The 72,089-nt window shown below is 39.0% G+C and overlaps 1 protein-coding gene across 4 annotated transcripts; it reads left to right on the forward strand.

The window, feature by feature from the left end:
- The first annotated feature begins 31,139 nt into the window (after nucleotides 1–31,139).
- Nucleotides 31,140–48,885, forward strand: LOC132636098 (poly(ADP-ribose) glycohydrolase 1-like). 4 transcript variants are annotated; one of them, XM_060352796.1, is made up of 11 exons: nucleotides 31,140–31,537; nucleotides 32,636–32,824; nucleotides 33,686–33,789; nucleotides 35,327–35,531; nucleotides 35,613–35,717; nucleotides 43,993–44,111; nucleotides 44,296–44,439; nucleotides 47,008–47,152; nucleotides 47,331–47,622; nucleotides 47,742–47,804; nucleotides 48,406–48,885. In XM_060352796.1, exons 1-11 carry the CDS (start codon nucleotides 31,286–31,288, stop codon nucleotides 48,543–48,545), a joined length of 1,758 nt encoding a protein of 585 aa, XP_060208779.1. In that variant the 5' UTR covers nucleotides 31,140–31,285; the 3' UTR covers nucleotides 48,546–48,885. The 4 variants fall into 4 exon arrangements, with proteins under 4 accessions (XP_060208779.1, XP_060208778.1, XP_060208781.1 ...); XM_060352798.1 differs by having other exon boundaries at nucleotides 31,141–31,537; nucleotides 47,331–47,531; XM_060352795.1 differs by having other exon boundaries at nucleotides 47,331–47,804.
- Nucleotides 48,886–72,089: the final 23,204 nt, after the last annotated feature.

Raw genomic sequence — 72,089 nt, forward strand, 5'->3', positions numbered from 1 at the left:
AAAAAAGTGACGAAATACCATTCAGGTATGACTGTATTAAAACCAAAATTTTCAAAAACTAAGACGCAGGACTCAGCATTTGGAGATGGCTAAAGCTGCCAAGGCATGAAGCAAGAGCCAGACTCATGACATGCGAAGCGAACGTGGAACTCTTCTTGGGCAATTGGTCAAAAATCGTATACGAAAGTCAAGCTTTCTACACTGAGATTGAAACATTACTTCAAGCAATTGCACTCATAAATCTTTTGAAAAATCATTTCCGATCGAGTTTTTCACCGAAATAGTCAAAGGGATTCCCGCATAAAGGGATGTTCCTTTTCAGGATATCGAGTCGAACTACAATTGGCCTGATTCCCTAAGCCAGGGATATGTAGGCTACTCAAAATTCGAGGCTCGGCCATATTCCTATAATTACCTCGAGACACCTCGAGGTAGTTTAAAGAAAATTCCTGTTCTTTTTCGTAGTCCTCATAGAGTCAGAACTACTAACGGCCTGAATTCTCATTTAGCCTGAGATATGTAGGAAGCCCAGAAGCTAGTGTCACGCCCCAATTCTGGAGTGACGTGACCAGAACCCGAAGCCACGCTAACCCCGAGCGAACCACTCTATAACTGAAACTCTGGGGAGTGGCCACCACGGCACCACCACTTCCAGCGTCACCTCGACGACCTTTGGGGAGGAACAACCGCGTCATTAGGCGGTGTGATATGCCATGGGTGGGTTCATTCAAGCGTTTGGATTTGTACAACGTTGGTACAATTTATTTTAGATTTTTGTTCTGGTTTGTACTATTTTGATCCTTGCTGTTGTACAATTCGCAAAGATTTATGGATTCTAGTACGATTAGTATGATGTGTTGTATTGATTTTTGTCATTACTTGTTTGAATTTGATTCTTGTGACGAAGTGGGTAATTTAGGGGGATGTTCTATTAGGGAAACGGGGGAATCTTCCATGTCTATCCCTAAATTGATTTTTTGCATGGTATAAATAGAAAGAGGTTGTGACATTTTTAGGGGGAGTCCTTCATTACAATCTACCTACAACTCTACTTATATACCTACATTACCAAATTTATATTGTAGCATATATATATATATATATATATATATATATATATGCTACAATATACTATTATGATATTGAAGATATTGCTCGAAAATACTATATGATATTTCGAAAATCAAGAAGAAAAGGCTTTACAAAAGGTTTTGAGTGTTGTTTGTTGAAGAACATTGATTTAGTCTCCTCATTTGATCTTTTGGTTGCCCCATAGAAAGGTATTATCCCATTCTAGTGTATTTATTTCTGTTTTGATTTATTTGATATATTATATTGCCTATGTCTGATTTTAAAGCCATTTTAAGTTTTCTATTTAAAGAGCCTAGTCTTTAGATATGTTTTAAGTCTACTATATTGATATAAACATTGTTTGGCCACTATTTCATTAAGCATTAAGGTTGTCCTTATATAATGTTGATGTAATGAAGTTCAAAAGATTTTTAAATGTTGATTATTAGGTAGTAAGGTTAAAACAAGGATTAAATGAAGAAGGTTGCTAGTTTTGGGCCTTGGTCACTGTTACATTGTTTAGTTTAAGGTTCTGAGGTTTTATTCTTCCATTTTTTCATTGGTTTGATTATTATTTTGTGGGTTCTGAGGACCTTTAGCCTTATTATGTTTGTTTTAATTCATTTTGAGTTTGTTAACTTTGGCTACAATGACCTTTAAATGGGGCATAGATTATTTGTTTTTTCTTGAAGATGGTTCCCAATGATCTTGTTTTAAAACTGTTTTAAGAACTTGAAAGTGGGACTATGTTTCCTATGTGTGTTGTTAGTATTTAAGACCTAGTCTAAATGTCATCTTGAATGATGTGAACATTTTTTAAAAGAAAAAAAACTAAATGATTCTCAAACAAGAAAAAATGACATTTAAGTCTATGTTTTCACTTGAATAAACTAGTTTTGTGCACATCAATGAGATTCTGGGGGTTGTGTTATGTTATGACCTTATGTGGCTATCTTAGACTAAGTTTGAACTAAAAATGGCTTCTTAAACCAGAAATGTGTATGTTTCCTTCTCTACAGTCTACCTATATTAAGCTTAAAAGCATTTGAATCTCTGTTTGCTTTGTTTTACTATGTTAGATTTGCTTCTCCTATCCATTAAAGACTAAATCTTTTCAAAACTTGCAAAGAACATCTTTCAAAAGATCAGCTAGCTATAAATTGTGTAAATCCTTGGAGCCTGAACCTCTGATTTCCTCTTTTAGACTAAATAACTGTTAAAGCTAATAGAGCAGGGTTGAGTTGCTTTTTGTGACTGTTTTGGCTTCACTTATATACATTTTGTCATCTTTAAATCTTGATAAGCCTTAGAAGAGGAGAAAATGACTTTCTTAACTTGCTCTGTGGATTTTGAAATTGCTAAGAATGGCTGGATGTCTGTAAAAAACCAAGGATTCTGGATTTTGATTTACTATTTCATTAATCATATTGAAGATTTTGGTGGCATTATCTCTCATTCCTGTGTGCTTGGCTATTGTCTTGAAGATTTTGTGCTTCCTTTTGATCTTATCTGATTTGTTTAAAGTTTAGTTTGGGTTATTAGTTTTGGGTAAAATGATTTTGAATAAAGTATAGTTACTAAGTTTGATTTCTAGCTAGTTGCCAATGTTCTCTGTTATATATGGAAACTTAAGAGATAAGTTGGTATTCATGTGTCTATTGTTAATAGCTAAGATCTAGTCTAAAGTGTCCTGAAATGATATAAACACCCTTGGGGATGATTAAGCGATTTTCAAAATAAGAACCGGTCCTAAAAATAAACTTAAGTCTTTTGTTTTCTTTTAAAATGACATGTCTTGTGTGATTTGTGTTTCCTTTACATTAGTGTTGCTTACAGTTTGTTTGGTTCCTCTTGTTTAACAGGATCACCTAAGGACTAAAATCATACTGAAGGCTGCTTTAAGAAGATTAGGTTGGTCCTTGTTTTGTAATATCCATTCCTTTGCTGTCCACTTGTAAAATCTGAGACTGCCTCATGTGTTTCCCTTGTCTCTATTTGCTTTATTTGAAACTTAAACCATGACTAAAATGCTATGGAAGGATTTAGGGTAGTGCCATGCCCTCTTTAATATCTTTGGAACCCCTGAAATACTAAGTGCTTCTGCTTGAATTTTCCCTTTGATCATGTTTGACTACAACCACTGTCCATACCTATTTGACCTCTACTTGTGATCTTGGCTCATTGTTTGGACCATGTAATACTTTGAACTCCATCAATGACCTAAGATAGCCCTATCTACCTCTATTTTTTTATTCTATTTTAGACTCATTGAATCTGTCATTGCTCTTATTTGAAACTTCCTAGTTACTGAAGTCAATGTGACTTTAAGTTGACCTGTAGCTTGCACATGGGGAAATACCTCTTATCTCTTTCTTTTGGACTGTTTCACCTTGTCTTGGTTGTCCTTTGCCTAGAATTCCTTGTTGTCTACTTGATGTGATCCTATCGATCTTATAATAGTTCTATCAACTTCTCTATGAATTAGACTAAGTAAAAATTACTTTGAGACTTTGCTAATGATTTTTTAAATTGGCTATGTATTGAGATGGCTTCTATGACCAGCTGAGACTATACTATGACCATTGTCACGACCCAGCTAGGGGCCGCGACGGGTACCCGGGGCTAGCCACCGAGCACCACTCGTTCTACTACTCATTTAATGCTCTTTTATCAATTTATACTCAAGTCATAAGAAAATCATCTTTTCATTTGAGAACATAAAATGCTTTTATATGCATAAGCCTCTCGGCCATCAAAATAAAATAATATATATATACATAGTAACAATCTCGTGAGACCATCTAACCCACACTGCGCATCTACGAGCCTCTACTGGAGTGCTAAACATAAAGACGGGACAAGACACCGTCATGCCCAAAATACATATACATGAATATACACAAAAGAATAATCATAAGCACCTCCGGGACAAAGGAGTGCTTTCGAATCAGCCGACAGCTACTACGAATCTGGATCAAGCTCACCTCCCTATCTACCTGTGGGCATGAACACAGCGTCCAAAGAAACGGACGTCAGTACGAACATTGTACTGAGTATGAGAGGCATAAACAATGAAATAAGACAATGATATAGAAGAAATATCAATATGGAGCATCTGTATCTAATTGTCAAGTACAAAGGAAATAATACATGCTGGCTTACTCATAATCATCATCATGTCATGTATGCATAATTGTATAATCTGCCCGTCCATGTAGGTACGGTGTGATAATGTATAAGCTGCCCATCCATGTCGAATCGGTGTGATAGTCATAACATTAGCCTGCGTCCAGGCCTCCCGCGTCCGGGGTATCATCTCATGTCGCCCACTAGTGGTGCTTCCCGTGCCATATAGACACGGTGTAATCATCTATAAGTCGCCCGCCTTAGCGGTGCTGCCCAGCCTTACAGGCGCGGTGTAATGTCATCAACATGTACTCATCATAATGCATGCACAATAACTCAAAGTTAATTATACTTTATCGAGGTGACATAAGGTCGTGAACCCCCGATTTCATTATGGACATTTATAAGTATTCTGCCTCACCTTGAAGGAAATAGTATATAAGGTGAGCATACACAACGAATAACATCATCAACTTTATAGGAACATCATATCGTGAACGCTAGAATCTTTATACTTAACTCATCATCATCATTATTGAACTAATAATATATCTCTCATCCCATAAGGCTATTCATGAACATGGACTATTAGTTTTCCGGGATATAAAGGATTAATGGAGAAGGAGGAAAAATCATATCATAGGATTCATGCCATAGAAAGAAAGGACTAGCCTCACATACCTTTTTCATTTAACTAATCTATTGCTTGCTTGTTCTCCTTAATGCACACGTTCTACCTTCAAGAGAATTCGTATCGACATTAGCTAACAATTATAAGAACGGCTTACTAACGGTAGAGAAAATTGGATAGCATTTCCTTCGTTTATACTACTTTTCCCATATTCTATATTAACTCTCGAACGTTCATAACAACATTCTCAATATGATAGACAACACTCATCATTCGTTTACAATATCCGTATTTCACACTTTGTCTTCAATTTCTCCACAATCATGGCCATGATTCTTTGTTACATTTTTCTCACATAGGATACTTATTCCATGTTCTAAATTCCATTCATAACATTTTTATACTCACAAATTATCAATGATCACGGCTCAATTCAAACCTTTACTCAACAGTGCTACTATTCATACTTTCATGACCCATTTCTTACATCCTTCTATAATCCACGTGTTTCAACTCTTCCATACCCTAAATAACATGTAAATGCCATAAAACTTACCTTAGATGTTGTAGGAACAAGCCTTGAGTGGTATTACTCTTCTTGCACCAAAACCCTAGTTTGCTTCTCTTGAAATTTCTTAGCTTGGATGAACTTTGATGAGTTTCATACACTTGATTCACTTGGATTGTTGATATTGATCTTTGATTTCCTTTGTTTTCTTGTAGATGAAGAGTGGAGAATATTCTAGAGGTTTCTAGAAGAAGTATCGTGGAAATGAAATGAATTAATGAGCTTGGGTCTCCTTTTTAATGACTTAAAATCTGATCCGAAATGAACAGTAGTTGAAGTGTACAGTGGTCATAAACCCAGTTTACGGTCCGTATTCTTTGGGCGTATTTAAGCATAACAGAACCAGAAAGGTAGGCTGAGGACATGGTGATTTACGAACTCAATTTACGGGCCGTATTTCAGTTTACGGTCCGTATTTCAAGTCGTCTTTAACCATTCAAGCATTTGACAGAAAGTTGAAGTTTTGGAAGTTGAAATACAACATGGCAGTTTACGGCCCGTAAACTACTTTACGGTCCGTATTTCATTTTACGATCAATTGGGCCAAAGTGCAAATCTGCAACTTTCCACATTTTCAGAACCTATAAATAGTCGTTGGCCTCATAACCTACCTCTTATTCCCATTGCCTTTGAAATCTAAATTAGGGTCGTCAAACATCATTCCCTTCTTATTAGAACATCGTATACTCGTATTCTTCGTTAGTCTATTCACTGTACGAGATCGAAAATTTCCGAGGTGTAACAACCATGTAGAGTTTAACTAAGCTTGATGAACCTGCAAACTTGTTTACTTGGTAATTGAACTTGCTTAAGCTAAAACTAAGCCTAGAATGGATCTTGAACCCAGTATTTGCTTCTATGACATCTTCTCTGTTGTAACTGGATTAAAAGAATAGTTTCTAGTACTGGTTTAACTTATTGTGGACTCAAAAATGAACCCCCTGCTAGCTAGTCCTTTACCCCATCCCCTCTGGTCATTGATCTCCTCTTTGTTTTTGTGTTTAAAAAAAAAACTAGAAAATAGGACTTGTTTTTGCTTATTGGTTGTTGCTGGTGCATCTTTCTTATCCTGCACTGTTCTGTGCATTTGCTTCTGCCTTTCTTTGACACTCAAAATACTCTCTCTTACCTGCTTTTGCATCATTGGACATTAGCCATATTTGCTTTACCTATTCTTGCATCACTTGATTTCCTTTGGACCCTGTTAGTTCTCTGGGGTCAATATTGAAGCTCTGGGTTGGGATTTAATGAATTATTGTGGCCCTCTGAGTGTGTAGGATCACTAATCATCCTTGTGGAAATTTTGAAATCCTTGGTGCCTTTAAAACCAATCGGAAACTTGGGATTTTTTTTTTCAAAAAAACAGGGGGGGAGGGGGGGGGAGTGCTCTGGAGACTTGATGCAGTTCTGAGATTGATTTAAACGAAAAGGGGTGTATATCAGATGTATATTGAATATATATAGAAGGGTATGCAAGCATTGTTTTTCTCTCCTAGAAAAGTGTATACCAGTGTATATTCAGTGCATAAAGTGATTTCCACACTTAGGGAAACTTCAAGGTTTTAAAGCCTTGGGCCTCCAGCTTTGGGCCTTTTGATGATTCGGCTCTATTGGGCCGACTGCTTTTTTTTTCAATTCTAGTAACTCTCTAGTCTTTATTGGGCTTCCTTTGGCGGTATTAGTAGCAGTCTCGAGTTTATATTTATACCGGGCTAGGCCCAAATATTATGTGATTAAATTTTTAGCTATGTAATAACCATGCATAGTTTACTTCATCGTACTTAGTATACTTGTGGATATATTCTAATGTCATGTATACCCTTGTTTTCTTGTCCACCCTAAACCCGTTGGTGGGCCCCGTTAACGTATCTAGATCGAGTCAACCATTCTCTAGGAGCGAAAAGGAGCATACGTTGGATTTAAGGCGAACCCAATTGCATAAATACCTTCCTTTTGGGCTTGGTCGGCCCAAACTCTCTATCTCTTTTAATTATGTACTTTAGATTATTATCTGCACAATTATCATGTCAATTGGAGCCCTTATTGGATTATCACGTATTTAAAAGTCGCCAAAAATTGAATTTTCTACAAAATTTAAGATTAATTCTAAGGCATTAATGTAAATTTGGGACTGATTTGCTTAGAAGGACCAAAACTACCGATTTTTGTGAAAGTAAGGACCAAATTGAACATTTATGAAACCTGTGGACTTTAGCATATGGACTGATTTGGACTAAACTTGTGGGACTAATTGTGACTATTTAGACTTAGATTAAAAAATAAAGTTTGGCTAAAACTTGACCAAAACATAAAATAAAAATGGATTATATAGTATACTATTAATATATGAATTATAATAGTATGCGTAAAAATTATTTTGTTAAAAACTATTTTCTGTACTAAAAATATATATACATAGGGTCCTACTTACGCTGAGATCCTCCGGGTATTAGCCTAAGTGTTCTAGTCCGACACCCCAAACGCCCAATTTTGGGTAAAATTTCACCACATTTGATTCTTGAAACTATTTTTGCATAAATGACTAATATTTATTTGCGGAAATATTAAGCAGAAACTATTTTTATCACAAACCAATTTATATCTATATGAACATATTATTAGAACCCGTAGGCAAACCGCAATTGAGGGGATTCTTAATACCAGGGTGCCTTACACCTTCCCCGGGGGATCACCAGAACCCTTACCTAGCTAGACTCTGTGTAGATTAGGTTTTTTTTAAAATAATCATAAAGCAATAGTTTTAAATGAACCCTTTTCGACTCAGTTTTCCTAATTTCCTAAAAATTCGGTGGCAACTCTAAAAATAAGTCCATTTAGAGCACCATCACGTAGAAGTATATTTTTTCCTTTTCCCGGAACGATTGACAACTGTACTTTCCCGGGACACTTTCTTTCTTAAATAAGGCAAGTGCAAATGCGAATCGGAAAAAATACAACACGCCACACTTACAAGAGAGAGATTCATCAAACAACTTTAAATTGCTAAAGAACCTGATTACTTATCCCTACACCTCTTTAGCTATCCCACAACCATCGACAGCTGTCAAACAACTTTAGTAGTTTTGGGGGACAACTTTTGTAATTATTCAACTATTTATTCCAACAACTAATAAGTTGTTCCTTAATTTTACTAGTTTTCCAGACAACACATCATTTGATCAACAACTAAACACAGTTGTCGGACAACTTTAGTAGTTGTTGGGATAACTTCTGTAATTGTCCAAATATTTCTTGCGACAACTACAAAATTTGTTCCACTATTGAATTAGTTAGCCTAGAAACTATTCAGTAGCACAACGACTACACATAGTTGTCGGGCAATTGTAGTAGTTGTTAGGGCAACTTGTGTATTTGTCAGACAGATGTTCAACAATTTCTTCAAACAGCTTTTGAAGTTGTCCGGAGAACTACGAAAGTTCTTTACAGAAATAACCAAATTGGGTTCACTAAACCCAGCCGAAGAATAGACAAAAATTAATCTTTTTCACTTACCAATAATTATGAACGATCCTTTGAAGTAATTCCAAGCTCAAGAACGAAGCAAATGCAGTCCAACAGTCCCAGTAATATTTTGATATTCTTTTTCCACAACTTTTTCTCTACAAATCATCTCAACAAAAACACAAATGCAATCTTGGATCTGCAATTTAAAAACGTTTTGGGGGAGTTAGATTCCTAAAGAAGAAAAAGAAGAAGAAGGAGGAGGAAGACAGAATGAGCATCAATTGCTGGAGACATGGGAAGAAGAAGACATGGCGGGAAGGTTTTTTATACATGTTTGGGTAATTTTAGTTATTTTAGGGTAACAAATGTAGAGGTAAAGTGTAAAAGTAAAAATTTTGGGGGTCGCTGAATGTAACGACCCATTTCATCGTTACTGTGAGTTTCGAAGAAAGGCTGCAACTCTGACTCCTTAATAATGTCTTCATCTAGTTATGTTCTGGAAATAATTAAAAATAATCGAAATCATTGTGCGCATCGCGTGAGGGATGGAAGTGTAGACCACCAGGCCCAGCTAAGCCGCCATAGCGTCAGTATTACCGCTATAGCGGTAAAAGAACCGCCATAGCGGTAAGAGCAAATGGCCAATGAGCCGTCATAGCGGTCACTCAGCTGCCCTAACGGCACCGCTAAAGTGGTGAACTTACCGCTAGGGCGGTCTCATACAGTGAAATCACTATTTCAGACTTCATTTCGGGAATTTGTCCCATTTTTCTCCCAACCCTAAATTCCAGCCGCCCAGGTCTGTGGAGAAGTCTAAAAATCAGAAATTGTTGGTCTTGATAATCCTTCTAACACCTTCAAATTCTTCTTCCACCTAGTAAATTACTCCTAAAAGTCTTCACCTAGAGAATTATCTAATGGGTATTACAAGTATATAGAGTTGGAGAAATGTTAAGTTAGCATTACATTTCACATGATTCCCATTTAGTAATCTTTTATGTTCTTCCCCTAAATGAGTTAATAACCTAGATCCCTACATTCCTTCTTCTTAAAAATGAGTTCTTCTATGGATCTTGGAAATGGGTCTTTCCCAATATAAGCTTGAAAATGGGTAAATCACTTAGTGTTGTTGTAAATGGAATCCAGAAGTGGGTTAAGATCCCCAAACCTTCACTTAATCAAAATCTCTTATGAGGGTTCTAATGGTAATTCTATTCTTGGGTCTCAAGTTGGTCTCCAAGCTATTTCGTGCGGATTACGATGTGGTGATCGAGTTGAAGAATCAATGGATGTCTGTGACACCCGCTCTGCCATGAGGTAGGTTATGGCTTTCCTTTCGGTAGACTCCAGTTAGCTTCATATATTCGTGTATCTAAGAACAGAGAATGCATGTGTAGGAATTGGAGATTTGGGATGGAATCCTAGGATGGTATTGTTGTGCGATTTGTATGTTTAAGCTTGTGGCTTGTAGATTCCTTAGGATGTTTGGTGTGGTTTTCTTGAATATCGGTGGTTTTTATGTGACTTGGGAGTAGTGGATGATACCTAAATTTTCTATGTCCCATAAGGAGAATTTTCGCAATATGTGTTTAATTGTGTTATGCTGTTAATTGGGAATCTAGCTTGATAAAGGGATGGATGAAATGTACCCACGATTGTGATTGAGTTCTAGACTGAGTGTGCCGAATGATTGTGAGTAGAAGGTGAAAGTACTTGTTCTAAGCTAATAGGTCGATTTAAGGAAGTGGTAATAATGCATATCGACTTGATTAACTTGTTGTGTGTTTGGGACTAGCCATTCCATTATGTTGTGATTTGATTGTTCTATTGTGTTGGCTTGATGCCATGAGTTGTTGATAGATGTTGGATTCTGTTATCATCTTGATTACGATATTGTTGGCATACCCACTGTTGGTATTTGTGATTCGGATATATTGTTGGCATACCCACTGTTGGTATTTGTGATTCGGATATATTGTTGGCATAACCACTATTCGTATTTGTGATTCGGATATATTGTTGGCGTACCCATTGTTTGTACTTGTGATATTGAGCATGATTATTGATGTTGATACATACATTGCACGTACTCTCATTTTCATGATACACCGTTGAGATATAGATGATATTCGATGAAACACTTGATGAGCTAGGATCGGTTTTACTTGAGTGACGTGAGATGACCGATGTTAGTTCTGGAATCGTTAATTGAGTCAATGCATGGACTCCGCGGGTCCCCCAGAGTGGTGCCGGTGAGAACTCCTGGTGGGTAAAGATCCGGGATGGGTGGCACTTAGACTTCGCGAGTCACACTGGGTTGTGTTACCGAGATGTCGATATTTCTGCCCGGAGTACATGTGTACACAACATATGCATGGCATTGCACTGCATTTTATTCGTGTCTTATATTTAGATGATTTGGTATTTTACTTGCGATATTGTTTTTGGATTGGACATACGGAGACTTGGTACAATTGGGTTTAGACGCTCTATTTAGGCAATGACGTGTGCTTGGGTCCGGATTGATTGTTTAAACTTGTGGAAGTATCCCATAGACCGTCCATAAGATTAGTTCCATATTTGGTCTCTATGTGATATAGGATAAGGTTGTCTTAATGATGAGTTGACTCATAGATTAAAACGAACGATATAATGATATATGAATTGCGAGATTGTTGGAAATTGACTTGTGGTTATTAGAGGGAAGTTAATGATTAAAGGGTAATGATGTTATATTGCACAGTAGATAGACATATGACTTGGGGCTACTATCATGCTTATCTGTGAATCATTTTACTGATATGTGTTTCTAACCATTGTCGGCTTATGATACTTACTCAGTACGCGTGGATTGTACTGATATTGCACTTGCTACACCTATTTTGAGGTGTAGTTTGTTTCAGGTGATTGGTTGTGATATGAAGCGAAAATGCACGGTGCCTATTTGGAAGGCCTCTTCCCACTTCATTCCGGGACGGAGGTTGAGTCTTAGAATGTTGTGGTAATCTAAAATAGTTAGTCGCTCTTATACTAGTCTAGACCATGTCATGGGAAGTTGGATCGAGTCTGTAATTATTAAATTGTTGTAATCATATTAAATGTTGAGTTTATTGAATATATTATGATGTTCCGCTATTATTTCTAAATATCTATTGGTTTAAATGATTCATCTTTATTTAATTGATGTGTTATTCGATAGAGGGTTCGCCTACCTAGGGGAAAAGGTAGGTGTCGCGCTACCCTAAATTGGGTCGTGACAAGTTGGTATCAGAGCTTAGGTTACCGGTCTCACAAGTACAAGAGCAATGTCTAGTAGAGTCTCGTGGAATGGTATGTAAACGTTCGTACCCATCCATGGGAGGCTATAAGGCATTTAGGAAATCTTCCTTCTTTGTTTCAAATCATGCTACTTCGGTCAAATTGGTATCTCGGTGGATTCAATTGGTACCTGTGCAGTTCTATTGGTATCTACGCAGGAGAAGGTGTTATGTTGTATTCCGATCTGAATTATTTCGTGTGTACAAATTGTCGAAAAATGTTGAACATTACTGTTCAGTGGCACTGTCACAGCGGTCCTTCAGCCGATGTGACGGCACCACTATGGCGGCTTATCCACTGTTGTAGCAGTTACCTGGTGTTCCTCATGACCGTCGTTGCAGTCCCTGCTCAGCCGATGCAGCCTGCCTGAGATCAGAGACCTGATTTCCCTCTGTTTCCATTACTTTCCCTGTTTTGAATTCAGCCAAAAGCAGAAGCACAGTAAAAATGTCTATCAACAGCAGTCACACAAAATAAACCTGACAAGGGCGAGAAGTCATCCAAGGCAGCTACTACAACCCAAATGACTTAAAAACCAAAAGGGTTTTGTCCATAACATAAGACCAAACCACCAAAATCCGAACCAAAAAGAAAACCAACAAAAATTGTCTCAAACATCCAAGCCAACAAGGCAAACCAAATGAAAAGATTGTCTGGAAATAAACGGCCCTACAAGGGCAACCAAGCATAATAAAAAAAGGGGAAGAGCAAATCTCTAGGCCGCCTGCATGATGGTCGCACCATCATCATCCGAGCTACCACTAACGTCATCAAATCCACCCTACCCGCCATCCTCCTAGGGCCCACTCTTGAAGGAGTACTGCTCGGAGTCATCATCATCCTCTACTGGTAATGGAACATTGGGGTACATGTTACCCCACATACCTTTAGTAACCCTCAAAGATCAGGCAGTACCTCAATGGCGGAAAACAGACCGAGATGGAACCTCATTCTGGGACTCACCCTCCTCTATATCTGTCGGCGGTACTCTCTCAGTCCGCCTCCCTACCACTGTCTTGCCCTTTTGGGTTGCTGTAGCTTTTCTCTTTACAAGCATCTCTGAAATACATAACTCACAGTTAAGGAAAAAAAAAATCCTTATATCATGGCTCTATCGCACGATCTATGAAAAAAGAAGGCCGTTCATTCCTAAATACCCGTAGCCTCTTGTTTTTAAGTTTGGTGCGCAACACACCCATAAACAAGACTCTACTGGACACGGCTCATAGACACAACCTAGGACGGAACTGCTCTAATACCACTTTTGTCACGACCCAATCGGAGGGCCATGACGGGCACCCGAAGCTAACCCACCGGGCACCTCTCATCATACTTCCACAATCATATCTAGGTGAGCCACATGGCCTACTCATAATCTCTATGCATCAGTAACACACTTTTCATCGGGCTAGGGCACTTCTATAACAACATCAACAACTATGCCCGTATATATACGCAAGCCGACAAGGCTATCAAAATGATATACAAAATATGAGCCGACAAGGCTAAGAGACATCTAGCTATACACAACTGTTTACGAGCCTCTAGAAAGATTACGTAACGTCATAAAGATGGGACAGGGCCCCGTCATGCCCATATATATACACAAAAGAATAGTACCAACAGCTGCAGCTCCGAGTCAAATGGAGCTCCTCTAAGCAGTCTCTGGATAAGCAGCCTAAGGATCAAGTCTATCTCCCTATCCACCTGCGGGCATGACGTAACGTCCACAAACAAAAGGACGTCAGTACAAACAATATAGTGAGTATGTAAGGTATAAGTAGTAACATACCTCTTGAGACGTTCATCATATTTACTTACCCTTTTCCTAATGGAAACCTTCCATACATACGCATACATATATAGTACTACCATACCCGACCATGTAGCTTCAGGGTCATACATACCCGGCCATAGCAAGGCTCGGTGTTATCCGTACCCACTATAGTGGTGTGCGCGCAGAGAATATCATACCCGGCCATACAAGCTCGGTGTTACACAATGGCCATATATATATATACACACACACGCATAGGAGTACATAAGCATCGTCAACATCATCGTCATCAATATCTCTTTCTTTAGAGGGTCAACTATTGCAAGATGAGGTCAACGATATCATGAGTATCAAGACTTATGAGCTTTATCACTTCTAGAAATGGAGGCATCATGGAAGACATTATGGATTTCACATATGTGCATAAAATAATGGAATTATGCCTTAGGAAAGAAGGGTTAGCCTTACATACCTTTATGTCTTCTTAACTACTTAACGTTCACCTCCGAAACCCGAGAAATCTACATTTAAGAGGGTTCATAGCAAAGCTAGGTCTTAAAGACACTCTCAAGTCCAAGCTAGTATAATTCGTAAGCTAGCGAAAATTGGGCAGCATTTCTCCTATTTCATCTACTTCTACCAAATTCCAAAACAACTCCCAAACAACAACGACAATATTAATAATACCATAATCAAGAGGCTTTATTCAAGTTAAGCATCATCCAATCATCAAAACTCCTTTTCAAGATCATTCATAACAATAGTTATAACCCAACACTATATTTATTAATAGCTACAACTCAACACCATATTTAGTTACATATGACACTTCCTCAACATCATTAGCACCACTCACAACAAGACTATACTCATAGCATGCTAAGAATCATAATTCAAATTAACTTATAGCTCACAATATCCTCAAGTTCTTACTTGAACTCTATTCTCACTTTTCTTCCTTCAACCACATGGTATAACAATCAAACAACCTCAACCATATGTAAAAGATGTAAAATCTTACCTTAATCACTCAAGAACAGGTCTTGTATCAACTTAATCCACTAAAGTGAAGTCTCCAACATTAACTCCATAGGAAATCTTGAGTTCCACAAACCCTAGCAAGATTCTTAGCACTTGAATCTCTTGATATTGGCCTCTTGATCCTTGATTCCACTTTAGATTTGTGTGGATATGCTTGGAGAAAGGTTCTATGGCTTTCTAGAGTTTGGGGAAAGTGGGAAATAAAAAAAAGAACAAGGGTCGGTCATATATAGCTAAAAAGAAAACTGGCCCGACCCGGATCTACGGCCAATTATACGGGTCGTACAAATTATACGGTCTGTATAAATGGACCATATAATCCCACCAGAGGTCCACCCCTTTCTGGAATTATTCTACGGTAGAGGTTAGCCAATTATACAGATCGTAAAAATTATACGGTCTGTATGTTTGACCGTATAACCCACTTTTCCCCGAAACTTATTCTCGTCGGTTCGTTCAACCCCTAATCCTTATGGAACCTTATTAGCAATTGTATAACACTTCATTAACCACCTAAGGGGACCTATAGCTCCCCCCTCAAGACATTACTAAACAAATTATAGCTCACTTGTTGCGGAACCTTCCCAAACATGACTTACATTTCACTTCTTTCGACGAACTTAGTTTCATCGATTCATACGACTTCAAAATCTTATGGTACGTGCTTAAAGTTATCAAATACTCTCCTTAATATCATAAGGACTTCATGTTCACCTTAAGCTCGCGTTGATCTACGCGCAATGCAACAATCTGAAATCTCCGAGATGTAATAATGGTACTATTAAGTCCTGGCTACTAAATGTGTCATTAGTTAGCGCTTGTTCACTCCCTTGCCTTTTGGGGACGAACGGTTGTTCAATTGGTATTTGATGTAATGACCCGTTTCGTTGTTATTGTGAATTTTGAAGAAAGACTATAACTCTAACTCCTCAGTAATGTCTTCGACTAGCTATGTTCTGGAAATAATTGAAATTGTTGTGCGCATCGCGTGAGGGATGGAAATGTGGGCCACCAGGCCCAGCTGAGCCACCATAGCGCCAGTATTGGCGCTACAGCGGTCGAAGAACCGCCATAGCGGTAAGAACAAATGGCCAGTGAATCGCCATAGCAGTCACTCAGCCACCCTAGCGGCACCGCTTGGGTGGTCTCGTACAGTGAAATCACTATTTAAGACTTCATTTTGGGAATTGGTCCAATTTTTCTCCCAACCCTAAATTCCAGCCGCCCAGGTCTGTGGAGAAGTCTAAAAATTAGAAATTGTTGGTCTTGATAATCCTTCTAACACCTTCAAATTCTTCTTCCACCTAGTAAATTACTCCTAAAAGTCTTCACCTAGAGAACTATCTAATGGGTATTACAAGTATCGAGAGTTGAAGAAATGTTGAGTTAGCATTACATTTCACATGATTCCCATTTAGTAATCTTTTATGTTCTTCCCCTAAATGAGTTAATAACCTAGAACCTTACATTCCTTCTTCTTAAAAATGAGTTCTTCCATAGATCTTGGAAATGGGTCTTTCCCAATATAAGCTTGAAAATGGGTAAATCACTTAGTGTTGTTGTAGATGGAATCTAGAATTGGGTTAAGATCCCCAAACCTTCCTATTAATCGAAATCTCTTAGGAGGGTCCTAGTGGTAATTCTATTCTTGGGTCTCAAGTTGTTCTCCAAGCTCTTTCGTGAGGATTACGATGTGGTGATCGAGTTGAAGAATCAATGGATGTTCGTGACACCCGCTCGGCCTTGAGGTAGGTTATGACTTTCCTTTTGGTAGACTCCGGTTAGTTTCATATATTCGTGTATTAGAAGGAACGGATAATGCATGTGTAGGAATTGGAGATTTGGGATGGAATCCTACGATGGTATGTTGTGTGATTTGTATGTTCGGGCTTGTGTCCTGTAGATTCCTTAGGATGTTTGGTGTGGTTTTCTTGAATATCGGTGGATTTTATGTGACTTAGGAGTAGTGGGTGATACCTAAATTTTCTATGTCCCGTAAGGAGAATTTTCGTAATATGTGTTTAATTGTGTTATGGTGTTAATTGGGAATCTAGCTTGATAAAGGGATGGATGAAATGTGCCCACGATTGTGATTGAGTTCTAGACTGAGTGTGGCGAACGATTGTGAGTAGAAGGTGAAAGTACTTGTTCTAAGCTAATAGGCCGATTTAAGGAAGTGGTAATAATGCATATCGACTTGATTAACCTGTTGTGTGTTTGGGACTAGCCATTCCGTTATGTTGTGATTTGATTGTTCTATTGCGATGGCTTGATGCCATGAGTTGTTGATAGATGTTGGATTCTGTTTTCATCTTGATTACAATATTGTTGGCATACCCATTGTTGGTATTTGTGATTCGAATATATTGTTGGCATACCCACTGTTGGTATTTGTGATTTGGATATATTGTTGGCGTACCCATTATTTGTACTTGTGATAGTGACGCACTCTCATTTTCATGATACACTGTTGAGATATTGATGATATTTGATGAAACACTTGATGAGCTGGGCTCGGTTTTACTTGAGTGATGTGAGATGGTCGATGTCCGATGTTAGTTCCGGAATCGTTGATTGAGTCAGTGCATGGACTCCGCGGGTCCTCCAGAGTGGTGTCGGTGAGCACCCCCGTGGGCAAAGATTCAGGGTCCCGTCTGTCTGTTGGGCAAAGATCCGAGACGGGTGGCACTTAGACTTCGCGAGTCACACTGGATTGTGTTACCGAGATGTCGATATTTCCGTCCGGAGCACATGTGTACACAACATATGCATGGCATTCATACATAATTTCATTGCATTTTATTCGTGTCTTATATTGAGATGATTTGGTATTTTACTTCTAATGTTGTTTTCGGATTGGACATAAGAAGACTTGGTACAATTGGGTTTAGACGCTCTACTTTGGCAATGATGTGTGCTTGGGTCCGGATTGATTGTTTGAACTTGTGGAAGTATCACATAGACCGTCCGTAGGATTAGTTCCATGTTTGGTCTCTATGCGATATAGGATAAAGGTGTCTTAATGATGAGTTTACTCGTAGATTAAAACGAACGATACAATGATATGTGAATTGCGGGATTGTTGTGAAATTGACTTGCGAATATTAGAGGGAAGTTACTGATTAAAGGGTAATGATGTTATATTGCACAGTAGATAGACATATGACTTGATGTGGCTACTATCATGCTTATCTGTGAATCTTTTTACTGATATGTGTTTCTAACCATTGTCGGCTTATGATACTTACTCAGTACGTGTGGATTGTACTGATATTGCACTTGCTACACCCATTTTGGGGTGTAGATTGTTTCAGGTGATTGGTTGTGATATGAAGCGGAAATGCGCGGTGCCTATCTGGAAGGCCTCCTCCCACTTCATTCTGAGACGGAGGTTGAGTCTTAGAATGTAGTGGTAATCTAAAGTCGTTAGTCGCTCTTGTACTAGTCTAGACCAGGTCATGGGAAGTTGGATCGAGTCTGTAATTATTAAATTATTGTAATCATATTAAATCTTGAGTTTATTGAATATATTATGATGTTCCGCTGTTATTTCTAAATATCTGTTGGTTTGAATAATTCGTCTTTATTTAATTGATGTGTTATTCGATAGAGGGTTCACCTACCTAGGGGAAAAGGTAGGTACCCGTGCGACCCTAAATTGGGTCGTGACACTGAAAAAAGTTTTCTTAATGAAGTTTGACCTCATTAGCATTAATTATTTACTTGTCACTTCTTCCCAATGTTTAAAACTTGAAGGACTCCCACTCAATTGAAACTCATTTGTCCCTTTTAATTCAATGTCCAAGGCGAAGAATAAGTAGTCGGATAATTGATGGGCTTGAAAGTAAATGGGTAGTCCCGGGTAATTACTTTTGATCTAATTATGTACTTTTCTCAATTTCTTATAATTATAATCAGACCCTTTAATTTTAATTGATCCAGTCAAAGTAACCTTTTGTTAATTCAACATTTAAGAGGTACCTTAGGACCTGTTTGGACATGAAACCATTGATTTGAAATTGAAATTTTATTTGGACATTCAATTTGAATTTTTCTCATAAACACAAAAACCCAAAATGCGTGAAAACTATCAAAATTTTCCAACTCTTTTACAATCTTACGAAATGAGCAAATTATAGTTCATAGATAAGGTATCAGAATATCCTAAGACGTAACATTAATATATCGCATATCTCCATGTTCCTTTTATTAATAAACTAGTGTCATTTGGCTCGTGCTAACATTAAAATTAAATTTATATTTTTTTTGCTCTTTTTTTTTGGTAACATCAGTTAGACCCTTTCTAAAGACTTCTAAAATCTTAAAGTACAAAAAGGTATCTAAAAGTTAAAGAGAATATTTTTTCTTAATTTACATATTAGACTTTTTAAAAACAATAATTAAATAAATGGATGCACGAAAGCTCTTATAATTTTATTTTACTGATATTTTTAAAAATCATAGTCTCTGATGATCCAAATTGAGCTTTGTCATATGTAAAATTAATTTCATTTGTTTCTTTAAATTGTAGTGATATTGGCTAACTTATTTTTTGCAAAAGATATACAATATTCTACTAATCTCAATAATATTTAATGCTACATTATTGTTGTATGATGAAATCAATAAATTTAACATATAAACAAATATCAAAAATTAAAATCCTTGGTATTGCAAGATACTTTTGTAGATGTTCTTTCAAATTAAGCCTCACAAAAAAAAATGAAAAGTCAATAAAATTAAATTGTTCTTACATTAAGCTATCTGTTTTCCTTCCAAAAATGCATGTCAAGAAATAACATTTATTTCGCTTAATTTAATGAACCTTATTATGAAATTGATATTGTAATAAACTTTTCATGTCAAACTTAACTATTTTGTCCTAAATTATGTAAAATATTGATTATCCCATATTTTGTAAAATATTTTAATAGTAAAAAAGTCAGAAATATACTTTTGCAATTGTTTAGTATTATGACTGTTTGGAGATCAAATTGTATTTTCATTAACAATAGTTGTTTTCAAACATTTTCGAAAAAAATATAAAAATAATCTTCTATAGTTCCTTTTTAAATATAATTTGAAATAAGTTTAATAACATTCCACATAAAAGAAAGACTCTAATATGTATGATTAGTGTGCTTTGTGGGTCCCACTATCACCTTTTTCATGTCATCATCTCTTCTAGACTCTGGTGGTATGAAAAAAGTCCTTAAAATTTACTAAAATGTGTGAGGACTTTGTAAGTCATTATAACTTTAATTAAGGGCAAGATGAAACAACAAAACTCATGTAAGGACTACAAAAAATGGGTATTCTCCCTTATATATAGTAGTAATATTTGTGATTACATATTATTAAAACTTTCAAATGCACATAACTTTACAAAGATTCACTAGTCCAATAAATTAATTAATAATAGTAGTAATTACCTATTCTTTAGTAAAATTCTCCCACATGGTACGATTTATCTCTTCACGTCGAGCATGAAATTTTTTATATAAAAATTAAAACGATGAATCTTTGTTTGCAAAATATAAACTTATGTGCAGATTTATTTTGAAAAAAAATGAAATCACAACTTGTAACGACCCGTTTGGTCATTATAGTCTTGTTGGCATTTTTGCCCTTTCCGAGCATTCGTTGGCACACTTCCCGAGGTATCTAGACCGGATTCGGGTAACTTTTGTGAAATATAGGCTTAAAGTGAAAAAGAGTTGACCCAAAGTTGACTTTTGGGTAAACGGACCTTGTTCGGAAATTCGTCGATTTCGAGAGGTCCGGATGGTCGTTTAGAACTTGTGTGTATATCTGGTTCGGTTCTCAATGCTCTCGGATGCATTTTGGGACTTGGGTTGAGAAATTGGAATTAAGGTATCAGGGGTTGACTCGGTCAACGAGACCTCTGTTGGGAATTCCGAGGCCACAAGCGAGTTCGCAACGTGTTTTTATATGTGTCTATGTATATGGTGTGTGAGCAGATGGCCTCGGGAATTAGTTGAAAAATCATATTGAATTATGAACTTGGGTGACTTTTCTGGTGTCTGGTGCCCACTTTAGCAGCTCCAGCACCACGGCAACGGTACCGCTGGAGCGGTAACCTTGCCGCCGGAGCGGCCCAAGCCAATTGGGCTTGACCGCTGAAGCGGCTCCACTGGGACGGTCCCAGTGTTGCCAAAGTGGGTGACGGGCAGTGTGTATAATTAAAGAAGTGTTAAGAACCTTTAGACCCTCATTTATTTCCATTTCAAAATTAGAGCTTTTGGGGACTGTTCTTGGAGATATTTGGGGCTCTTGGAGGTAAATCTTGCTATCCCTCTTCTATTTCATTAATCCTAATCATCATAGATTACTCTTTTCCTTAGTAATTCCTTAGTAATGGAAGATAAAAGTGAAGATAAAGAATGTTCTATCTAGGCTTATAAATGGTGAAATTGATGGAGTTTATGCTAGCTTTTGATGAATCTAAGGTTGTTAATCATATATCTTCCACTTTTAGTGTTGAATTTCAGAATCAAAGAGTTAGGGTTTATACCCAAATTAAGGGTTTTTGCTTCAAATTCGAAATTGGGTAAATCTATGAGTTAATTTAGCAGTTAGTGGTTGGGTTATGATCACCTAGGGCTTAATTTGATAATTTGCTTCCCAAATTCTAGGGTTAGATTTGACCTAAATTGAATGATGGCAATATTAGTATCATTCTTCATGATTTCTAATCTATATTTCGATTATGCCTAGACTTTATCGATATTGAGGCTCAGCGGAAGGGGAAGGCGATAAAGTGATTTGTTGGTGTTGTTCGGCCATCTAGGTAGGTTATGACTTACCTTTATGAGACTTCGCATAGCGAAGCATATATTTAGATTATATCGTCGGAGAAAGCATGTGAACCTTCGGGTATGAAGTTGGGATGGATATTGTCTTAGGTTGGGCCCTGTTGTGTGTTTGGGACTAGCCATCCCGTTGTGTTGTGATTGAATGTTCTATTGTGTTGGCTTGATGCCACGTGTTGTTAGTAGATATTGGCATCTATTGTACCATCTTGATTATGATATTATTGGCGTACCCACTATTGGTACTTGTGATTCGGATATATTGTTGGCGTACCCACTGTTGGTACTTGTGATTTGGATATACTGTTGGCGTACCCATTGTTGGTATTTGTGATATTGAGCATGATTATTGATGTGGATACATGCATTGCACACACTCTCATTCTTCATGATACATTGTTAAGATACTGATGATACTTGATGAAACACTGTGATGAGCTGGACTCGATTTTTACTTGAGTAACGTGAGAGTCCGATGTCCGATGTTCGTTCCGGAATCGTGGATTGAGTGAGTGCATGGACTCTGCAGGTCCCCCAGAGTGGTGCCGGTGAGAACCCCCCGTAGACAAAGATCTGAGGTCCCGTCTGTCTGTTGGGCAAAGATCCGGAAGGGGTGGCACTTAGACTTCGCGAGTCACACTGGGTTGTGCTACCGAGATTGTCACGACCCAGCTAGGGGCCATGACGGGTACCCGAGACTAACCACCGAGCACCGCTCGTTCTACCACTCATCATACTCATTAAGCCTCCTTTTTCGTTCATAAACTCATAATCATAAGAAAAATCATTTTTCATTGAGGAACATAAATACTTATATATGTGAGCTCTTTGGCTATCAAAAGATAATGTACATATATCTACGTATATACAGTAGTGACCTTGTGAGACCATATAACCCACACATACGTATCTACGAGCCTCTACTAGAGTACTAGACATATGGACGGGACAAGACCCCGTCGTGCCCAAAATACATATACATATATATACACAAAAGTATAAACCCGATTAGCACCTCTGGAATAATGGAGTGCTCCTGAAAATCTGCTGATAGCTCCTATAGATCTGCGCCGTCTCCCTGTCTACCTGTGGGCATGAACACAGCGTCCAAAGAAAACGGACGTCAGTACGAACATTGTACTGAGCATGTAAGGCATGAATGAAATAAACATGATAGAGAATCATAAGTCATGAGGTGAAGGCAAAACCTGCGCGACCTTTAAGGATGAATGCATTTCATACATATACCACATAAACATAATCGTCGTACATGAATCATCATAGCGTATACATCATCACGTCATATAATTCATCATCATAATACCGTATCTACTCATACACATAAAACGTTATCCATATTCGGCCACTTAGGGCTCGACAATATCCGTATTCAGCCACATGGTGGCTCGACAGTATCCGTATTCGGCCACGTAGTGGCTCGACATTATCACATACATATCTTCCATATTCGGCCACATAGTGGCTCGACCATGTCACATGCTCCACACAAGGATCATTATATCTCATCATCATCATTGTCATCGTATACATCTCATAAGCTTATCGTAACCTTTCATTAATGCACACATTTAAATTCAAAGACAATTTATGAAAGTCACATCGTATTCGTAGCATGAATTTCATATAATTATCGTATGATAGTCTTTATAATCTTTAGGCTTAAGCTAAACATTACCACTATCGTTTATATAGCATATCTCTTACCTTTATCTCATATGAAATCCTCTATGAACATAGACTCATAACTTTGCGTAACATTGGTCATAGGACATACATTAAGGCTTATGGACAATCTATAACAATGTCGGGGTGACATAAGGTCGAGACCCCCGAGTCCATTATGGAGCATTCATAAGCATTATGCCTCACCTTGAAGGAATTAGCATATAAGGTGAGTGTAGTCAATGAACAATATCAATGGATCGTAATGTGGATCATTAGCCTTGTAGAACTATGATATTGTAGGCCTTAGTATCTTTAGACTTAGACTCATCATCGTCATTACCGCATTCGTAACATGCCTCTTATCTTATCCCATATGGCTATTCATGAACATAGGCTCTTAGTTTTCCGGAAAGTAGGAAAGTCATGGAGAGGTAAGAAAAATACTATCATAGGAATCATATAAGGATCATTAATTTCGTAGGAATATCATATCACGAGCTTTATGACTTCTAGACTTAGATTCATTATCAACATCGCCATGCTCTTTATAATCGTAGACTCACAATTTTTGATACGTAGGAAAAATCACGAAGAAGGACGGAATATCATATCATGGGATTCATGCCTTAGAAAGAAGGGACTAGCCTTACATACCTTTTTCGTTTAAGCAATCTAGCGTTCGCTTTTTCTCCTTCGATGTCACGCCTCTACCTTCAAAAGAGGATCTGTACTAACATTAGTCAATCAACCATAAGAACGCACTACTATTTCTAGAGAAAATTGGGGAGCACTTCCTTTGTTTATACTACTTTTCCCGTATTCCATATCAACTCCCAACACTCACAACAACAATCACAATATAGCAATCAACAATTATTATTCGTATACAATGACCATGATCCACCATTTCTCTATGTTTTCCCACATTTATGGTTTTGGGTTCGCTATCGTATTTTCCCATGTATCACACTTATCTCATGGTCTACATGTCATTTACAACGTATTCATACTCACAACACACTAACATTCATGATTCAATTCAACTACCATTCAATCATGACACTATTCACTCTTGAATGACCCATTTGCTATGCTTTTCTACAATTCGGGTGTCTTAACCTTCCAATACCTTAAACAACATGAAATGGCCATGAAACTTACCTTGGATGATGGTTGAACAAGTCTTGAATGAAGTTTCCCTTCTTAGCACCAAAACCCTATCTCACCTCCTTTGGTTTTCTTGAGGAAGATGAACTTTTCTTGAGTTTCATACACTTTGATTCATGGATTATGTGTTATTGATCTTAGTTCCCCTTGGGTTTTTCTTGTAGTTGAAGAGTAGGGAAGGTTATAGAGGTCTCTTGAAGTATGGAGTGAGAGTGGAATGAAATATGAAATGAATAAAGGGTCCTTATACTTAAATTAAAAGCTGGCCAACCATCATTATACGGACCAACATACGGTCCGTACTATTTATACGGACCGTATGTATGGGCGTACATTTGGTCCAGTGGCTGGTGGCCTTCTTGGCCAATTATACGGTCCAATATACGGCTGGTATAATTATACGGTCCGTAGATTGGGCCGTATAATGCCCAGTGAGTCCGTTTTCGTTATCGTCGTCTCGTTTGATCTCCGATCCTTATGGAACCTTCTTGGCACTTGTTTAACACTTCAATATCAATCTTAGGGACATTATTACACTTCTCTAAGACATTATTATGCCATCATGGACTCGTTGCTCGAAATTCTTATCCGATACATAACGTATGATTCGCTTTCCTTAGCAACTTTCTTTCCTTGCATTGTATGCCTTTAAAACCTCGTTGAGGGTCATCTAATACTCTCTTTTACTCGTCAAAACATCGTATACGCCGCGTCCTCTGTTAGCCTATTCACTGAACATGTACGGGGGGTTTTTCCAAGGTGTAACAGAGATGTCGATATTTCCGTCCGGAGTACATATGTACACAGCATTTGCATGACATCGCATCCATACACATTTGCATTGCATTGCTTTCACGGGATACTTGAGATGTTTGTTGTGGTAGTTGCGATGTTGGTTTCAGACTAGATATATTGAGACTCGGTACATTTGGGATTAGATGCTCTACTTAGGCGATGACGCAAACTTGGCTTTGATTATGTTTGATTTATACTTGTTGGTTTATCTGTCTATCTGGCTTTATTATCTGAATTGTGTTAGCTATGCTTAGTTGGCCGATGATTCCTACCAGTACTGTTGTTTTGTACTGACCTGCACTTGCTGCATTCCTGAGTATTAGGTTGGATCTTCTTCCGTTACACGTGGTTGATAGTCGCTTCAGTATTATCTTCGAGTTTCAAGGGTGAGCATGGTCGTTCGCTGCCTTGAAGACTTCTGTATCATTATGTCTTATTCCTATTCGGAGACATAGATACTTTTATGTATTATTATTCCAGACATGTATTTATTCCTTTTAGATGCTCTTGTATTACTCAGACTAGACCCTGGGGATATTATTATTATTCCGCACTTTTCTACTATGAATATATTATCGTGAGACTTACGTATTTATTCTATTCTGTTGCTCGATTAAATTATTTATGTTTTTAGTTATCGTTGGGTTAAGGGTTCGCTTATCGAGGTGGAAAAGCTAAGTGCCCGCAAGGCTTATGCCAAAATGGGTCGTGACACAACTTGAAATTAAGGACCTGTTTGGCCATGGAATTATTCACTTTTTTCGGACTTTTTTTTTCACATTATTTGAAAATTAGCATTTGACCATGAAAATTCCAAATACAATTTGAAGTTCGTTTTCACTTTTTTCTCTTTCAGTACATTCAAACGATCAAATATTCTTTTGCAAGAATTATAACCAAACACAACTCTAGCTTCTTAATCTCAAATGAAGTGAATATTTGCCAAATATACCCCTCGTTATATTTTAGGTCAAAATATACACCTGTCGTTATACTCTTGGTCCAAATATACCCCCCCCCCCCCCCCCCCCCCCCCCCGCGTCCGTTAAAGTTGGCTAAGGTGGACATCCAATCCTATGTGGCACTGACATTTGATAAGAAGGATGCCACGTGGCATGCCACCTCCCATTTTATCCCTCCCCAATATTTGTTCTTCTACCACTAAAATCTCCTTCCCCTCCACCACATTGCCACTACTATCGCCATATAGTTAGAGCTCTAGTTCTCCACTTCGGTTTATCCAGAGCTCTAATATAAAATCTTAATCATAGTACGCTATAATATATTGGTATATCGTAAAGAGAAATGAGGTTGCTCCTGTGATATAAACAGATTCGACAGTAAGAATCCTGTTATATCCCGTATTTTTGCGCATTGGGATAATCCAAGATAATTGCGGGAAGTTAAGAGCAAGGCTATATTGTTGATCTGGTTTGGTACATAAGTTGTTATAAAAAAATTTGATGTGGGAATATTAAGAATGGCTAGGGGTAGAAAGGGAAATTCGCAAGATGACTCATAGAAATATGGAGGAAGGCTAAGGGCAAATTTGGAAAATAATTTTTCATGAATTGCAAGACAAAAAAAAAGGGGCTTGAAGCAAAAAGGGCCAAGTGTGGCCGTCCAAGTGGGTATGGGCCTTGGCCCATATGGTTAAGTTGTGCATGTGTATAAAAAAAGGATGACCCATTTGTTATTTTCATCTTCACTTAAGAAGACTCAAGAAACTTGGAGAAGCCAAAAAATTAAAAGGCCATTCGGCCATGCTTGGTTGAACAAGAACCTTGGAAAAATTTGTTCAAAAATTATTTTCTCCTAGCATTTCTACTAATTGGAAGGTCCCTAGCAAAGTGAAGTAGTCATTGGAGCAAGTGAAGCATCCATTCTTGCAAGCTACAAATTCTAGTCAAGTGAGAAGTTAAAGGAAAAAGGTAAGAATTAATTTTCTTTTATATGTTATGGATGGTTGTGTATGTTGTAGTATGTAGAAATGGATAAAATTTATGAAAATATGGATGTTATGTTGTGGCCGTGTGGTTATTGTATGGCATGGAAGAGAATGAACCAATTTTTCTTAAGTATTTTGGTTGTTGTTGTAATGGAACCTATGACGGAAATGAAAGTTTGATGATTCTTGTTGAAGTTGTAAGTGTTGGAAAGTTGTTTAAAAGCTAATGTGATGTCAAAAACCATTTCTTGTATATATGGAAAAATAATGTTGTTAGTGTGTGAATTGTTGGTGTAGTTCATGAATTTGAAAGGAAGAAATGTGTCATTATTGTTCTTGTTGAATTTGGAAGGTTTTGGGTAGTATGGTGGCTTGGCCGTTTAGAATGTAGAGCAGATTGTTGAAGCGTTCTTGAATATTGTTTGAATGGTTTCAGATTAATACTTGAATATGTGAGCAATTACGAATTGAACGTAAATGGAAAGTCGTCAAAGTTTGTAGAAAGAAGTTGTTAATGTTAGTATGCTTTTTGAATTGATTGTGGATATTGTTAGAATAACTGTTGGTATTGTTGTTGATAATTTGGCCGAGTTAAATTCTCGGATTTGTTGTTGATGATATAGCCGAGTTGGATTCTCGGGGATGGTTGTATTTACAGGGGAAATGCTGCTGAAATTTCTGTAGACAAAGTGTTAGTTTAGGATGAAATTCTTGGATATCTATAGCTGATGTTTGTTATTTACTAACATTGTTATATATTTTGGAAAGGCCAAGACTTAAGTTCGGATTAGCGTAGGAAGCGGGCAAGGTATGTAAGGCTTACCCTTTCTTTCTTTTGACATGATCTTTATGAAACGAGCAAATGACGTATATATATGATTTCAAAGAAATTTCCTATTCTTAGAGCCACTAGGATGGCTAATATTCTTGACTTCCATAAGTTGTTTCATATGGTTTTGATGCGTATCTATGATGTCTGAAGTTTGTTTGATATGTCTCCAAATGGCATTCGAAAGATAATTGATATGACTAAGGTTCTGATCTTCAAATGCTAGCACGTTCGATTATTCCATTGAGTCTTTGATATATTTTAATATGTACATATGGTTCCAAAAGCTATATTCGATTTGATCTATAACGATATCCGAAAGGTACTTGATATGATTGTTGCTTTGATTTTCCAAAAACGGCTTCTGAAACGTTCGTAGAAGGTCCTGTACTTCAAGCGCTCATAACTTTCTTATACTAAGTCGGATTGACCCAAAACTTGTTTCTGAGCCTTCAGGTGTCGATAAGTATACTTGTCTATCGAGTCGTGATTTATATGCATATAGTTTCTCACTACTCTGCTCGTGCACGCCTCAATATGTCTATTCACCGAGTCCCGGGCCGGGTATGTTATCGTGCGCACTCCACTGCATTGTTCACCGAGTCCCTCATTAGAGGGCCGGGTACGGTATATGTATATGATGATATGATGAGATGATGATATGTTATGGTGGCCAGGAGGGCATATGATGATTTAATTCACCGAGTCCCTCACTAGAGGGCCGGGTACGGTATGTATATATGTATATGCATGATGATATGATGGCATACTGATGTGATGACATGATTTCACTCACCGAGTTCCTCACTAGAGGGCCGGGTACGGTATATATATATATATGATATCTGATGTTGACATGCATGGCTCTATTCACCGAGTCCCTCACTAGAGGGCCGGGTACGGTATATGTATACATGTATCCATGATGACATAATGACATGATTTTATTCACCGAGTCCCACAATGGGCCGGGTACGATATGTGATATTGGTATGTTTGATTCTGTCTCGTACTGCACAGGTACAACAGTTCCTTGATTATCATACTTGACTCCTGGAATCTCTATTTCAGTTATGATCTTTCCAGTTGTATTTCATGCCTTACATACTCAGTACATATTCCGTACTGACCCCCTTTCTTCGGGGGCTGCGTTTCATGCCCGCAGGTACAGACGCGCACGTGAGTGGTCCGTCAGCTTAGGACATCCATTCTGCTGTGTTGAAGTGCTCCCTTGTTCTGGAGCTTACATTTTGGTACAGACTCCTCCGTTGTATATATGTATGTATATATTTAGGGATACGGCGGGGCCTTGTCCCGTCATATGATTCTGTTGTCCTTGTTAGAGGCCTGTAGACATGTATGTGGGTCATGGGTCGTTGTGGTTCAGATATGTCTGTGTGGCTTGCGTCTAAGCGGTTCCATTTGCTATGACAGCCTTAACGGCTTGTATGTATGTACACGTATATATATGTTTTGGGCGATATGTTTTACGACAGCCCTGGTGGCTTCTGTATGATATGTATGATATATGTGACCGCTTAAGGCGACATATGATCTTTGTATCTGTATAAGTCAGTGTACGCCGATTCTGGTAAGTGAGTACGTCTGGGTGTCCAGCTCGGGCACTAGTTGCGGCCCACGGAGTTGGGTCGTGACAAATCCATTGCAAAAGTCAATAGTCGGATAAGAGTTCCTCGTTTACGCTAACTGAACAGGCAGAAATAACTAACCAAGAAGTAGCGAGCTTTGCAATTTCCCATCTAATATGATCCAAATAAATGGTCAGGAAAACAAATTAGAAAATTTAAAAGCAAATGAAACTCAAACAGAATCTAGCAAATTGAAACAAGTAACTGTTCAACTTTTTACACGGTATATTAGTTTTATCAAAATATTTTATTTGTCATCCATTTAAAGTAAATCATCCTTGTTGCTCAGGCCAGATTCCCTTTTTTTTTTCAATTCATTTTATTGTCCTTTTTTTCTTTCCACGTTAGTGAGGAAAGTAATGGCTTATCCACAACAATGAATCAGCAAACGAAAAATGTTCAGACCCCCCTGATTTGAGATGTTACAATCCCTCTAATTTCTTTCCTTAATTGATTCAATATTCTGAAATGGCCATCAATCAGAGTATTTTGATCCCTCTGAACACAATAATTACCTTTTTCTATGAAGTTATTAGACAATGTTCAGATCAATACTTAAATTCATAAGATATCAAAAAAGAATTAATTTTTTAATCTTAATTAGTAAGACAATGTTTAGGACATTTTTTTTCTGTAGCCTTAACTATATGGGCGGTAATGGTGGCAATGATTGTGGAAGGGAAGGAGATTTTAGTGGCGGAAGAATAAATAGAGGGGAGAGTAAAATGTGTTAGGGGTGCTGAGGTGACATGCCACATGACTTGCCACCTCATCAAATGTCAGTGCTACATAGGATTAGATGTTCACCTTGGACAACTGTAACGGACGAGGAGTATATTTAAATCAATAGTATAACGGCAGGGTATATTTAGACCTAAAATATAACGAGAGAGTATATTTGACCCTTTTCCAATAGTTCAAGGGTATATTTGACCTTTCCCCTTTTTTATTTGTATGCCAAACGCCTACTAAGAGCCTGTTTGGATGGAAGCCTATAAGCTGCAAAAAAAAAAATAAGTTGGGTAGTCTAACTTATTTTTTTTTGGCTTATAAGCTGTTTTCAGTTTATAAACTGCTTTAGATAAACTAAGTCAAATGAACACAATTATTTTTTTGAACTTATTTTAAGCACAAAATGACTTTAAGCTGGCCAGCCAAACACTCAAAAAAGCTAAAAAAAAAAAAAAAAAAAAAAAAAGCTTATAAGCCTTGTAAGCCAATCCAAACGGGCTCTAAAATAGAAACTGATTTCAAATCAAAAGTTCAAAGCCCCAAATTCTAAACGCCTATTTAGTCAAATTTTCTCCTCTTTCTTCTTGAGGACTTTTTGCAGTTTGCACTTGGCAGTGTCTAAATTTACAACCAAAATGCAAATGTAAGAATGGAGAATAGAGAGGACTTGACTTCAATCCTTCCTTTCTTGCCACTGTGTCTCCGTTCATCATCTTCCCTCTTTTGGCCACCGCCAGTTGTTGTAGCACTGAAATCCCTCTCTTTTGGTCCTCATTACAGCAATGTTAACTCCGGACAACTTCTCTTCCTCGCTATCTCCGACATCCGGAACTGTCTTTCCTTGCCCGATTATTCAATTTCATCTTCTGCTTCTGACGGTTTTGCCCTCTTCTTTGATGATGTAACAAACCCTTTTACTTTTTACCTTCTCTGTTGGTTTATTTGCAGAGATAATAATGGTAAAAAATATACCTGTTATCACTTTTTTGCGAGTTAGGGGTAGGTGGCGGGTTGCAGAGGTAATGTTCAAAACACCAATTGCTCCCTCCGTCCCAATTTATGTGGTACTGTTAGAAATTTCGAGAGTCAATCAAGTTTTTCTTTGATCAGAATTTGTTTATATGCCTTTTCAATATTTTAAGTTGTTAATTATTGTGATTTATAATACCTTTTACGTAGTTTTTATATATAAAAATTCTATTTCAAAACACTTAAAGCTTCTATGTCGAATTCACGGTCAAAATTTAGAATTTTGAAGCTCGAAATTTCAATTGTGCCACATAAATTGGGACAGAGGGAGTATCATTTTTTCGCTACCGTTCCTTTTGCCTACCTGAAGTATCACCATGTACTCTAGATGCTATCTGACCTATAACCATCTATGTATTAAAAATACACACCTAGTTGAGTAGATGGTGATAGTTTAGATAGGAAAAGAGAACAACTTATAGTTGACCTAATCAGCTTCGAGGTGTGTTTTTAATACATAGATAATGATAGTTCAGGTTGGAACGGGAAATAGCTGATAGTTGGCCTAATCAGCTTCGAGGTGTGTTTTTAATACATAGATGATGATAGTTCAGGTAGGAACGGGAAATAGGTGTTTTTTTTTCCTAATCAGCTTCGAGGTGTGTTTTTAATACATAGATGATGATAGTTCAGGTAGGAACGGGAACTAGCTGATAGTTGGCCTAATCAGCTTCGAGGTGTGTTTTTAATACATAGATGATAGATGATGATAGTTCAGGTAGGAACGGGAAATAGCTGATAGTTGGCCTAATCAGCTTCGAGATGTGTTTTTAATACATAGATGATGATAGTTCAGGTAGGAACGGGAAATAACTGATAGTTGACCTAATGAGCTTTGAGGTGTTTTTTTTAATACATAGATGGTGATATTTCAGGTAATAATACGGAAGTGATAGTTTAGGTGTGTTTTTGACTATTAACTCTTTATTGTATGGTCTTTTTGAACTGAATGGTCAAAATGTTGGTGCAGTTAATTCCTAGGGCTGAAGCTGCTAAATGGTTTGAAGAAGTGGTCCCGAAATTGGCGGATTTGCTATTGCGGTTGCCTTCTTTATTAGAGACTCACTATGAGAAGGCTGATGGTGGTATTGTTAAAGGAGTCAATACTGGTCTTCGCTTATTGGAATTACAACAGCCTGGCATTGTTTTCCTCAGTCAGGTTTTATGATTATTATACTTAGGTTAATTAACATTGATTCTTGTTACCATCTGTTGTTTATTGTGTTTCGGTTATCACACTATTTCGTTGTTGCCGTTGTTCCTTTTTTTGAATGCTCTGTACTGCTTTCCTTATTAGTTGCCATGTTTTCTTCATTACCATATTTTCGTTTTCATAACTGTTTGATTTTCCGTGCTTGAGCTGAGGGTCTTTCGGAAACAACCTCTCTACCTCCATGAGGTAGGGGTAAGGTCTGCGTACACTCTACCCTTCCCAGATCCCACTTGTGGGATTACTCTGGGTACATTGTTGTTGTTGTTTTACTTAGGTTAATTAACAGTTAGGAGTACTTGGTAATTTACAGTACTGAGCTCTAAAAGAACTGAATAAACCATTGTAATTGTGCCTCAATCTCAAACTAGTTGGGGTAGACTACTTGAATAGCAACCAATCCTTTCTATTATTGCCTATTTCATTCCAATGTCAAAAAAATGTCTTCTAAATCAAATTAGGGTCTCTAAGTGCTAGCTTTCGCTAAAATTCACCTTAAAAAGAGTTCCAACACGCATTAACCAGAACTAAATGACTCAAAAGTACCCCTGGAAAACATTTAACTGTAAAAAAACATAATACTATGCTTTTACTAACAAAATTCACAGGCCCACTTGCAGATTATGGTGGGATCCATTTGTGCAAATGGCATAGTTTTCTTTGAGATGTTAAAACTATCATCAGAAGTTGCAATCTGGATAAAGTCGTATACTTTTACGCACTAATATATGAATCAGAATTTGATTCTTGACTTTGCAGCAAAATTTTATAGCGTATAAATGCTCATGATTGTCAATCTGTTTTTTGCAGGAATTAGTCGGTGCTCTTCTTGCATGTTCCTTCTTTTGTCTATTCCCTACCAGTGATAGAGGTGCCAAACATCTCCCGATGATCAACTTTGATCATTTGTTTGCGTATGTTTATCGGCTGTCTATTTTTGTTATAGCTATTACGCTAATCTCTCACATTGTTTCTTTTGTATAACTTTACGTAAGTTATGTTGTAAGTTCTGTTTTATGGTATGTGAACACAATCTTATTTCTTTTCAGCTGTTGAAAAAGTGCATTCACAAACATACCATATTTCACTATATTTTAACTCTTTAATTCCAATAGTTTCCTGCTACATCTGCTACAAAACATGCCAAATCTATCTATAGCACTTGAGCCTACTTGCAGGCTATCCGTCCCCTCACGTTGTCCTACTTCGCTTGATTCTGATATAGTTATCATTGTGGAACTTTTCTCCACTTAAAAAAGAAATTCTCCACTTCAACAACTTTAATTTGACAAGCATTTGTTTGTATTTTTGTGTTGTGACAGTATTAGCATTAATATGGGAGAGTTGAATGTCATATCTATCTGATTTAGGTCTCTACATAAATGGGTACTGTGGGCTTTTCACATGCCTATCACTGTTGTTTTCCAGTGCTCTCAAGTTCATCGAGCATATTTCACACATCCCTTTTTATTTGGTTTTGTATGTCTAAAGTTGCACGTCATAATGTAACTCTGTGATAGAAACGTAGATTTCTTTTTGTTGGTTACTTGTAAACTATGGAGTTCAAGAACCAATAAGGCACTACTTAATATGTCTGTACTCTAGATTTACTAATTAGCAAGAGTGTACATGATTCTCCAATGAAAGAAGAAAGACGTACCATAGGGGTTCCATTTCTCTGAAGCCCCATCTAACACCAGAGAACAATGTGCCATTCATAAGTTAAAAGCATATGCCTCAGTATGTACTAATAGCATGCAAATGGATTCCTGATGCAAAACTCAACTAGAAGTTATGAGAGCACTAAAAGAAACAGTCTGTTCACTCTGAAAGAGGTTAATGTGGTAAACCATTTTGTTAAATGTGAAGGATGCGGTTTAGATGTATTAGTGGCGTTAGCTGATAATTAAATTGGAAGTCTTCAACTAAACTGTAGAACTCTTAAGGAGAACATGTTATGAGAATGATGAATCCACATGTGTGTGTCGTTTTCTTTCAATACTTCAGAATTATTTTTAATATGCATTATGATTTTAAATCTGAGTATAATTTTTGTAGATTGAAAAGTTTTCATTAATTGTTTGAGAATACATAATCGTATAATGAACGAAGGATGTTGAAGTTGAGAACCATACAAAATACTGACTTTTGGTACTCATAGCAATCACTTAGTGAGGAGTTTCACCTAAGCAATCTGAAACCGGGAACGGCTCTCGAGCTTTTTCACAAGGAAAAAAAGAAGGTTCTAGGATAGCATCCTCACTATGGTTTATGTGGAGTAACCCAAGCCTGGAAAAAGCAGAGTATAGTTTTGTAGTTCTGAAGCTTTTTATAAAAATGATCCACTGAAGCTATTGTCTTATGCTCTTTTATGGTTGTGAGATGCCATTTTATGTGTTAGATTCTCTGAATGCAGAAAGGAAGTTCATCTGGTTACAACATGATTTTCAGGTATCTGTATGATCAGTATGACGAGAAACTTGAAAATAAATTAAAATGCATTGTTCACTATTTTGAGAGGATTGGTTCATTGATGCCCGCCGGCTGCGTATCATTTGAGCGAAAAGTTCTTGCTCTAGAACATGGTACATTTTGTTTTCCTTATCCAAAGGAAAATTTCTGGAGCCAATCCAATATTTCCCTTTGCCCTTTTAAGGTAAGAAATGAAACTTTTTCTCTATTTGGTGGTAGAAGATGTTAGTTTTCAGAGGTATGACATCTTTCTATTTCTTTTTAGATTTCCAATTCAGGCTTCATTGAAGATCAATTAAGCGAAGCTATTGAAGTTGACTTTGCGAACAAGTATCTTGGAGGTGGTGCTCTCAGTCGGGGCTGTGTACAGGTTTTTATTCTTGACATATTTTCAGCTTTATCTTTTGATATATTTGTTGACTATTAACTATTCCCTACTTCCCATTTTATAATATGATATTTGACTCGGTCAGAAGTTTACCATAGTAGAAGAAAATAATTAAAGTAATGGGTGAAAACTAATCTAGTCGAAAGTATCACATCAAAAGGTCAAAATTTGAATATTTTAATGAATTTGAACTTTTGAAAGTTGTAAAGTTGTGAAGTTGTGAAGTTGTATAAAATGAAATGTGCCAATAGTATGGGACGTCACAAAATAGAAACGGTCTTATAAATTGGAGCAAAGTGAGTATATCTGATGCTGTGAGCATATAACCAAAAGTAGTCTATCAAGATGGTTACTATTGTTTCTCATTTACCATGCTCAGCTGTACAAAAACCTATTTTAGTTGGAGATCTGCATCCGCTCAAATTTTTTCTTATCTAATTCCTAAAACATGTGCGCTCTATAAAAAGTTTCCTAGTATTCATTTTGAATAGTCAAGAGGAAAATGCAAAATTTTATGTGCGCTGAGCATGAAGTAGGCAAATGTTAGTTCTTTGCTTTTATTTGTTGATTCTCTCACAGTGAAAGATATTGCGCTTGTGGTAATGAGCCAATGAGTAATTTGAATCATGTTCTGCTTGCATGCATATCTGGACTTTTTCTAGGACGTGGAGAGGTTTTTATGGAAGAGTTTCCTTCCTTTTTTTTATTGTTAGTAAGAATGGAAAATTTCAAGGATACGGAGTAAGGATATAAGGATATTACAAAGAGGGCTAATTTCTCAATCATGAGAAAGAGTTCTATGAACTAAACAAGGTCTTCAATCTTGTGGAAGTGTAGTTGAACCGATGCCATGAAAGAAACCTATTGCTTTGTGACATTCCAAATTCATTATCTCCTTCCCATCCACCCAACGCCCCCAACCCCCATGCGTTGACCATCCCATCCCCCGCCACCCTTGAACCCCTACTCCCCACTCCCCCCACCATCCACCCCCCATAGTGTTTTGCTAGATCCCATATAAAAGCTTTTCGGATAGTTTTTTTCTTGTGTTCTTACCTAACATTAGAAATAAGTAAGTGAAAGAGTTGGTTTTTGTTATGTGATAGAAAAACTCATGTGTTGGATGATTTTCTATTACTTGGAGCCAAAGGATGCTCAATTACTTGGAGCCAAAGGATGCATTGCTTGGAGCCAAAGAATGCTAAGATGTGGAGGAGAATTGAAGAGCTCATGTAGCACACTTGGAGCCTAAGTCATTTTATGCCTATAAAATGAGAGGCAATTCTTTTTTGTTTATCATCCCAAAAATTCATAAATCCTTTGTAGTGAGTAGAGAGTTAAGAGCAATTCTCTTAGGTGTAATTGGGATTTCTCCCCTTTCTTTGTTAATAATATAAAGGCAACTGTTCTCTGGTGGGCGTAGGATCATTTTGATCCGAACCACGTTAAATCTTGTGTTCTTTCTTTTACGTTTCCGCTAACAATTGATATCAGAGCGTTAGGAATCTTTGAAGATCCTATGAGGAAGAACAAGCAAAGATGAGTTCCATGAAGTTTGAAATAGATAGATTCAGTGGGCGCAACAACTTAAATATCTGGAAGATCCAGATGATGGCGTTACTACAGAGGGAAGGTTCAATTCATGCTATTGACTGAAAGTATCCCGATGGTACATTGGCTTCCGACAAGTAGAAGATTGAAGGGGATGCATTGAGTGTAATCCAACTGTCCCTGGCACCTAACGTGCTTTGTGAAGTGAGTACAAGTACCGAAGAGACGCCAAGCAGTTATGGGACAAGCTACAAGGGCTTTACTAGGACTGATCGGTGACACCAAGGATGTTGTTACAATGGCGTCTTCACACATTTAAGATAGGGTCAGGTACTTCGTTACAAGATCATTTAGACGCGTTCAATAAACTTGTCATGGACTTACAGATTGCAGGAATTAAAAAGGACGAGGAGACGCTTGCATGTGCTTTGCTATTTTCATTGACTTCAGGATATTATGATATCGAGAATTCAATGATGTATAGCAAGAAGCCTATGAACCTTGAGCAAGTGCGGCAAGCACTTAACTATAGTGATGTGAGGAGGCATTTCGAAGGAGACAGAGATGATCAGGCAAGTGAGCTCTTTGTGAGAGGCGGGACTAGCCAACAGGGAAGGAGCAAAGCAAAGCATAGATCAAAGTCTCGTGTGAACAAGAAGAATGCAGATTGTTAGGGCTGCGGCAAGAAGGGGCACTTTGAACGAGATTGCCCAACGTCAAAGTCCAAGGAAAAGGCTAGTGCATCCACAGTTGAACATGTACATGATTCTGATAATGATTATGTACTTGCAACATCAAACAATCATAGAAGTTATGGAAACAAATGGGTGGTAGACTCTGCTTGTACTCTGCATATGACGTTCCAAAGAGACTGGTTTAGCAGCTATGAGAAAAGTGGAGGAACCGTAGTAACGGGCAATAATGCAACTTGTGCAATAGTTGGCATTGGCTCAGCTTGGGTTCGCTGCCATGATGGAGCCGTGAGGACTATTACACAAGTCCGCCATGTTCCTGATCTGAAGAAGAATTTGATCTCCCTGGGTACTCTGGATGAACAAGGCTATAAGTACATGAGCGAAGGAGGTACTATGAAGGTGACTAAGGGTTTTTTAGTCATGCTAAAAGACAAGCTGGAGGATGGCCTTTACACATTGGCAGGAAGCACCATTGTTGGCTCTGTAAATGCATCTACAGTGCAGTTATCTAATGATGACAAGGTAAGATTAAGGCGCATGAGATTGGGTCATGTTGAGCAACCGTAACCTTTTGAAAGGTGAGAAGATCAACACACTTGAATTTTGTGAGCACTGCATTCTAGGGAAGCAAAAGAAGGTCAGCTTCAGCACTGGCAAGCACAAGACAAGAGGGGTGCTAGACTACATCCATCCAGATTTATGGGGTCCCTCTAAACTTCCATCGAAGGGCGGAAAGAGGTATCTTCTCACTTTTATTGATAATTTCTCACGAAAGGTTTGGGTGTGTTTTTTGAAGGAGAAAATTAATGCTTTTGAAGCATTTAAAGAGTGGAAGATTTTGGTTGAGAATCAAATGGAGCGGAAAATCAAGTATCTTCGCACAAACAATGGCTTGGAGTTTTGCAGTGAAGAGTTTAATGATTTCTGCAAGGTTCATGGAATCTCAAGACATAGGACTGTCAGGCACACCCCAAAGCAGAATGGAGTTGCCGAGAGGATGAACAAAACTCTTCTTGAAAAGGCTTGTTGTATGCTCCTACAAGCCAAGATGTCCAAAGTATTTTGGGCTGAAGCAGTTCACTGCTCATATTGTCAATCGATCTCCAGCATCGACGATTGACTTTAAGACTCTGAATGAGGTATGGTCAGGTGAACCCTCTAACTATTCATACTTACGAGTATTTGGGTGTCGAGCTTATTATCATGTTAATGAAGGAAAGCTTGAACCAAGGGCTAAAAAGGCCATATTCGTAGGGTATGTGGATGGAGTAAAAGGGTACAAACTTTGGTGTTTGTCTCTACTCAAATTTATAGTTAGTAGAAATGTTACCTTTGATGAATCCTCTATACTTGATCCCCGTAAAGTTTCCATGGAGTTTTCAGGAAATGAGAACAATGAGCAGGTGGAGCTTACCAAGGAAAAGGATCAAGAGACTCAGGTTAAAGATGAGTCAAAAGATGTAGATCTTGAAGAATTTGCTGTCAATGAACCATACACAATTGCGAAGGGAAGGGAGAAGAGGCAGATACGAAGACCGAAACGCCTTATAGATCAAGCAAATCTGATTGCATATGTTGCACAATGGCGGTTAGCCATGACTGAAGAGATGGAGTCTCTTCACAAGAATCAAACATGGGTCTTAGTGAAAAGGCAAAAGGGAAGAGGACAGTTGGGTGCAAATAGGTCTACAGAAAGAAAGAGGGAATTCCTGAAGTGGAAGATGCTAGATTCAACGCGAGATTGGTTGCAAAAGGTTTTAGTCAGAAGGAGGGAATTGACTACAATGAGATTTTCTCTCCAGTCGTGAAGCATAGCTTAATTTGCGTGCTACTAGCATTGGTTGCTCAATTTGACTTGGAGCTTCAATAGCTTGATGTGAAAACTGCTTTCTTACATGGCGATCTAGAAGAGACAATCTATATGGATCAGCCTGAAGGTTTCCTAGCTGAGGGAAAAGAAGATCATGTATGGTAACTGAAGAAGTCTTGTATGGTTTGAAGCAATCCCCTAGACAGTGGTACAAGAGGTTTGATGCATTCATGACTACACATGAATTCTCAAGAAGTGCATTTGATAGCTGTGCGTATCACAAGAAGATGTTCGGTAACTCAATGATTTATTTACTGTTGTATGTTGATGATATGCTTATTGTTGCTAACAATATTACAGAGATAAATGCTTTAAAGAAACTGTTGAGTAAGGAATTTGACATGAAGGATTTGGGAGCTGCAAAGAAAATCCTTGGTATGGAGATTTCAAGAGAAGACGGTGTTGTACATCTTTCTCAGAAAAGGTACATTGAAAGGGTTCTCGAGAGATTCAATATGCATACGTGCAAACCTGTAAGTACACTGTTAGCTCCTCATTTTAAACTTTCAGAGATACAAATGCCTCAGTCTGAGAATGAGGTGGAGCATATGTCAAATGTTCCTTATGCCAGCGCAGTTGGTAGCATTATGTATGCTATGGTATGCACACATCCAGATATTGCTCAATCTGTAAGTGTGGTATGCAGATACATGTCCAACCCAGGAAAGAGGCATTGGGAAGCTGTCAAGTGGATATTGAGATATCTCAAGGGAGCTTTTGATGTTGGTCTGACCTTTCGAAAAGGTGGTGGAGGTATTTCAATTCTCGGTTATGTGGATTCTGACTATGCAAGGGATCTTGACAGAAGGAGGTCCACATCTGGATACATCTTTACTCTTGTTGGCAGTGCCATTAGTTGGAAATTGACTCTGCAATCGATTGTCGCTTTGTCTACGACAGAAGCAGAATACATGGCAGCAGCGGAGACGGTGAAAGAAGCTATCTGGTTGAAAGGTTTGGTGGTGGAATTGAGTTTGGTTCAGCAGGAATCAACTCTTAGATGTGATAGTCAGAGTGCTATTCACCATAGCACCTGATTAAAAATAAGAGATTTCATGAGCGCACTAAACACATTGATGGCAGATTTCATTTTATTCGAGATGTTGAAGAGGGAACTATCAAGGTCGTGAAGGTTATCACAGATGATAACGCTGCAAACATGTTGACCAAGATAGTCCCACTCGCTAAGTTTGCACACTGCAAGGACTTAGTGGGAGTACGCATCAACTGATGCAACTCCAAGAGAACAGTTGTTAGGTGGAGGTGGTATGTTCAACAATGGTTTGATTCTTCTTGTTTCTTACAACGGAGTTGCCCAGTAAGCTTAGAAGTTTTGGCCAGAGTTGTTCATACGCATGCTCGGAACGCAAACCAAGGTGGAGATTGAAAGAGTTGGTTTTTGTTATGTGATAGAAAAACTCATGTGTTGGATGATTTTCTATTACTTGGAGCCAAAGGATGCTCAATTACTTGGAGCCAAATGATGCATTGCTTGGAGCCAAAGAATGCTATGATGTGGAGGAGAATTGAAGAGCTCATGTAGCACACTTAGAGCTCAAGTCATTTTATGCCTATAAAATGAGAGGCAATTCTTCTTTGTTTATCATCCAAAAAATTCATAAATCCTTTGTAGTGAGTAGAGAGTTGGGAGAGCAATTCTCTTAGGTGTAATTGGGATCTCTCCCCTTTCTTTGTTAATAATATAAAGGCAACTGTTCCTCGGTGGACGTAGGATCATTTTGATCCGAACCACGTTAAATCTTGTGTTCTTTCTTTACATTTCTGCTAACAGTAAAAAATCCACTTGTTTTAGAAGAAAACATTTTCTAGGAAAATATTTTCCATGGTTCTAGAACATCTTCCTTTTTACCAAACACACCCTAAATGAAGAGGGACTCTATATTAGTATAAATCTAACAGAAAAGGATCAAAACTACCTGAACTGTGCGAAATTGGATAACTATACCCTCTGTTAAAAGTTGGCCTCGAATCTACTCCTGTCGTTACCAAAGTGGCTCAGAATTTCTCTTATGGACTAGCAAACCTCATTTTCTTTGTTATTTTTATTTTTAATTGATAATTTTTATCTAAATGATCAGGCATGTTCTTGTGAAGAATGGATCTTAGACCTAACTCAACCCCAAAAGCTAGCTCTTGAGGGGAAGATTGCTCAAGACCATATAAGGAGACAACCCATCCTTTTTTCATCCGATGAGACTCTTCAACACCCCACCTTACGCCGAGGGCTGGACATCTTGAGCCTGGACAATTTAAAGTGGGGGTCCAACATCGGTCAACAAGACTTTGGATGGGTCCTGCTCTGATATCATGTTAAGAATGGATCTTGGGCCTAACTCAATCTCAAAAGCTAGCTCATGGGTGGAGGATTGCCAGATCAATTCTTAATAGTCCTAATTAAATTAAAGTGGACCAGATTTACCCTTACACTATACGCATGATTCAAGTTTGCCCATATGCTACATGTATGATTAAATTTTATCGCCGCCTCCTCCACCACCCCCACCACCCCCACCTCTACCCCAGTTTCTCACTATAGTCTATCTTGGATGAATCACTACTCGGGAATATGCATCTTTCATGTTTATGATTTTTCAACACTTCATAAATAGTGCTAGTTTGTACAATCTATTTTCGAGGAAAATATGTCAATTATTGTCTTATAGACTGTTTTAGATATCCGGGATAAGGTTGGAGCAGCATCAGTGGAGGACAAGATGAGGGAAGCGAGGCTGAGATGGTTTGGGCATGTGAGGAGGAGAAGCACAGATGCCCCAGTGCGGAGGTGTGAGAGGTTAGCTATGGATGGTTTCAGAAGAGGTAGGGGTAGGCCGAAAAAGTATTGGGGAGAGGTGCTGAGACAGGACATGGCGCAGGTTCAGCTTACCGAGGACATGACCTTAGATAGGAGGTTTTGGAGGACTCAGATTAGGGTAGAAGGCTAGTAGGTAGTCGCTGTTTCGATCTATAGTCTATGTCCTTTGTTTCTTGCTACTATATGTTGTTTCTTGTACTTCAATTATCTTATTTATCTGTGTTAGCTACTGCTCCCTTTTTTCAGACTGCTCTATTATGACTTATTCGCTTTCTTTAGTTTCATTTGCATTTTGCTTTGAACTGCTTGTGCTTATCTAACCTTTCTCGTCGTGTTTTCTCTTGAGCCGAGGGTCTTTCGGAAACAGCCTCCCGAGATAGGGGTATGGTCTGCGTACACTTACCCTCCCCAGACCCCACATTGTGGGATTTCACTGGGTATGTTGTTGTTGTTGTACTGTTTTAGAGGACTGCAAAATGATTTCCTAATTGCTGTAGTTTTTATCATGTTCATTGCTTCTTATAGTTTATCTTGCCTATATGTTGAGCTGGTTCCAAACTAATTTTATATTTGATACTTGGTTTAGTGCACTCTTAGCTTTGTAGGATCTATATTTTGCTTATCTTGATTACAGTCTATGTGACTGTATGTAGCTTGAAAGTATAACCATTAAACAAAGATGTCTGAAGCAAGCATCATATTAGTACATTTTCTCACCCTGCATTGTAATGTAGTTTCATGATGGGTTCATCATTAAACTATTTGCTAAAAGTACACCTCACTAGTCTTCTATTTTCTATTTTTATAGAATTGTTCTGGTAAAACTTTTAAGTATATGATACATGTGAGTGGTGGAGGAGAGGGGGGTTAATTAGGGACACATGGTGTAAAACGGTGGAGAAGTGGTGGTGGTGATGGTGGAGGAGTCAAAATTGAATCATGCGTATAGTGTAAGGGTAAATCTGGTCCACTTTGATTTAATTAGGACATGTGGGAGATCATTTGAGACAAAATGTTAATTAAAAAGAAGAAAGAAAAGACAATGAGGTACATTGGTAAATTTGTCCAATTTCGCATAGTCCAGGGGCAGTATTGATCTTTCTCCGTTGATTTAACGAAGATATTATTTTGCTGGTTTTTCTTGCTCCCAATTTGCTCTTAATTAGTTAAATGCATCTACTTTGGTGATTTTGTTTCCATTTCTCTCGTTTTTTCCCCATTCGAAGTTCATTCAACCACAATCTGTCTCTTTGGGACATATATATTCTGAAATATTTAAAATGTCATGCTTATTTCTCCTTGGTTTAGGAAGAGATTCGCTTTATGATCAATCCAGAGTTAATTGCTGGCATGCTTTTCTTGCCTTGCATGGCAGACAATGAAGCACTTGAAATTGTTGGTACAGAGAGGTTCTCAAATTACACCGGGTGAGCTTAGTTGGAGAACTAATTGCTAATTACATAAGCAAGTTAACTTGTAACCAAACTTAATTATTTTACTGAAATTTCCTCTTTCACAACAAAGTTTTGTTGACATTATTTAGCTTGGACTGCAAGTTCACAAACTTTTGATATCTATAATCTAATATTGACTGTCTTTTGCTTGGTATAGATATGCTTCTTCCTTCCGTTTTGATGGTGACCACGTGGACAAAAAAGAAATTGATGTTTTTGGAAGGCGTAAGAGGAGAATAATTGCAATAGATGCACTAAGCAGCCCTGGAAAAAGGCAGTACCGGGTCGAATGCCTCCTAAGGTATGTGAGTGGTTATTATTCCTTTTTTTTTTTAACAAGGTAAAAGCGTGGTTATTATTCTTTAGAGATCTTATTTAGAGTAAGATTCTCTCTTAAGGTCAATTGGGTCATAAAACAGATTACCATAAACCTGCCAGCACTTTTATTAGCTTTAAGCTCCAATTGGGTCTGCTTTTATTAGTGAGGAAGTTCTCGTTAGATAGTATAACCAAAGCTGAGAAGGAAATAGAAGTTTATGAGCTGATGTTAGATAAAAGTGCTGATAGTTAGATGCAGTCAGTCAGGTACTTAGTGTTCTATTCCGCCTGCATTTATGTTAAAGAAATGAATGGAATAGTACATACCCATATCATTCACAGAACTATCTTGTAGATAGATCCTTGCCCGTCAGGCTTGCCTATGCCATGAAATTCACAGAATTGGTTGAGATAGTGCTTAATCTAGGGGTGGGCGTTCGGTTTTTCGGTTCGGTTTTTCAAATTTCGGTTCGGTTTTTTCGGTTTTGGTTTTTTGAAAGTGGACACTGAACACCGAACCGAATTAGTTCGGTTCGGTTCGGTTTTTTGAAGTTCGGTTCGGTTCGGTTTCGGTTTTTTAATTCGGTTTTTTTTGGCATGGGCCTAAAATGAGATATTTTCTGCTTGTAAAATGGACTTTTTTTTAATTAAAAATGAGCTATTTTATTGTTTTTAAGTATATGCTTACCGATTCTATAATGCGAAGATGTAAGCTAGATCATGCAATACATAAAGAACGAAAATGTAGACGATGGGGGAAAAGAGAAAAAGTCAGTAGAAGCTTAGGATCAACACCGAATATCTAATTAATTAAGCTTCTATTTCAGAACCAGTCCAAACCTTGCTCAATTGTTACACCATCCCTCTGTCGTTAATAAATAATTAACATAAAGGTACTATACATTTTAGAATCAGTAGTATCCTTGGAAAAGTATAACTAGAACTATTCATAGCAATTAGCAAACATAAATAAAGTATAACTAGAAGAGGTGCAGCAAACTGAGAAAACTGAAAATTGGAAAAGACATGAGCAATTAGCACTGTAGCAGCAGCACTGTTCGGTTAAACCGAAAAACCGGTGAACCGGAACCGAACACCGTACCGAAAAACCGAAAAATCGGTGAACCGGAACCGAACACCGTACCGAAAAATCGAAACCGAAAAACCGAATTAATTCGGTTCGGTTCGGTTTTTCGGTTTTCGGTGTTTATGCCCACCCCTAGCTTAATCCATAAGTTCCTGAGAGAAGAGATGGTTTACTTTTGGGACGATTTGATTGAGAGATTCTGAACAAGGCAAGAAGTAGATGAGACCTGGGTTTAAATAGTTCTGCATCTAACAATATGTCTTCAGTGGGAAGATTTTACTTTCATACACCATTTGGTTTTAGGTAATTTGAGTTAGTACGAGTATGATAAAAAATCAGTGAGATTCATGCCACTAGTATCAGTTGATGCTAATTCATTATTAGATATATTTTTCTTCGGTCCCTTGTCTGTGTTTAAAGTTTCAAAGTTGCAGATTCATTTTGATTGACATTTGGATGTATAATTAATCCTGTTTATTAGTTTCAAAAGATTTCCAGTTTGTCTTACATAGCCCACAAAGAAACACATAAGAACAATAGAAAAAACATATCTGCTTTTTCTTTGGTTCGATGCTTGTATTTATATGTTGTGCGAAATAGTTGGAGTCTCTACTTGTTCCTTGCATTGTTCTCCTGATTAATATATCAAAATTGAGAGTTTGGGAAGTTCATCTGCAGAGTTTGTTCTCTATTTTGTTGGATGTTTGAGTTCTTCAACAATCCAAGCCTCCAGTAAAGCTGGATAAAGTAGTTACTATAGCTATACTGAGATATCCCAAATGAATTAGCATCCGAGCTGGTGTGTTATAGGTGAAATGTGTAACATATCCAACAGGAATGTACTTTTCCTTGGTAGTTTAAAACATTGCTTGGTCACTGTATAGTGCATTGAATGTTCTTTATTCACCAACTTTGACATTCTTAAAGGGTAATTTTTCAATAGAGTAACAATTTTGTTTTTGCTCATATAGGCTCTACATCACATTGACAGGTCTAGAATATTTAAATTGAGGTGAAAATATATTTGCTTAGATTAATCATTGGTTGATTAATCCATGGAATTGTCGCCATTTATACTGAACAGGATTGAGCAATGAGGGCAATAGACACAATTAGCATTTTGATAAAAGCTTATGGATAGTCTTCACTTCAAGAAATTAGATTAAGCTGGGTGAAATTCATTTAGCAAATTCACTGGGGAATGACTTGGTTGAGTTTGGGGTTTCATTTGCATATGTTGGTAGTCTAACATGGTATTTTGTTCTCTCCTTGCACATGACTTGGCTGAACTGCAATTTATTTTCTTACATTATATATGTTGTATGTAAATGTACTACTTTCTTCTGCACCATAATTAAAGCCCACACTTTAATTGCACTTTGTGCTTAAAGGCATAAAAGATTTGGTGCTTTTCGGCCCCTTTCGGCCTTTGGTAACACTGAGTCCCTCAACGTATTGTTGCAGGGAAATTAACAAGGCTCTGTGTGGTTTTTTGGATCATTTTAAGTGTCATCAGTATCAAAAGTTTCTTCAAGATGCTGGCTTCGAGGGCTGTCAACATGATCCTAATGTTAAAGAATCTGGTGGACATTCTGAAGTTTATCATTCGGTATTATCTGCCTTATTACTATTTTTAGATCCGCCTACTTTTTAAATTTTCTTCACTGCTTCTCCCCCTTTGTACCCCTCTTTTCCGGAGTCTCTCCAATTACGCTAGCCGTGTAAATACTTTTCTCTTTTTTTATTTGAATTCCTTTTTGACTGTTTTTTATCTTGTAATCAAATAGTCTCCTGGAAACCCTTCAACATCTTCTCAAACAATTGAAGAAACTTTGGCTAACCAGTTATTCAGAAATCATGAGGCACACTATTGTCAACCTTTAGACTATCAGCAAGAAATTGGAGTTGTGACTGGAAATTGGGGTTGTGGTGCTTTCGGTGGGGATCCTCAAGTTAAAGCTATGCTTCAATGGCTTGCTGCATCCCAGGTTATTTTATCCTTGGACATTTTTCCAGCATTTTGTTACAGGAACTTATGCTCTCATACGCATCATGTCACAAAATGGATGGTGGCAATATGTAAACACTTTATGTACCCTGCGCCAGCGCTTAATAAATATATTCATGTGAAGTCACGAATGCTGAATTTTCCCTTGTACTTTTTTTCTGCAAATTTTCTCTCCTTTCTTCTCTGGCAGGCCTTGAGACCTTTCATCTTGCATTATACATTCGACTTGGCAGCACTGCAGATGCTGGGACAGGTACTAGTCTTCTGAAGTTTAAACTACTCTGCTTGGAAGGGAATATCTTTTAATTTGAACTTCTATTCCATAGTAACTATGTTTGCCATTTGTTATTTGTGAATGTATTTGCTGTAGTTTCTGAATGTAATTAGATGCTGCTATCTTTGTACCCTGCTATAGAAATTTTCTGTAAATTTATTACTCACCATTTTTTCATCTACTCCTTTTGTTGTTTCCTTCCTGACCATTATTATTGTTTTGCCTTTCTGGCCAAACGATTGACATCACTGGTAGTTTTGAATGATAGATTCACCTTCCCAATTGATGGTTATTGATGTTAGAAATGGTAAACGAGGTTTGTCCTAAAGAAATCTGGAAATGTTGATCCTTATGTTGGTGCAAAAAATAGATGCGTGGATTTGCAAATTAGGAAATCTTGACATCTTGTTTTGCTGTAGCTTATCACCAACTGTGCTAGGTTATCCTGTCTTGTATATTCTTATGTGATCATAAAGCACAAACATCTTCAAGACTTGGGAGTGTATGTATAAATTTTTGTAACGTTTTCTTTGTTGACATAAATTTTTGTAACGTTTTCTTTGTTGACAACCTGGAGTAGGTGGCTCAATGGATTTGTTCACAAGGGTGGACTGTTGGGGAGCTTTGGAATATGTTGGTGGAATATTCAGTCCAGAGATTGAGGGGAGAAACTGGAACTGGCTTCTTCAGTTGGCTCCTTCCATCGTTGAAATCTCGTGATACTATTTTGCTCAAACAATTCTCATAATGTTTAAAATTTTCTGGTCATTTTATTATCCTTGTATAAGTGAAGAAAAATACCGTGCATTTGTTGTGAACTCGCGTACGCCTATTTTTCGAGGGGTTCTCTTCATTGAGTTCCCCCTAAAAATAGTTAAGAAAATAGTATATTAGGTCAGACTTTTATCATATTTTCCAAATTATCTGTAAGAAAATTGCAAGTGTCAAAAAGAAACTGTATATTTTTGATTGGCGTGCTTTAGAATAAGATGGAAAAGAGTTAGAAAGGAAATAGTTTGGTATGACATATTATGGGAATATTACTATTATTATTATTTTATATATTTTTTATTTATGTAATAAGGGAGGGTCGAATGATTTTTGTCGTCATCAGGTTACATTCCAACTAGGATAGCCAACTAAACAATTTGTTCTTCTAAATTTACCCCTAGTTCTGCCCTTTATTGCTTCAAACTACTAAAGTGTGTTGGAGTAAAACAAAGTACTCTGAAGACCTTTTCGATAATATGCAATCCCTCATACTAACTACTTTTTGGTGACATGACTATAGCTTCTTTTTATACTTCATATTTACCTCTACTTTACTTCTTTATTACTTACATTGCCACGTACAATTTGGTAAAATTTAAAAACTTTCAGGCTCTCACACGTCATTATGGATAACTAGATTGGAAAAGAATGATTGACGAATTCTTTTGACATTTAAAATTACGTTGGAGATGATATTTTTCACCCGGTGAATTCAGAAATTATTTTTAAATTTTCTGCTCTTGTTTTTGTGTAACTTTTTATTTTGAAAATATAAACTTAGGTATAATGTTCTAACACAATTATTTAAAAAAAAAAAAATTAAGAAAACAAATTTCAAAATTGATGTCTCCGAAAAATGAAAATCAGGAATGGACTATTGATTAGCTACTCTCTCCATCTCAAATTATTTGTCATTTTATCGTTTTAAACGTCGCTTAAAAAGATTAATTAGGAGGGAAGTTTGATTAACTTCACCCTTAATTACGTCTAAGTTTTTTTAGTCATGCCATAATTGTTTAATAACGAAATAATACTCCGTACATATTTGGTGTTACCCTAAGTAAAGCATGTATTGCACGCAAGAACATTGTAAGTTCTCTAATTAACAACTTATAGAATCTTCAATTATTTAATGTGAAGCTTTGTGAATTTAACAATAAATTGGTCTTTATATTAAGATAGACTTATTTTTTGTTCACTATTTTTTATAAGAACATTGAGATTCGGAGCTTAAATCATCACATTTAATAAGCATAAATCCTTGTCACATGAAATTCATAGTGAAAAAGTAATAAATACCAAAAAAAATCGATTTCTATTTATAGCTAAAGAAATTATATGCTCACAAATTCATAAAAATGTCAAATGTTCCCAATTTATGATCTTCATGGAGTTATGATTAATTACATGCTGTAATTGTTTTTAGCTTGTAGAATATTTAATCACGTGTGTGTCCCTTTATTATTTGTTAATTCTCTTCCAAACTAGCTTCTTCATAAAAAGATCATCTTCTTTTTAAACATTACCTAATTATGTGATTAAGACTTTAATTCTTATAAGAATTTATCGACAAGAGATAACATAATTAACGTGCTACTATCGTAAATTAATTATGCAATAGAAAAGTGTGATACAAATTATATTATACTATAACTGAATTTAGAAATTTTCAATTTTGACTTTGGGTCCGGGCTTAGCACGGGCCTGCTTCAACTAGTTGGGACTATATTCGTCTATTTTTATCCCCTTATTTTATGACTATCTCTTTTCCGAAAATTTCCTTTTTGTTTCTTTTCGGAGAGTGGATTTTCCCAGTATGCATTTAATGCTGTCTTAGGCGGTTGACTTTAATTTGGTACTTAATACTTTCCTCACTCTAAATATGGTAGTAATTCTTAGCAAAGAGGGGGAACAAAGGAAAGAAATTAAAACATTGTGAAAAAGGAAAAATAAAAGAAGGAAAGACTTGAAGTACCGTGTCTATATAAACAATGTAGTCTATGCATGTAGTGTAGTGCCCTCTTTGACATAACTTGAGTTAAGATCCTTTCAAGTAAGCTTCTTTTCACTTTTCTCTTAGTTTTTTCTCAAAGTTGAAGTGATAAAATACTACTACTTAGTTTTCTTCTCCTCCTCCTCCTCTTGATGCTAGCTTTCTTTTAAGGGCGATGTATTTGCGTTAAGAAATTCACTGAGTACGTACAAGTATTATATTTAAAATTAACCCATTTTTATTACTTTAAATTGCTCAAAAATCATAAACTTCAAATTCTGAATTCGCCTCAGTGTCCCTTTTTTTTTTTTTTTTTTTTTTTTAATAATCTAGTACTCCCTTAATTTTTCACCAAGCTATATTTTTACTATCCATGCATGCATGGTGTTTTCGTCTCTGTAAGAATTAATATATATATGCCTAACTGTGTTGATTTTTCTTTGCTATTGTAGTGATCTGAACTTGAAATCTATATAAAAAGCAAGAATGTCTTCGTCAAGAAGCAGAGGCAAAACTATTGATAAGAACGTGGAGAAATTGATGGAGGTGAAAGGACAGATAGACGCAACAACAAATTATATCAACCAACTATCTGGGCAAGAAAGAACACCTTGTATACGGTAAAAATCGGGTATCTGCTGGACCGGTGAGACCGGTGACCGAGGGAAGAAAGAAACGAGCACATGCACGAAGACTTTCTTTCTGGACCGGAGGAGTGTTTGGATCAAAGAGAGGGAAGACCTTCATTTGGTCCGGTTTCTTCATAGCCGAGTTGATCGTGGCCGTTCCCCCGTTTGATCGTGGCCGTTAGTCCGTTTGATCATGGCCGTTGGTCCGGGAGATCCGTTACGCGATTGCCACGCGTCCATAACGTCCTGCCATGTTCAACTGCCAATCGTACGGGTGTCAGACCGTACGACCAACCTAATCCATTTCAGAGTTTTTCTTTATTTTTTAGTTTCTCATGTTGTATGAAGCCCATGGGGCAATACTATAAATAAGGCTCATTGCCCTACTTTTGAGGGGTTGGCTTCCTCATATCAAGAACTCTTGTAATAGCAAAAAATATATAAACTCTCTCTCTCAAACATCTGATTTCGGTCTAAATTTATTGTGTTCATCTTCGGATCTTGTGCAATCAAGCAATATGTTATAGCATGTATTTTGTACTTTCGGATAATTCGAGACAATTGCGAGAAGTCAAGGACAAGGCCATATTTTGATCTTGTTTAACACACAAGTTGTTTGTGAAAATTTTGATGTGGAAATGTTAGGTAAAGCTAGGGGTAAAAAGGAAAATTCACAAGGTGACTCATGGAAATACCAAGGAGAGTTTTGGGGTTAAAAGTGAATTATGGGGACTTAAAAGTCTTGGAAAAAAAAAAGAGAAAGAAGGCCCATGTGGCCGTGCACTATGGAATGGGCCTTGGCCCAAATAAGTGAATTATATGTGTGTATATAATATGACTTATTAGTCACATTTTTCATCTTCCACCACTTCGAAATTTCAAGAACCTTGGAGAGAAACAAAAGGGCCATTCGGCCATGACCACCAAAAATTGACCCCTTGAAAGATTTGATCAAAAAATATTTTCTTCTAGCAATCTCACCAATTGGAAGGTCCTCTTTAACGTCGGATAGTTGTTGGAGCAAGAAAACCATCCATTTTTGCAAGGAGCAACCCTCACCAAGTTAAGAAGATAAGTGGAAAAGGTAAGGTCTAATCCTCTTTTTATATGTTATGAATGGTTTGGGTATGTTGTAGTATGTAGAAATGAATGAGAACCATGAATTTAGTGTGTTGGAGTGGTGGCCGTGTGGTGTGGAGTTTTGCCGTGTGCGTGTTGTGTTGTATAGGGATGATGAATTAATTTTATCTAGTATTTTAGTTGTTGTTGTAATGAATTCTATGATGAAAATGAAAGTTTAATGATTCTAGTGAAATTGTAATGGTTGGAGAGTTGTTTTAGACATTAATGTGATTTAAATATAGCCTTCTTGTATTTATGGAAGACAATGTTGTTAGTATGTGAATTGTTGGTGTAATTCATGAAGTTGGAAGAGAAGAAATGTGTTGTTATTGTTCTTGTTGAATTTGGAAGGTTTCGGGTGAAGTGGTATGTTGGTTGGGTTGTTTGAACATTATGTGAATTGTTTGAAAGTTCTTGAACTATGTTAGAATATATTTTGGATTGATTGTTGAAGTTGTTAGTATGATTGTTGGTATTGCTGTTGATAATTTGGCCGAGTTGAATTCTCGGATTGTTGTTGATATTGGCCGAGTTAGATTCTCGGGGATGGTGTATTTACAAGGGAAATGCTGCCGAAATTTCGGCAGATTATAAATGAATTCATTTGAAGGATTAAGACAAGTATATGACGACAAATCTAATGATTGTGTAACTCTTCTTGAATGTAGACTAGCAATCTTGGATAAATAAGCGTAGCTAATAGGACGTGGAGTAGGTATGTAAGGCTTACCCTTTCTTTCTTTTGGCATGGTCTTTGTGAAACTAACATGACAAAGTATATGTATGATTTCAAAGAGATTTCTATTCTTAGAGCCACTAGGATGGCTAACGTCCTTGATTTCCATAAGCTGTTCCATGTGGTTTTGATGCGTATTTATGATGTCCGAAGTTCAGTTTGATATGTTTCCGAATGGCATTCGAAAGATAATTGATATGACTAAAGTTTTGATCTTCAAATGTTAGCACGTTCGATTATTCCATTGAGTTGTTGATATATTTTAATATGTACATATGGTTCCAAAAGCTATATTTGATTTGATCCATAACGATATCCGAAAGGTACTTGAAGTGATTGTTGCTTCGATTTTCCAAAAATGGCATCTGAAACGTTCGTAGAAGGTTCTGTACTTCAAACGCCCATAACTTTCTTATACTAAATCGGATTGACCCGAAACTTGTTTCTGAGCCTTAAGGTGTCAGTAAGTATACTTGTCCATCGAGTCTTAGAATTGACATATTATGATATATGGATCGGGCCGTACGTTCCACGGCATTTTATTAATACATTATGATATATGGATCGGGCTGTATGTTCCACGACATTATATTGATACATGACTTTCATTTATGATTTATGATGATGACATACATGATTTTCGTTTTAAAAAAGGCAAGTGCTTTGATGTTTTAAAGATCATGCTTGATTCTGGTAAATCTCTGTTTTGGTTATGATCCTCAAGTGTCAATTTGCGCACCTATCTATCGAGTCTTGATTCATATGCATATAGTTTTCCATTACTCTGCTCGTGCACGCCCCAATATGTCTTTCACCGAGTCCCGAGCCGGGTATGTTATCGTGCGCACTCCACTGCATTGTTCACTGAGCCCCTCACTAGAGGGCCGGGTACGGTATATGTATATGATGACATGATGAGATGATGATGTGTTATGGTGGCCAGGAGGGCATATGATGATTTGATTCACCGAGTCCCTCACTAGAGGGCCGGGTACGGTATGTATATGATATATGATGTTCACATGCATGATTTCATTCACCGAGTCCCTCACCAGAGGGCCGGGTACGGTATATATGTATGTATGGATATGGATCGGGCTGCACGTTCCGCAGCAATATAATATATATATATATAAATGGATCGGGCTGCACGTTCCGCAACAATATAATATATATATAAATGGATCGGACTGCATGTTCCGCAGCAATATAGTATATATATATATATATATATGTATATATGGATCGGGCTGCACATTCCGCAGCACTAAGCATGCATGGTCTGTTCTTGAAAAGTAAGCATTGTGGCACTCTGGATGATCTACTTATTTTCTGTACTTCCTCTGACATATGACATCGGTACGCATGATTTACGTTCGGAAAGCAAGCACCTTGGTATTCTGGCTATTGTACTTACTTTTGTACCGTTGTTCCGGTTATGTCCCTGTTTTCTGTATTCCATGCCTTACATGCTCAGTACATATTCCGTACTGACCCCCTTTCTTCGGGGGCTGCGTTTCATGCCGCGCAGGTACACCCAGATGAGTAGAAGCCATTATAGAAGATGTTCCAGCGGAGTTAGCAAGCCCCATTTGCTCCTGGAGTGTTGCCGAGTCAGAGTTTATACGTTATGCTTTCTGATTGATGTTAGAGACTTTGCAGACAGAGTCGTGGGTATAGAATGTCAGTTCTGTAAGCGGCTGATGCCGATGTGTCATTTTGTGTTATGATATGAACTCCATATGATTACAAATTTTATTTGATTTGAGAACAACGAAAAAGAATATTTTTGAAAGTTGTACTATGTATTTCATCTTTATTTGATTTAAAAGTTCAAAAAGATTATGTGTGCACTAAGGGTCAGAGGGTTCGCTCGGCCCTAAGTAAGGGTCGGGTGCCCATCACACCCATTAGGGTGTGACACGATATTCAACATATTAGCATATACGTTTGGCGCATACCATCAGTTGTTATTTAGATTATTTATAGTTGATTCTATTCCATTCTCTCTCAATCAAAAAATAGATCAAAGCTTACCACATATCCTACACCTTACTCATAAATTTAATTGATTATCCAAATTCGGGGTAAACAGTTTGGCGCCCACCGTAGGGCCAGGATAATAGTGGTCTTTGATCTTGATCTCTACCTTATCCATCAAAATCAAAAACATCTTCTGTTCGTCTCTGAAAAAATGGACCAAATGGCTAACAGTGGGCAATTTGGTCACGTCAACAACAACGAGATCGTGGCCGAAAATGAAGGCAGCGGTCCACGAGGATTACCAAACCCCGCTGACCCTAACCCCGTTAATTCGAGGGAGGGCCTCAACCATCAAAACACCGTGGATCAGAAGAATGCCGCCCAGCCGACCACTGACCCTTTAAATACTCACAATTCAATTACTTTGTCCCGGACATAGGGCCAGAAAGAACCGGATACCCCGAATGATAATATTGACTTACGTTTAATTTTTGAAATGTTGCAGGAACAGAGAGCGGCGATTGCCGAATAGGGGATCGCAATAGCGCAGTTGCAAAACGGAAGAGATAAAGCGACCTCGGAGGATGCGAAGGGTGTTGCTGAACCCAGAAGGGATGAGGCACGGATGGTTGAGAGCAATGGGTCCGGAGCTGGTTCCTCCACCGAGGTTCTGAGAATGCTCGAAACTTTGGAAAAGCGAGTAGACTCGACTGAAAAAAGGGTGGAAACATACAACTCTCGGGTAGACTAAATTCTGGGGGCTCCGCCTTTACTGAAAGGGCCGGATTTGAAAAGGTACATCCAAAGGCCTTTTCCTCCGAGTGCAGCTCCGAAATTAATCCCGAAGAGGTTCAAAATGCCGGATATCCAGAAATATAACGGCACAACGGACCCGCACGAACACGTGACCTCGTACACCTACGCTATAAAAGGCAATGATATGGAGGAAGATGAAATTGAATCAGTGTTGCTGAAAAAGTTCGGGGAAACTCTGTCAAAAGGAGCATTGACGTGGTATGACCATCTGCCCGAGCATTCAATCACTTCTTTCGAAATGCTCACCGACGCCTTCATAAAAGCTCACGTCGGTGCCAAAAAGGTGCAGGCCCGTAAGACGGATATTTTCCGTATAGCCCAAAGAGACGATGAGTTACTGCATGAATTTGTCAACCGATTCCAAAGGGAACGGATGGAGATCCTGTCACGACCAACCCTGTAGGCCGTGACTAGTGCCCGAACACACTCATCAAATCCGAGTCACATACAGATAGCGTATACGGGCACAAATATCACACGCTGCCTCAAATTATATCAAACTGTCTCAGACACATTTCAAACACAACCATATATGTACATATATATCAGAAGCCGACAAGGCTATCAAATGACGCAACGGTCCAAAACATATACAAACGCACACCGACAAGGCTGCCATGGCAAGTGGGATCATACAAACACACCCGTACAGAAGTAGGCACAAAACCCACATATACGTCTACAGACCTCTAAACAGACAGACCGAATCATATGGCGGGACAGGGCCCCGCCGTACCCCTGAACAAGTACATACATATGCAACGAACGAAGATATATACCAAAATGTAGGCTCCGGAATAAGAGGAGCACTCCAAACAGCAGAAGAGGGTATCCTAAACGGCTGGATCACCAAACTATGCGTCTGCACCTGCGGGCATGAAACGCAGCCCCCCGAAGAAAGGGGGTCAGTACAAAATATGTACTGAGTATGCAAAGCAGAAGATACAGAAAACAAATCTGAGGCATAAACGAAATAGAAGTACAGAACATAAGTGCAAACCCAAAATATCAAAATGTTTACTCTCAAAATATAAGTCATGCATAGGGCACAGAGAATATGGTCGCCCGCCCGTCGATGGCGCCATAACACAACATAACACCAGAAGGTTCAAATATCCGTATCCCCGTCACACATCATAACACAGCATAACGCCATACACAGCATAACGCCAAATATAAGTGGAACCCGGCCCTCTAGCGAGTGGCTCGGTGAACCATCAACACAGCATAACACCGAAATATATCAAAGTGCGCACGACAACAGAACCGGCCCGGGATCCGGCGAAAGATATAACAGAACGCACGAGCAGAGTCGTGAGTAACCATATGCATAAAATCATTATCATGGACTCAAATATAAGTAAAATGACCATACTTGAAAATCGAAATAATAGTCATACCAAATTCTTTCAAAAGTCTTCCGAATTACATAAAGGGAAGTCGCGGGACCCACGGACGGGTATCGACCCGAGCCGGGCCCGCCTATGGAGAACATACTCATCATACGCCATACAAATCCTACGAAGATATCGAAGCAATCTGAGCCTTTATGTGAAAGATACGGCGTCCATAATTACGGAATTCTTTAAAACAAAACTTTTTGTGAAACATTTGGAAATCAGTTATTTCGAAGACATAAGGATTCATATTTCATCACATCAAACATACGAGTGCCAAGAAATATATAAGAGTCATAACGTACTCGGATTGCGGATTTAGAATTTCCTCGAGGCTCGTGATATAACCTATGTATAACTAAGGCATGCCAAAAGAAGGAAGGTTTGAGCTTTACATACCTCGTACGCACTCCAAGCTAGCCCAACTCAAGCTAATCCCAACCTACGCCTCGGGCTCCCCAAGGTCTACAAATACGCCAACGAATATCAAACATTAGACATAGGCACTTAGGCGATTTACCCCAAACTAATACTCAAGTCTACAGAAATTTGGGCAGCATTTCCCCTGTAAAAAGGCCAACCCCGAGAATTTAACTCGGCCAAATCAACAATCACAACAACAATAACCAACCTACCAACCCCAATGACCAATCCGAAAGGCAATATAACAATAATAACTCTCTTTTTCATCATTCAACAACATTCATAATATTAAATTCGACGGCTTACATTCAAGCCACATCACCGCTCATACATTCAATTTCCAACCCGAACCCATACCAACAATATTCAAGGACATTTCAAACAAGTTACACAATATTTCCAACAATCCAACAATTTCTCCAATTTACCCGAAAACAGCCCCCAAACCCGAGAACTCCACTACAACACACTCCTCATTTTCAAATCATGATTTGTATCAACAATCCACACTATAACGATATCATTCTCATAAAAATAAAAGTTGCATTAATTGCACATAATTCTCCAAATCAGTCCGCAACACTTACCATATCAACTTGCGACATTAAACTCTTATTTCCAACATAAAAGTCATCACAACAACCACTAAAACATTAAGCGACATTAATGCATTCTTTGGCATATAGTATGACCCACATTCGGCTATCACCACACATGCATATATTAGTGATTCTTAGCCATCCTACACACTACAACAATCAAACATGCTACATAAGATCAATTCATCACCTCCACACCACACAACATACACACACCTCACACGGCTAACACACCAAGCACACGACCCACTTCCAACATACCCTATCTCATGATTTTCATCCATTTTAGCATACCACAACATGCATACAACATTTATAACACATAAAACAAGATCAAATCTTACCTTTCTTCTTCAACTCCACACTTTGCCTAGGGTTTGCGATCTACTAAACGGATGACTTGATCGCTCCAACAACACTTCCACGTTACTTAGGGACCTTCAATTAGTGGATTTGCACCAAAGAAATATTTTTGGAATGGCTCAAATTGGATTTGGTTTTTCTTGTTCTTGGCCGAATGGTGTTGGAGTTGTTCTTCAACTTCTTGATTTTTTTTCTAAGTGTTGAAATGATAAGAGATGACTTAGAAGTCATCTTTTAAGCCTCCACATAAATTTTCCATGTGTCCATGGCCCACACATGAGTTGGACCAATTAAAATTGGCCATAAAGTTTGGGACTACTTGCATGATTTTCAACTTCCAAATATATGATTTTTGGTCCCAACTTTTCCTAAGTGTTCCATGCCAACAATTTCATGAACAACTTATGTCTCAAGATAAAATCGAAGGTCAAAAGTCTCGACTTCAAGTCCCGGAATGGTCTTGGCCCTAACTTATCATAGTTAATCCGGATTGTCCCAATGTAAAAAATATGGGACGTAACAGCTCCCCCCGATTCCATAGGAATGGGCTGCACAAGCTTTCATGAAGGGGCTCAATGTGCGGAGCTCGACGACTTCGTTCAAATTAAAGGACAGCTTGCTGGAATACGAGGCTGTGACATGGGCAGATGTCCAAAACCGATAAGAGTCGAACATTCGGGTGGAGGATGACCAACTCGAGCTTCCCTCGGGGCCAGTAAACATGAACAAAAGTTTTGAGAGACCAAGGAAAAATTACGAGCTGGGGGCGAGATCATCGAGGGAAAGGTATCAGCCATATCCTCATTCGGAGAAACCAAGCCTCAGGTCGGAGAAATCTAGAGTTGGCCCGAGCCATTTCTCCCGTCGGGGTGATAAACGGGTCGAGCGCCCGTCGAATAGTCGAGGTCTATCATTCAGGAGTGATGCCGGAAGCTTTGCTGACAATAAAGATTCGCCGAGGATATCGGAGTACAACTTCAACGTCAACACCTTGGACCTCGTATCGGCAATTGGCTGTATTCCGGATGTAAGATGGTCGAGACCTCTAAGGTCGGACCCGAGCCAACGGGACCCGAACATGATGTATGAATATCATGGAACCCACGGACACAGGACTGAGGATTATCGCCAGTTAAGAGAGGAGGTGGCCCGATTACTGAAGAATGGCCATCTCCGAGAATTGTTGAGTGAAAGAGCCAAAGGTCACTATAAGGAAAGGGAGACTCATAAAAGGGCCGAGCCAGTAGAACCCCAGCATATAATTAACATGATAGTCGGGGGTACCGATGCCTCTCGAGGGCCGGTAATGAAACGGGCCAAGGTTTCTGTTGTTCGCGAGAAGCGCAGCCGGGATTATTTACCCGAGGGTTCTATCTCTTTCAGCAACGAGGACGCAGAAGGTATCATTCAACCACACAATGATGCATTGGTAATTTCTATGCTTATTTTTAAAACTCAGGTTAAACGTATTTTGATTGACCCAGGTAGCTCGGCCAACATCATCCGCTGGAGAGTTGTCGAACAGTTAAGGCTACTCGACCAGATTGTACCGGTAGCCCGGGTACTCAGCGGGTTCAACATGGTGAGCGAAACCACAAAGGGGGAGATCTCATTGCCGGTGAACATCGATGGCACTATACAGCAAACGGTGTTCTACGTAATCGAAGGGGACATGAAGTATAATGCATTGCTGGGTAGACCTTGGATACATAGCATGAGGGTCGTGCCCTCAACGTTGCATCAGCTGCTGAAATTCCTGACCCCGGAGGGGGTAAAAACCATCCGAGGTGAACAACCCGCAGCAAGGGAGATGTTTGCGGTCGACGAAGCGGCACTTCAGCCCAAAAAATCGGATCAAAAGGAAGAAGATCCGACCGGGCGAACGGACGCCAAATAGCAATCAAAGTGCACGGGGTTGGACCCGGGGTATGAAGAGGATGATTTTGATGTACCCAGATCATTCGTCATGCCGGATGACTCGGATGCAACCAAGTCAACAGTAGAGGAGTTGGAGCAGATCATCTTGTTCGAATATCTACCGAAAAGAAAGGTATAGCTGGGCACGGGGTTAACCTCGGAGCTCAGGAACAAGTTAATTAAATTTCTTCGAGCTAATGCAGATTGCTTCGCATGGTCCCATATGGATATGACAGGTATACCACCGGAAGTAGCAACTCACAAGCTCAGCTTAGGCGGGAAGTTTCCCCCGGTGAAGTAGAAGAGAAGGACCATGGCGGAAGCAAAACACGCCTTCATAAAAAACGAGATAACAAAGCTTTTAAAAATAGGCTCTATTCGGGAGGTAAAGTACCCGAACTGGCTGGCTAACGTGGTAGTGGTGCCGAAGAAAGGTAATAAATTTCGAATGTGTGTTGATTACAAGGATTTAAACAAAGCATGCCCGAAGGATTCATTTCCGTTGCCTCACTTCGATAGAATGATCGATGCCACGGCCGGGTATGAGATGTTAAGTTTTCTCAATGCCTACTCCGGGTATAACCAAATTCGGATGCACCAGGAGGATCAAGAGAAAACATCCTTCATTACCCGATATGGGACTTACTGTTATAATGTCATGCCTTTTGGATTAAAAAATGCCGGTGCAACTTACCAACGCCTAGTTAATGGGATGTTCGAAGAACAAATAGGGAAAACAATAGAAGTTTATATTGACGACATGGTGGTCAAGTCCCTAGAAACAGAGGACCATTTAAAACATTTGCAGGAAACCTTCGATGTACTCCGCAAGTATAACATGAAGCTCAACCCGGAAAAATGTGCCTTCGGGGTCCGGTCCGGTAATTTTTTTGGGTTTCATGGTGTCAAACCGGGGGATCGAAATCAACCCGGACAAGATCAAGGCCATCGAGGATATCGAGGTGGTGAATAACGTCAAAGGGGTACAGAGGTTCACCGGAAGGATAGCGGCGTTGAGTCACTTCATATCGAGGTCCTCGGACAAGAGTCATCACTTCTTCTCCTTACTGAGGAAGAAGAACGACTTCGTTTGGACACCGGAGATCCAAAGAGCTATACAAGAATTAAAGAGATACTTGTCCAGCCCACCGCTATTGCACACACCAAAGGCGGACGAGAAGCTTTTTCTCTACCTTGCTGTCTCCGAGATAACGGTAAGTGGCGTTTTGGTCCGAGAAGAGTCAGGTACGCAATTCCCTATCTATTATGTAAGTAGAACTTTGGGGGATGCGGAGACCCGTTACCCCCACTTGGAAAAATTGGCATTGGCATTGGTAAGTGCTTCTAGAAAACTCAAGCCCTACTTTCAATGTCATCCGATATGTGTAGTGACTACTTACCCCCTAAAAAACATCATGCATAAACCGGAATTATCGGGTAGACTAACTAAATGGGCCGTAGAAATTAGCGGATATGATATCGAATACAAACCTCGAATGGCCATCAAGTCCCAGATCTTGGCCGATTTTGTGGTGGATTTCACCCCGACTATGGTCCCCGAGGTTGAGAAAGAACTTCTGTTGACCTCGGGGAAAGCCTCGGGTATTTGGTCGCTACATACGGACGGAGCCTCGAACTTTAAAGGTTCCGGGCTAGAGATTGTCCTTAGAACCCCGGCTGGGGATGCCATTCGACAATCAATTAGAACTGTTAAATTGACTAACAATGAAGACGAGTATGAGACTATGATTGCAGGTTTGGAATTAACCCGGAGTATGGGGGCCGAAATAATTGAAGCAAAGTGCGACTCGCTTTTGGTCGTTAACCAGGTGAATGTCGTCTTCGAGGTCAAAGATAAACGGATGCTAAGGTATTTGGAGAAGACCCAAGTGATACTACACCGGTTTAAAGAATGGACCATGCAGCATATACCGAGAGAGCAGAACAGCGGAGCGGATGCATTGGCCAATTTGGGATCTTCGCTCGAAGGGGGAGAAATCAACCCCGGTACTACAGTGCACTTGATGAATACGGCGATAGAGAACGGGTATGCCGAAATAAACACAATGGGTTTAACTTGGGATTGGCGCAACAAGTACGTCGATTACTGAAGAGATAGAAAGCTCTCGAGTGACCCAAAAGAATCCCGGTCGCTAAGGACGAAAGCTGCGCGTTTCTGCTTGGTAGATGGCCAATTATATCGACGATCTTTCTTCGGACCCCTGGCCAAGTGTTTGGGTCCCGGAGAAACGGAGTACGTTTTAAGAGAAGTCCACGAGGGGACTTGTGGAAACCACTCCGGTTCAGAAGCCTTGGTCAGAAAAATTATAAGAGCCGGTTACTACTGGAACCGAATGGAGGAGGATTCGAAAATTTTTGTCCGGAAATGTGACGGGTGTCAGAGACATGCTCCGATGATTCATCAGCCCGGGGAGTTGCTGCATTCGGTGGTGTCACCTTGGTCTTTCATGTAGTGGGGAATGGACATTGTCGGTCCATTACCATGGGCACCAGGTAAAGTCCGTTTTATTTTGTTTATGACTGATTATTTCTCCAAATGGGTTGAAGCGCAGGCCTTTGAAAAAATCAGAGAAAAGGAAGTCATCGACTTTATATGGGATCACATCATCTGTCGTTTTGGCATCCCGGCCGAAATAACTTGTGATAATGGACCCCAATTCGTGGGCGGCAAAGTCAGTGATTTTCTCGAAGGGATGAAGATCAAGAAAATTGTATCAACCCCATACCACCCGTGTGCGAACGGACAGGCCGAATCCACGAATAAAACAATAATTCAAAATCTGAGGAAAAGACTTGAAGCGTCGAAGCATCACTGGAGGGAAATATTACCGGAGGTATTGTTGGCTTACAGAACCACATAAAAATCTAGCACGGGGGAAACCCCTTTCTTGTTGGTCTACGGGGCCGAAGCCTTTATTCCCGTAGAAGTTGGTGAACCGACTCTCCGGTTCAGCTACACCACCGAGGAGTCAAACGAGGAGGCCATGGCCGTAAAAATCAACCTCACGGATGAACTTCGCGAAAACGCGTTGGTCCGTATTGCAGCCCAGAAACAGAGAATGGAAAGGTACTACAATCGGAGAGCCAATTTTCGTCATTTCCAAGTCGGGGACTCGGTGCTTCGGAAAGTTACCTTGAACACCAAGAATCCCAACGAAAGAAAACTGGGTCCGAACTGGGAAGGACCGTACAAGATAACCAAGGTAATGGGTAAAGGATCGTACCAGTTGGAATCCATGGACGGGCAACGGTTGCGCAATAACTGGAATGTGGCTCATCTGAAAAGATACTACTGTTAAGGTATGGACTCCCCGTGTTTTTCTATTAACCTTTCTTTTTTGCAGGAAGTCGAGTACCGGATAAAGTTAGAATCTAGGCCTGAAAACACATGTTGCACTCTTTTCCTTAGTACGGTTTTGTCCCAAAATGGGTTTTCCGACAAGGTTTTTAATGAGGCAACAAGTACATCGTGTTACTCGACGAAGACAAGGATAAACGCCCGGAAACTCGGGGTCACACCCTATGAATGGGGACTTAATAGCGCTTACCCGATCTTGCAGCTCGGATAAGCGCTAGGGGACTATTATACCCACTTCGAAGATTACCCCGGTTAGCAAAAATCGGAGGAGCTCAACAAAACAAAGCCGGACCTATAGTATTAGGTTTCGATGTAAGGACCAAACGATCAGAATGAATCGTGTCCACGCAATATTTGCTACGGCAAAACCAAGAACTGGACCTTCTGCATTAGGTTCCGATGTAAGGACCAAATGATCAGAATGAATCGTGTCCATTTAGTATTTGCTACGGCAAAGGCAGAAGGAAAAAATTCATTCTGATGTATGCAAATACTTGCAATGCAAAAATTATCGAAAGTTTGGATAACGATATCTCGAATGTCTTCCTGTTAAAACACTTTACCCCGATGATTATCGCCGTATTTCGGCATTACTTCATTCATATACCCTATTCCGGGCACTACGGTCGAAATTCGATGAAGGCAACAAGGTCATAGTGAACCGAGCCAAAGTCGTTAATCCCACAAGCGGGGACTTTTACATCTAGCTAAGGCTGAGATTAAGGTGTCCGAGAAATACCGGCCCTAAAAAGTAGCCGAAAAACACCGGCCATAATAATGCCCATCGTGATTCGGAGAACGTCCGAATTTACAAAGCATAAGATAAGTCCCACGGGCAAAAACTCCATAAAATTCCCATACGAAATGTACCGGATGAAGGGAAAAGCCGATATTTAGGCATAGTCAGAAATAATGACTCCTTAAAACGGACCGACAATTCGGGCAGAAGTCATAACGAACATTCAAAACAAAGTAAAGAATCAAGGAAAATACATGTTCTATTTATACAAAGGATTTTACATCGAAGATTCCTACAAAAACAAAATAATAAAAAACTAAAGTACAGGCCCTAATCTATCCGGTATGGTTAGATCCGAAGTGTTCGGACACTGTCCGCTCGGAGTCGTCGAAGTCAGCCCCGAGGGCACCCTTAGCCTCTTCCTTGACTCTTTTAGCCTCGAGTATTAGGGCCGGAAGATCCGCAAAGCCATGCTCGGCTTGCTCAAGAGTGATCCTCCGAGACTTTCACTTTTCATACTCAGCAACAATGGTAGCATGAGCCTCGGCGGCCTCGACGCTCTTTAGAGCTTCTTCCAAATCGGCCTCGGCCTGGGCTAGCTTTACCGCCAGAGCATCCCGAGCCTCTTCGAGGACATTTTGCATTTGGGTGGCCGACTCGAGCTCGGCCTTGAGAGTGTCATTAGCATCAACCGTCTCTTCGAGCTCGGTTTTTAGATCACCACATATCTGGGCCCTCTTCTCCACTTTCTCCTCAAACACCCTCATACGCTCTTTATACCGGGCACTTTCAGATTCGAGCAGCTGATGCCTCTCGGCCATACTCGTAGCATCCGACTTGACAGAGTCCAGCTCTTCCCGAAGTTGAGTGACAGTGGTTTCGAGCTCACCAAGCCTCGAGGATAAATCAGTGTTATCTCGGCTAAGGCCGATCTTGTCCGCTTCGAGACGCCGGTTATATTCGACCATCTTGGCCACCTCACCCTTTAATTGACGATTCTCGGCCTTTGTTGCGTCGAGCTCGGGTCGGAGGTTGGAAAGAATAACTGCTTGGTTCAGCTCATCCTCCTTCACCCGCAGAAGGTGCTGATATTTCTCCGTCTCTCGGCTTTGAGCGTCCAACTGGCCCTTGAGATCGTCCACCTCTTGCTGGGCACGGACGAAAGCCTCGTTCACGAGCACCACACTCTGCAAATGAAGCAAGTTAAAAGCTTGAACAAACGAGACAAATTCTTAACGAAATTATGCAAGGATGGCTGATAGGTTTACCCGATTGCCCACGTGCATACCCTCGTTAATGAGGCACTGCCAAGGGACCCCGTTCATCTTTCACTTGTCCGAGTCTGAGACCAGGGGCCTCAAGTAGCTTGCCACACCCACTGGGCGAGAAAGAAAGCTGCAATCCTTGGGAACGGTGATCACAGCCGACCTTGTCCTCCTCGGTTCCACACTTGGGGCCGGAAAGGTGCGCACCAGGCTATCTCTGGCACCAGACTCGGTGGTTCGACTAGCTGCCCTCGTGGCTCGAGGGATCGGAAGATGTCCGAAACCTGCAGCTTCGCCGGTTGTAGGAGGAGTGTCCGAGAACATGTCTTCGAATTCATCCGACCTTGAGGGATGAATTGGGGAACCCGGATGGACCTCAGCAGCTTTGGCAAAAGCAGGGATCTCCGAAGTTGCGGCAGTCTCATGGTCCGGCGGCGGATCAACATCCCTGGGGACTTCCGTCTCGGGGACCGGCTCAATCCTTTGACTAGCCTCGGCAGGAGCCCTCTCGGATTTCCTTGTCCTTTGCAAAGGGATTTCTTCGGGCGAGGCATCACCTGAAATATCGATGAATTCAACCGACCTTATAGGAAGCGGACAATGAATTTCTTCCAAACCTGTGTATAAGGCCGGAGCTAAAGGCGCTTCCCCGGCCGATGGAAGCGGTGAAACGGTGACAGCCTCCTCCGAGATCGAAGCCACGGAAGGGACAACGCTGACTCTCCGAACAATAATATCGGGCTCTGTTTCGTCCCGTAAGGTTCGAGTAACGCTCCTCGCCCTCTTCTTCGACTTCTGCCCTTTATCGGAGGGCCTCTTTCTCTTGGAAGCGGCAGCAAGGATACGAGAGGCACCCGCTGAATCGAACTCGGGTGCCGACGTCGCAGGTTCAACGGCTGAGTCTGGCCTTGGATTCACCGATCCCTTAGGCAAACCTGAAAATCGAAGATGTTACAGAAGGGTAGAAGATGCAATGGATACGGATAGAAGCGAAGTGTTACCATGGTTCTGGGCGATCCATCGGCCACGGGACAGATGACCCCACGTCCGATCGTCGTAAGCATGTTGGCCGAGGAGAGCAGTAACCCATTCGTTGAGATTCCGACCGACCGGAGGAATCCAACCCGCGGCTAATGGAAATAAGAAGACAAGTAATGAGAAAGTGGAACTGAAGTTTGGCAAAACATACAAAAGCAATTATTAAAAGAATTCAGACTTACGCTTGTTGTTCCACCTTTCCGGAAAAGGCATGTAGTTGTCCGGAATGATGTCCGAGGTCCGCACCCGGACATATCGCTCCAACCATCCCCGGTCTCTATCTTCATCCATTTTTGAAAAAATTGGATTCCAGCTACGCTTTGCGAGTTTTATTACACCACCCCGGAACAACCTCGAGGAATATAGCCATATTAAATGGGCCAGCGTGAATTCCTTTTCTGCATTGTTGGCCAACAGCCGGAGGCAGGCCACGGCCCTCCAAACAATTGGACCAATCTGTGCCAAGGTTACGTTGAAAGTCTAGCACATGTCTAAGATGACCGGATCGACCGGGGGGTCGAGCTTGAGGGTGAAAGGGTAATTATAGACGTACAAGAAGCCCTCCCGATGGTCTGTGATTGACTCGTCTGCCCCAGGGGCAAAAACTTAGACTGGACGGTTGTCCCATCCACAATCAGCCCGGACTAGGCCAAGTTTATCCTCGGTAATGGATAAGGTATATCGTCTCACATCATACCCTCTGTCGGACACCGGGGAAGGTTTTTCAACCTCAAAATCTTTGTTGAAATTTGGTTTGGCCGGTACGATGTCCGATGTGGTGGGTTCGAAAGTGACCTTCCCCTTGGCTGGAGAAGTTGGCTCGGTTTCTTGAGAAGAAACCGAGGGGACATCATGAGAAGTGGTTTCAGTATTGGCAGACATTTAAAAATATGGGATAGAGAGATTGGGAGAATGCGAAAAGGAAGCTAAAAGGGTAAAGGAAACAGTCAGAGAATTCCAAAGAAGGGGTGAAGAACGAGAGGGAGAAGCAGCAACGCACAAGAACGACTAGTGGAGAAGTTGGTAAAATCATTCCTTTTTTGCGTAGTATAAGCGGCGAATCAACAAGTAATGTGAGTTGAAAGACAAAAAGAGAAATGGAGAAGTGAAGAACTGAAAGAAGAGAGGAAGTGAATTGAAGAGTTGAAAATGTTCAAATGGAGAGGTGAAGAGCCTTATATAGGCATGGGATCGAGGTGGTTACAGATCCCAGCCAACCAGGGAGAGCCACGTGTCCCATAATTAATGAGGAATGACCTGAAACGACGTGCGTTACGGCGGTTGTCAGAGTTGACCATCCGGAATAAGACATATGGCCGATGAAAGGGGGACGTGACACAATTGTTCCCGCCAAAATGAGAAGATAACAATGGACAAACGGAGTCGCCGATTTCTTGATTCATCCACTTCCCGTTATTCCGATAAAACTTCGGTCCAGAAAGTGTGGGGACTATCTGTATACGGTAAAAATCGGGTATCTGCTGGACCGGTGAGACCGGTGACCGAGGGAAGAAAGAAACGAGCACATGCACGAAGACTTTCTTTCTGGAACGAAAGAGTGTTTGGATCAAAGAGAGGGAAGACCTTCATTTGGTCTGGTTTCTTCATAGCCGAGTTGATCGTGGCCGTTCCTCCGTTTGATCGTGGCCGTTAGTCCGTTTGATCGTGGCCGTTGGTCCGGGAGATCCGTTACGCGATTGCCACGCGTCGATAACGTCCTGCCATGTTCAATTGCCAATCGTACGGGTGTCAGACCGTACGGCCAACCTAATCCATTTCAGGGTTTTTCTTTATTTTTTAGTTTCTCATGTTGTATGAAGCCCATGGGGCAATACTATAAATAAGGCTCATTGCCCTACTTTTGAGGGGTTGGCTTCCTCATATCAAGAACTCTTGTAATAGCAAAAAAAATATAAACTCTCTCTCTCTCTCTCTCAAACATCTGATTTCGGTCTAAAGTTATTGTGTTCATCTTCGGATCTTGTGCAATCAAGCGATATTCAACATATTAGCATATATGTTTGGCGCATACCATCAGTTGCTATTTAGATTATTTATAGTTGATTCTATTCCATTCTCTCTCAATCAAAAAATAGATCAAAGCTTACCACATATCCTACACCTCACTCATAAATTTATTTGATTATCCAAATTCGGGGTAAACACACCTGAAGTGGATAACGGAAATTATCAAGCTAGACTAAAACAGTGGAAATTGATGGATAAAGAGGAGAAAATCGAAGATAAATTGACAGGAAAGTATGGAGTTCCTAAAAACAAAATCGGGGGAGGTTATTGATTTTGAAATTAAAGTTGGACGAGAAAAATGATTTTCACCTTTTTCTTTTCCTTAGTATAGTAGTTATTAGGAGTAATACATTTAGCAAGTCATAGATATAGGAATTTAGTCTTTCAAGCTTAGTTACTAGGACTTTGAAGCCGTAGTTGTTTTGTTTGCTTTTTCATGATATATATATATATATATATATATATATATATATATATATATATATATATATATATATATATATATATATATATATATATATATATATATATATATATAAAGTTTAGGGAATATGTTAAAGTTTTAATTTTTGCCTCGTATTTATATTTGGAAAATAGTGATGGTTGTCTAATTTTTTGTAATAGAGTGCTCAAAAGTCGCATTTATTTGTTAGTATTGATTCAAAGGAAATAAAGAACGTCACTAATTAATTACATAACTCGACAAATTAAATAATCTATCATAATAAATCAGCAGGCCGTGTTCTGAATGTGATACAGTTCCCAACTATGCACATGGCAATGCTCATTCATATTCTACTTCACTGATACCAAAAGAGTTGACAGAAAGAAAAGATTAGCACTCACACAATTCCAACAAAAAGATGCACGTAATTACAATTAAGAAGTGATTCTTGCAAATATCCACTTTGATCAGCATTACTCATTATGAAGATCACAACAGCAGAAAGTTTTGTGATAATGGAAACGGAAAGCAAATAGCTGGAAAGGATTGGAACCATCAAACATGCATTCTGCTACTCCAACTCTTCGTTTCTTATCCCGAATTCCTCCAAACACAGTTAAGCATTTTCCTGTACTGTTAGAAAGCCAAAATCTGAACTCTCTGCGATTGTATTTCTTAGGAGGAGCTATTGATTTCCAGTCAGCTTCTGACAAACTTCCCGTCGAGTTCAGCGAAGGAAGTCTTACTTTACCATGCTTGTCCACTGTCACATAGCTTTGTCCCTCTGAGCATTTGTCCCTGTAGTTCCTGAACATGCTACTCATTCAATAGGAGTTCATCATTTATATATGTCAAAATTTGTATCTTGTATACTTTGTGGACAGGTAATTTAACAATCATTGTTGGATATTTTCTCTGGGTTGTGGGTCGCTCCATGTGGGATGACCCAACTCGGTTCGGAGAGATAGGACTAAGAGGTTAAAAACGTGCAGACAAGTTGCCTCACACTTTTTAACCTCTAGGTTATTAACGTGGAAAGTGGGGGAATCAGTTTTTCTGAGAATAACCTCTACTCCTCTTCTTAAAAAGGACAGTAAACACTTTCTTCACAGTAGACTAGTGCTTTAACAGTATTGTGAACACACAAAAGTAGGACATCTAGTTCGTGGAGATTTGACTTGGTTTCCTAGTGAAACTCAGTTCAACTTGGAGTAATTTTTCGATACAGGTTCTGCAAAATTTCGGCCACTATTAACAGGTACGCAGTCATTGTTCCTGTTACTAAATTATTCTTACAATCATGATTTCAGCAAATTATTTAAGTAAAATTCTTGTCTCTAGTGCTGATAAGAGAACATTTAACATTGTTTGCTTGGTATTATACTTATTATAAAGGAAAGTTACCTATGATAACCAGAAGCTGAACCAGAAGTTGATTCCCAGCCATAATAAGCATTGTATTTTTCAAAATCCCCGCCTTTGATATTTGTCACCGAGTATAACACCTCTATCCTTGGAGCTCACATAGTCTGATTGTAAGGCACCAACTATGAGAGAGTCATCAAATGCAGTCATATGAGGATAGGCTTCACTTGGAGGGCAAATGCTTGTGTCACATTTCGAACATTGGCTGCAGAGGAGTTTGCTCTTCTGCTCTCCAGTTGCATATGAAATGACACAGTTCATTAACAGCACCAGCAGAAACACCGAGCCACTATTTCCATCCATCTCAGAAGTCACAATTTGTCTATATCAATTCAAGTTTTCGTCTCGTAAGAGTATATATAAGGATTATATCAGTTTCTTTATTCTGTGCCCCTGTTCTTCATGTTATCACATTAAGGACTTTATATTGGATTCAGTAACTTATACTTCATAGGTGGCAACTAATATTTTGTAAAGTACGTAGCATTGATCATACCGGAGAGTTTTACAACATTGAGGTCTTCTCCTGATTGCACCATGCTAATTTTAATTCTAAATATTTTAGACTTTTCTTAATGACAGCAAAGGTACAAAACTAGGAGCCACCTTTAACTTTTGTTTTTTGTGGTTCATATTGGCATGTGAAAGTGAGAATTCCAAGTTATGGTTCAGTTTGTCTAACATTGAAAAATCTAACAAATGATAGACTAACAACAATAGATAGCTAATTAGGTGCACTCTATCAGCACCATCTTAATTTATGAAAAATAACCTCAGCATCTTTCAGACTCAACATGTTGCACATAAAGTTCAATTTTGAACTTTGCTTAACCCATATAGTGTTCTCCGTTTGTCTTATCTCCAGAGAAAATACACTTCTATTTAGCTATTTTAGTTCTTACGATAAGGTCTTATAATGTTACCTCCTCAACTAAAGCAAATCATTTCACCTATCCCATATTTTCTTGTAGGTAGAGTTAGGCAACAAGTAGTGATTGGTTCAAAAGAACAAGTTGCTGAGTGCATAAAGGAAGTAACTGCACGGTTTTCCCTTCAAATGGACTGGTCTTTAATTTTTGCCATACGAATAGGCTGGTCTTTAATTTTTGCCCTTCAAAATCGAACTTATGCCTAGCGGAGCATAAGTTCTTTAAGGGCACTGACATAACTTGTGGATATTATGATGAGTAATTTAT

This window comes from Lycium barbarum, chromosome 4 (genome assembly GCF_019175385.1).
Source record: "Lycium barbarum isolate Lr01 chromosome 4, ASM1917538v2, whole genome shotgun sequence".
NCBI lineage: Eukaryota > Viridiplantae > Streptophyta > Magnoliopsida > Solanales > Solanaceae > Lycium > Lycium barbarum.

Bases quoted from the DNA above. Each gene is read 5' to 3' on its own strand.
- LOC132636098 (XM_060352795.1), top strand. From the start codon at position 31,286: ATGGAGAATAGAGAGGACTTGACTTCAATCCTTCCTTTCTTGCCACTG. The intron at 35,718-43,992 runs GTTTTTATTCTT...TCCTTGGTTTAG, and splicing joins TCAGTCGGGGCTGTGTACAG to GAAGAGATTCGCTTTATGAT. The intron at 44,440-47,007 runs GTATGTGAGTGG...GTATTGTTGCAG, and splicing joins CGGGTCGAATGCCTCCTAAG to GGAAATTAACAAGGCTCTGT.